Source organism: Xenia sp. Carnegie-2017, unplaced genomic scaffold (assembly GCF_021976095.1).
Source record: "Xenia sp. Carnegie-2017 unplaced genomic scaffold, XeniaSp_v1 HiC_scaffold_6, whole genome shotgun sequence".
Taxonomy (NCBI): domain Eukaryota; kingdom Metazoa; phylum Cnidaria; class Anthozoa; order Malacalcyonacea; family Xeniidae; genus Xenia; species Xenia sp. Carnegie-2017.
In genome coordinates, this window is record NW_025813526.1 from 4,934,599 (window position 1) to 4,991,262 (window position 56,664).

The window sequence follows — 56,664 nt, forward strand, 5'->3', positions numbered from 1 at the left end:
ATTGTTTACAACTGCAGCAGTTGACAACATAGATCATAATCCCAGCTCCACAAGTGCACAAGACTCTTTCCACGGTACAGCAATTTCGCTCGTGCAGCATCCAACAGTTCATGAAAATGGTGAGAGTAGAGAAGTAGACTTATTTGATTCGTCTATTTCTAGTTCCAAAAAAATTTCACAGCTTCCACCATCATTTTGTAATGTCCCACCAGTGACTCTAACATGTGGCGAACTTTATGCCCCTCCACTTCATACCGTTATGCAAACTGTGTCTACCACCGTCAACAAAAGGCAAGATCTGGAGGAAGACTGGCTTGAACATGTGCGACATCTCGTTCAAAAGGAAGACCTGAGTAAGGACGACACTTTTTCATGGGCAGCATATCGAGCGTCAAAAACGTCGTCAACCTCTTACGAACCGGCAATCATTGCACTTCTCAAAATGTTTCGGGAGAATGCTCATTCATTTGCGATGATATTACATTCAATGAATGTTGTTAAATCAGCTGTTCGTCATGTCAACTACTCTCAAACTCCAGTTATCGCCGTAGACCAGCCCCTATTTGCTTTAGCCAAGCAAATTCAATGGACTCTTGCAAACAGTCATGGAGAAGATAAATTTGTGGTGATGTTTGGTGGCTTACACATTGAGATGACGGTTTTTAAAGTTCTAGGAAAATGGCTTGATGGGAGTGGCTGGACCGAAATTTGACTAACGCATGTATAGCTAACCAAGGTGTTGTACAGTCATTCATCGCTTGCAATCATGTGGCAAGAACAAGACGCGCACATCAAGTTACAGCAGCCAGTCTACTACCTACAACAAGATGCCTATAAGGAGTATCTGATGAAAGTTGACAATGGGGAAGCTAAAGAATTCCATATTTGGAAAGAAGATATGTCAAAGGATCATCCTCAGTTTCTGTATTGGACCAGAGTTTTGGAACAAGAATTACAATGTTTACAACTACTGCGATCATTTAGAGAAGCTAATTTCTCCTTATACTTCCAGTCAATTAAGCAACTTGTCCCTTGGATGTTTGCTTTGAACAATGTTAATTATGCAAGATGGCTTTCTGTCCATATCAGTGATATGTCGGAGCTTCCATTCAAACACCCTGACGTCTTTAACCAGTTCTCCAAGGGCTCGTTTGTGGTGCATAAAATGAAGAAACAGTTTTCAGCTATAGCATTAGATCATGCTCACGAGCAAGTTAATGCAGTGGTAAAGGGAGAAGGTGGTGCTGTGGGACTAACTGAAAACCTTTCAGCTTTAAGGAGATGGATGATTGCAGGTCCAGAAATTGCACGAATAATTAGGGAATTCGAGATGAGTACACATGTAGACAGTCAGCTACACCATGAGCAAACTCCATCCATTCAAAGAGAATCTATAAAGATGTCTCAAATGTCGTCTCCAATTTTCAAGCGATGGAGAATCCTTTTGTAGAAGAGAGCGAAGACCTATTTGCCATCCACACAAATGACGTGATGAACAGTTCCGTTGTTGACACGGTGAAGAATGTTGTAACCCTTGGAGAAGAACAATATCAAGCATTTGTTAAAGAAAGATTTGTTGAGAGAAGCAAGAGTATTACTGAAACGTTGAAAAAAAAATAATCTGCCAACGTTTAAAACAGGAAGAAAAAGAGTTTCGTCAAAAGATAAAGTAAATATACAAACTCTGAAACTAGACTGTGCTTTATTTTCAAGATTGTATATAGCCAGTCAAAATCGAAGTGGTGATCTCGATGATTTCTTTAATTAGGACCATTGGAAATTTGTGGATCGATACTTTAAAGGCATTTAAGAAGTAACGAGGCCGTCTTTGGTGACCTGCTTTTGCATGAGGATAGTGCTACTGACACACAATTACATACCTCTTGGGGACGGCTGTATCTCTAAAAGGGGCGGAGTTATTTAATAATACAAAAAAAAAATCAACAAATTTCCACTTTTCTGAAAAGGCCACGCCCTTTTCACCGCGTGAGCTGAAATTTCGTGGGTGCACTCCCCTGCCCCCCCCGACCTTCCAGTGCGAAACCCTGTCGATGGTCCTACCTCTCGATTTAGTTTTCGGCAAAGTCTAGGTAGTGTCAAGTAGTTCACTCATTGATACATCTTCTTCATACGAAGACCAAATTTTGAAAAAGTTAACTTAAAATATCTCAGAAAAGAAAAAAGCTATTGTTCCCTAAGTAAAATGCGATGCTTAGAATGAATCTGTGCTTTTTTTTAAAAAAAAATTCGATCTTTATGCTGAAATCTGAACAAATTGAATTATTATGGAATTTTGTTGATTTTTGGAAATTTGTTGATCTGTGGAAATTTGTTGATTTTTTTATGGAAACTTGTTGATTTTTTTAAAATGAGTTAGGACCATCGTGGAAATTTGTGGATTTTTAAAAATTGTTTTATCTAAGGAATTTTTAATATTGGAAGCACCAAACACTGCATGAGTGTTCTAATAACAAATTATTCTTGTGCTATGTTGTTTGATTCATTTTTTAGACAAAAAAACTGGCTGATTTACTTTTTCTTAATTGTCGTTTTACCCTTAAGAGATATGAAAATTTGTCCTTAGCTACCAATGATTGGCATTTCATAAGCTATCTAACTGTGTGTTTTTTTTTCAAATTTGGGAAAATCTCAATAAACTACCTCTAAGACAAAAAATGTGGAATATTGTTGATTATTTGGAAATTTGTTGATTTTTTACTTTTTTTGATGGAAATTTGTGGATTGAAGGGAAATTGTCTTTAAATCTTATTCAGTTTTTACAAAAATGGCCATGTGCGTGTGTCTGGTGTGTGAACTACCATACAGACTTTGAGAAGTATCTGTCATATTGATCCTATTTTTTTTTAAAAATATCTTTTTTATTTGTTTAATATGCTTACTTTTCAAGATATGAAATTTTGTCCTTAGCTACCTATGATTGGCATTTTATAAGCTATCTAAATGTGCTTTTTTTTACAAATTTTGGGAAAATCTCAATAAACTACCTCCAAGACAAAAAATGTGGAATATTGTTGATTATTTGGAAATTTGTTGATTTTTTACTTTTTTTGATGGAAATTTGTGGATTGAAGGGAAATTGTCTTTAAATCTTATTCAGTTTTTACAAAAATGGCCATGTGCGTGTGTCTATGGTGTGTGAACTACCATACAGACTTTCAGGAGTATCTGTCATATTGATTCTATTTTTTTGTAAAATATCATTTTTAACGGTGGTTCTCCCCTCTGGATTCTTTTAAAAGTCATCAAAATTACATGGTTATATTTTCCATCTAATAATCTTACAACATATATCATTTTAAAATGTTTAAGAAAATATGAAATTGATTTTTTCCAAAAATATAAAATTTTAAATGGTCGATATCCCCCCTGGATTTTTTTAACAGTAACCGAAGTTTCATAGTATATTTGGCATGTAGTGTTCTTACATATGGCTTTAAGATGTTTAAGAAAATATTAAAATATATCTTTAAAACAAGTTTCTTCTAATAATTCTGTAAAAGCTGTATCTCCCCCCCCTGGATTTCTTCAACAGTCACCGAAGTTTAATGGTATATTTGGCATACAGTGTTCTTACATATGGCTTTAACATGTTTAAGAAAATATTAAACTATATCTATAAAACAAGTTTATTCTAATAAACGCCTGTTTTATAAGTTTTACTTCCTTTTTCACCTGGCAGCCATATTGGAAACACCATGTTTTGAGAGAGGAGTGTTTTTGGTTCGTTTGGGGGAATCTGAAGCTTTTTCGTTAGCTTTTTCTAATAATTAGCAACATAAGGTATGTAAGAACCTGCTTGATACGAAAATTTAAAGTTTTTCATTTAAAAAGAGGGTAAACTTTGACAATATCATTTCACTCCATGTTTTTATTTTTTCATCTTTGTATTTCAACTTCCATTTGAAAATTAAAACTTCATCTTAAGCATGTAACGTGCTTCTTATGCTTGCAACTGCTTTTTATTTGGTTTTTGAACTTTGTCAATCTAGTTTGCAGTGTTTTTTTTTTGTCATCATTACTACAGATGATATATTGTTAAACTTGTTGTTAAGTGTATACCCTTCCGAGTCCATAACTCATTTGTTTAATCGTTTTAAGAAAAGAACACCATGCTATCTTCTTTATCATTACCAAATCTAGGCAAATGCCTTTGAGCGTCTCGAGCCGCCGCGAAATCCAGGGGGGGAAAATTGACTTTCTTCATTTTTTCCAATTATTTAAAAGTGATACTTATTTACTTAAACGTTGTTGTATAATTTAGGATATTTCATTTATATATTTTATTGCATGCCAGATTTTATAAGTTCCCATGCACAGTTTTATGTGTGCCAAAATTATAATTAAAAATTAGGGTGTATATACTTAACACTTCCTAAGTATTTTCTCTCTTAATTAATTCATGTTGTAATAGTGCACGTAAGTCACGAAATGTAAACATATAAATAGACTCAAATTTGTAATAGTCGAAGAGATTGTGTAGATTGTTCATTGCTAATAAACTCCATAAAACAAACCGAATCAGAGTGCAGATCAATTTTCTGGACGAACTCAGTGAATTCTGCGACAAACGTTTTAAAGCCATATGTAAGAACATTCAATGGCCAATCTAACCATTTAACTTTGGTGACTGTTAAAAAAATCCAGGGGGGGAGATACAGCTTTAAAATTTGAAATTTTTGTAAAATGTCAATTTCCTATTTTCTTTAATGTTTTAAAGGTATATGTAAGGACATTCAATGGCCAATGTAACCATTTAATTTTGGTGACAGTGGAAATAATCCGGGGGGAGATAAATCTTTAAATTTTTTTAGCAAAATTACAAAAAAATCCATTTTTCATCTTTATTACTTAGGAAGATGTCAGCAAAAAAAGTCAATGTAAAACTTGTCTTTAATGAGATTGCTGAAGATTTGGACATGATACGACAGGGTGAAGGTGATTGTGAAAGATACAGACTTTTTTATAAGTCTTCCCGTGACCGAGATGACTTAAACTTTAATGTCCCAATGGGTTTTTTTACAACGAATGAACATGAGGAGACATTGCAGTTAATTCTTGAAAGATACAACATTACCAAAGCCAGTAATCTATTTGACTTTGCATCTTCGGTGCTTCTACCTGAAGCACTCATTAGAATTTATGGAACTGCCAACAATTTCAATTACAAAAAGGCCGAAGCAAATTTGTTTATAGAAAAAAGTGGCGAGTCATCAACATCGTCAAAAGAGGAGGGAGAGATTATTCAAACATCATCGAATGAAGAAAAAGAAGAGGGTGAACTGTCATCAAGTAGTAGCGAAGAGGTAGTTTTGTAACTAAAAAGAACAAAGCTTTACTATCTATGCTTTTTTTATATGAAATATGTTTTATTTCATTTTTAGGAGATTTGTGACAGTCCAACAAGAACAAGGCACAAAATGAAAAATATTGCTTTTCATTTTGAGGTATTTTTATCTATTCAATTTTACATTGTATGAATAAATGTAACAAACCTTTTTCCAAAAGGAAAGTGATAATGAGCCTCCGAAAAAGAAGAAAAGAACTGGAATGTGAAACTGAGGAAGAAATTGACGAAACGCCTGGGGATGACGTGTCTTCAAATGGAGAAGAGAAGGTGCTATTTTCGGTGTCTTTCCCTGATTTTGTATTTTTAGTTGTTACACATTTATATTTGAAGGAAATAGAAACACTTTCTGAAAGTAAGTATTATTCTGACAAGAAGAACAAAAGGTAAAAACTTTTTAGATGCTTTCATTTGAAGTTTTGTCAATTTAATATTTTAATTATTCAGTGGCAAAGACGATACAAGCGATGCCCTCAGTGCAAAGGACAATTCAAGTATTTATCATCTCATTTAAAAAAATACCACAAAATGTCCAAGCGTCGTGCACAAACGTTGGCCTCAAAGCACAGAGCTTTAAAAGATAATCCAAAATCTGCAAGACAAAAAAACTAAATGTCCTGTTATAAACTGTGAAAAAACTCTAATTAGACTTGACAAACACCTAATTAATTTTCATCGCTTTCAAAGGGAAAGTGAAGAATATATTCGGTATGACAAAAAATTCTTGTTAAATGAGCATTCTCTATCTAACCAGTGGTGATGTCATTACGTATTCCACTATTTTGTAGTTACAACAGACAAGCCATTGCTGCAAGAAAATATAAAAAAGATGAGTTGAAAATGAAGAAAACAATGGCAAAACGACGGAAAGAAAGAAGCAACTACGTAAATTACTCACAGTTTGTACCTCATGAAGAAGAACAACAAAACACAACAAAGGATGATGATGTCGAACAAGCAGTCCAAAACATGTCCCAAAGACCAAGGAAACCGAAAGATGAGCTTTCATCGGAAAGAATAAAAAGAATAGAAAAACTGCCTCTTATCAAAATGTTTTACCAATACTTGATATCATTTGAAGGAAAGTTCAGAAAACCAAGGGATGCATCAGATCATTCTCGTCAGATTTGTCGCTTGCTTTACGAGCTACAAGATGAACCAAATGACGCATCCATCTTGTGGCAAGATGAAAGCTTAGATCAGCTAAGAAATTCATTCTTCCTTGGAAACGATCTCTTACAAAAGCCAAGGGCTCCAAACACGCTAAAAACATATGTTGTCTCTCTGAAGTTATGGTTGAAGTTTATGCTTGCCAGAAAAGTGATGATAAACAACATTTTCCCTCAGTTAAATTCAGAGCAATTTGAATTAATTCAAAGTGCAATAAAAAGATTGGAATGTTGGCCATCTTCATTCAGAACGGCTAGTGAACAACGCAAAAATGAAAATAGAAAAAAAGCAGAAAAACAACGGCTGAGGTCAAAGGACTTTGAGAAGTTGACCAACACTTCAATATTGAAAGAAGTGAAAGGAATTTGTGCTAGAGCACAAAAACCTAACTACTACATTGAAGTGAATGAATTTTGCACAGTCCGAGATTATCTCATGTTAATGCTTGTCCTTGGAAGTGCCCAACGATCCGGGGCACTTGCAAACTTAACTGTGGATGAGTTTGAAAAAGGGGAATGGATAGAGCACACTTATGTAACAAAAACACTGGTACACAAGACACAATCCTTAGGTCCCGCAAAGCTATATTGGGACAATACCCTAAAATGCATAGCAGATGCCTACTTAAATAACATGAGGCAAATTTTTGCTACATTGTCTTCTCATCATCGTCCTGAGCCTGGCAGAAGCAATAGTAAAGGTGCATTTTTCATTGCCATTTCTGGAAAAGCTCTGGATGAGAGCCGAGTTAGTAGAAGGCTGATAGAGTTCGGAAAAAAGTTGAACATAGACTTACCTGGAACGCTGAAAAGTAGTAACTTACGCAAATCTATAATATCATTGCAAAGAGAGCAGCACTCCACCATAACAAAAGATCAGTTGGCAAGACAAATGACGCATGATGTGAGGACTGCTGAGAAATATTACAATGTGTGCAACACCGACCGAGAAGATGTGAACATATCTAAAGCCATTTCAAAATTGACCACTAACTTAACCCTGGAGGGCCCATAATTTGCTTACGTGAGAAAAAAATTTTTTATCAGTCAAGAACACTTACTATGGGCCGGTTAAACATAACAGAGGTCTTTTTTAAGAATTTCGTGCAATCCGAACAAATTGGGCAAATGGGTCATATGTGACCCATTGGGCCTTCGTGGGTGTTAAGTAATACAATACGCTAACAACAAAATAATGACTGTTTATTAAAATTGTAACCGTTTATAAAAAAAAGAACTATGATAAAACTGTATGTGTCTGGTAAAATATATAAATGGGTAATTTAAAAAAGATTTGAACATGGCAAAAACTATTTTACATGATATACCTTATAACAATTTCGGCGTTCATTGAAACATAGTGGAATGTTGCATTTTTCACAGTATGTATCCGTTTTTATCGTTTTGCATACAGCACATCTACGTCTTTTTTTCCCCTTATATGGCCAATGTGCAACTTGGTCATATCGTACGTCCTGAATGGTTCTACTCTTACCACCTTTGTGCCTTTGGGGTACACTTCTCCTCAGATGGTCTACCACGTTTTTTGCTGGTTCCAACGTCCGTCAAACCTTGTGCAACCATTGCCTGGAATTCACGGAGCTTCAGCACGTCACTCCCTGTCACTTTCAACAGCTCACAATCGCGCTGGTAAATGAGCCATGCGTTTATCATACCAAGAGTGATGAAATGCCAAAACAGAATCATGTACCATCTGCGTGATCTGAGTGACAACTTGCACTTGGAAATATGACAATCTAACATGTCTACGCCGCCCATATAATTGTTATACTCCTTGATCACATAAGGTCGGTTCACTTGAATGTATGCTTTAGTACTTTTATCCTAACGACGAGCTTGGTCAATTGGTTCAGCGCCAGCATAGTTGGATAACATGGTGACTGCCCTGGTATCAAGCCACCTGAGGCAGACGATACTTCTGGTGGATTCAACTCTAACATCGTAGGAGCCTCTGCCATTTCGACTGAGATCTTTTTCTGGTAAAAGCTTGGATTTCAGAGCTTTGCCCAAACAGTTTTGCCTCACTGTTCCAGCGTATAAAAATCCATCTGCTGAAAGCTTCTCAATCAGCTTGATAGAGGTGAAAAAGTTGTCAGCATATATTTTATACTGAGCATATTTTTCTAGAGTTTCGCACAATTTCAAAACAGCTGAGCCACCAACACCATATTCACTCTTTTTTCTCCCCTCAACTCTTCCTTGGTAGACTTCAAAGTCATGTAGCAAGCCACTCGGTGAGCACCTACACCAAACCTTGAATCCCCAGGGATGGGGTGTGCCTTTTACATACTGACGAATGTTGCCAAACTTACCTTTGTATGGAATCATCATTTCATCAATTGACTGATGCTGAATTGGAATGACTTGAAGGCATTGCATGCGAAACATTTCCAAGAATGGTTGAACTTTCCAAAGCTTGTTTTTCTTCTTGTCATCAGTAACAATTTCATTATCCACAAAATGAATTGTACCCAAAAGCAGCTTGAACCTGTTCCTGCTCATAATATCAGCAACTGCTGGGTATCTAGTTCCATTTTCCCAATACATTTTGTAAGATGGCATTTCAGCAAGACCCATTTTGAAATACATACCTAATAACTGCTCCATTTCTTTCAAAGATGCATTGGCACATCTTCCATGTTTCAGTGTGCTATATCGGTTGGTATGCTCCACAATATGCTCTAACATTTTGTCAGTAACGAATCGCTTGAAATACTGTAATGGCGTTTCAGACAAACCAATAGGATCTGTGGCCGTCACAGTTTTTCCTTGAAATTTGTCACTCTGTGGCTTGAATGTTTTCTTTTTCCATATATACTGGACACTGCGATTCTTGTTGTTGACTAATCTGGCAGTCAAGGGTATGTCCTCAGCACTATTATAAACCTCGGGATCTTCACCATTGCAATTGCAACCATCATCTTCGTTGCCACTCAATACTGGTTCATTCTGAAAACCAGCCTCAGCCAAGCTCCATGATTTGTCCCCACAAGACATACTGTCATCTTCAGACCAATCAGTATAACCACCCTCACTGAAATCGCTTTTGTCACCATCAAGAATTGCGAGAACATCGTTGGTTGTGTAATCATTGTTCTTTGTGGACATGATTGACTAATACAATGAAGAGGAAAAGATTTAAACACTGAAAATTTCTGAAATGAATTCATATATACAAATAAGAAATTTGTATTTAACAAACAATTCGACAAAACGTCTACAATATAGTTCATACGCTCAATATAAACTGCTTATATATCAACAAGGCAATAAGAGGCTCACCTGACGTAAAGCCCAGTGGGTCATATATGACCCGTATATTTCAAATTGAATTTATTTCATGAAGAAAGCAACAATACTGCACAAAAAACTACTGAAAGATAAAGGAAGAGCTAAATATTTATCAGTGTGCAGTGATTTTCTCACAAAGTCCCTATAAAAAGCATGATGGAGCCTTGAAATTCACCAACAAACATCAACACACTCATGGGCAAAGGACGCCATCTTTGTGAAAATATTCTGCTGACATAGCATATGCAATAGCTACCAGACCTCCACGAATAAGGGGTCATATATGGGACTTTGGCCCAATAGGGTCAATATTTATTGTGTGTAAACGCATAGGTTCAAATCGGCCCATGAAAATCGTGGGGTCATATATGACCCCTTGGGCCCTCCAGTGTTAAAGGAAATTGCTGATCATGAAAGCAAAGATGAAGAGTCAGAAGAAATAAATGCAGAAAAAATACGTCAAGAAGCCTTGCAAGTACAGGAAGAACAAGTTTCAAAAGATGAAGAAGAGTGTGAATCATCACAAGTCCAGTATTCGACATGTAAAATGAAAGCCTTAACACCTGCTGAAAAAGCTGAGACTTGGGTTGAAAGCCACTTTGAAAGAATTTCTCCAAAAATTGTGCCTTTGGAGGCAAGAGTAGTTATTGCAAAGAGAAACTTGTTTTTAGCCGAAGAAACTTCCTCTAAGTCATCATCTGTATCATTGCGAAAAACGTTTAGTGAGGCAGATTTTCAAGCTATTCAAGAAGCAACATCACACCTGCCACCAAGTAGTATTACAAAAGACATAATCCATGCAATTGGTGAGTCCGAGGACTGTCAATATTACCAAATTTTGAAAAAATACACTAGACAGCAACTCAGGGATAAGTTCAGAAACATAAAACGAGCAAAGAAGCGATAAGGAAGGAATCTGAAATGTAAATTTTTATGTAAATAATATTCATATTTTGATATCATATATATAAAAGTTAGGCTATTTGGACAGAAATATTTATGTTATGTTAATTGAGGTCAGTACATTTAGAATGTATTACATTAATAGAATATTGGTAATATGTGACTAACTTTGATCAGCTAAAAAGAATATTTTGAAGTACGTTTTATATTATATTTGTTATTATAAATGACTTGTACAACAAAAAAAAATTCTTAAACTTGTAGATCACTGTTTTATTCAAGCTCATAAGCATTCGTTAAAGGCAAACTGCACCTATGAAATGGAAATCAAAAATTTTAGATTTCTCTGGATTTACTACTTTTCAGGGTTCCACAGCTTTGCTTGGAACCCTGGAAAATAGTAATCTGATGAAATGAATAAACATGGAAGAAGCCAATAACGGACTTAAAAAGAATAAATTCTTCATACAGACAAAAGAGATATTTCAAGAGCAATGTTAATCTCAATTTCGTAGAAATATTAAGGTAAGAAAAAATAAATTTTCTTTAAAAAAATGAATAAAAACACTTTTTCCTTAATAATTAATCCACATTCAACAAATTTCCAAAAAAAAATTGAAATAATCAAGTTTCCACATTCCACAATTTTCCAAAAATATAAATAAACAAATTTCCACATTCCACAAATTTCCATCCACAAATTTCCAAAAAAAAAAATTCCAAAAAATGAGATCCTCAAATTTCCAACTTCCACAAATTTCCATTGGGTGGATGTTATGGAAATTTGTGGACCGAAATCCACAAATTTCCACGATGGTCCTAGCCCTAAATATGAGAACCAACCATGGCCACCATCTCTCTCACAAGCAGGAAGTTTGCGTACTGGTAATAAAGCAGACTTGACAAAGTGTATCAAGCCCATTACCAAAGTTCAGTCACCAACTCCCGATGTTATTATTTTAGACGGGGCTGTTGTTGTTCAAATGATTTCACCTGGAACTTGGGAAACGTTCGAAGAGTACCCTCAGTTTGCTTTCATTCCTTATGTGTTAAAGCAATTTCGATCAGCTAAAAGAATTGATTTAGTGTGGGATGTATACAAAGAGGATTCGCTGAAAAAAAAACGCACGGGAGAAGAGAGGCTTTGGTCAACGCCGCAAGGTTTCATCGACAGCACGTATCCCTACCAGTGGCGTGCGGTCATGCAAGCGTAGGCAAGCGCCGCTTGCCTAAGCATTTTACCGAACAAAAATTTTTTGGATCAATCTTTGAGCAAAATCAGTTTAAATATTTCTGTTCTAAACAATGTCAATGTAATCTTTTGTCTAAATTGTCTTTACAGTTGAAATGCTTGCTATTTATAGGCGATTTACTGTCGTGGTTTTCGGTTTCACTTTGCTACACTTGTAAGATGAGTCAAGTGGATTAAATACACAGAATATTTATTAACCAAGGCAAGCGCGCTTGCCTTCGGAGCTCAATTTGAACATTTGCACATGCGTTAATCTAGATTTGGAGGCTTCTTATTCGAGGAATATCGAGAAAAGGCAAGCGGCGCTTCTAAGGGCGCCGCTTGATAGCGATTGGTCAACAGTCTTGTACGCTCGCAATTTTAAACACATATCAGCGCACGAATAATATTCGTATATTCAACACATTGGACATCCGAATTATTCACGCCGTTAATGTTATCGTTTATTAAAAGATGACTGAGAGCGAAAGGTAATGTTCTGATTTCTAATTCAAAGTAGTAGGTGCTTTACTGGTTATTTTACTATTTTCTGCGCACAATGTGCGTAAACAACCAGGGGCCGCAGTCTGCAGAGATATCGAAATGCACGCAAACGTGTGTTGTGGTAAAGTATGACTAGCATTATGACCAAAACACTATGCTCTTGTTAGTCTTGTGTCGTTGAATTCGTAAATTAATGACTAAAAATAAAAGGTACAAGATACTAAATAATAAACACGACTCTCCGATATTCTGAAACGTACGAGTCAGTGCCAGACACATTTTGAAGAACGGGAGAACACGTTGCCATGACGTCATTATACCAAAATATAAACATTAAACAACGCCATGGCCTCAGTTTGTAACACACCGTGCCAATTTGTGCGCGAAACTGGCTGTTCTTAATTGTTATAATCACGACTGCTACAATACATTTCGCGCCTATTGTCTTGCAATTTATGTATGTAGAAGATATTATCTGTAGCATGTAATACAAGATTATGATATTGACAAGAGCTTCCTTTTGCGTAGTTGTTTTGATATTTGTATCCGGTAGATATCATGTAACTGATGTAAGGTATAAATAAGATTGATGTTACTATAAAATATATAGCATAGGAATTTTCATCCTTTTATGTTCTACTTCTACATTCGGTATTTTCACGACACCTGTACAACATGACTGAATGCATTGTGGAATCACTGTCAGCGCTTGCCTATTAAATTCGGTCACCGCACGCCACTGATCCCTACTGACTGGAAGGGCTTCCTGCACGTAGATGCCAACAAAATGGATCTATTCAATTTCTTAGCGCAGAAAGTTATTTCCCAGCAGATTCCAGAAGGAAGAGAAATTTACAGTACATTTGAAGAAAAGGTCTTGTGCTTCCCTAAAAGAACCAAAGTATCAATGTTGGAACCATGTAATCATGAAGAGGCTGACACACGATTGATGGTGCACGTGTTAGATGCAAGTGACTGCGGCCGCCAGAGGATTGTTGTAAGAACAAATGATACTGACGTATTGATACTGGCCATTTCAATTGTGAAAAACATCAAAGCAGAAGAATTATGGATTCTTTATGGCACAGGAAAGCACTCGCGTTATATTCCCGCGCATACAATTGCATCGACTATCGGACCTGACAAGGCATCTGTTCTACCGTTGTTTCACGCTTTTATGGGGTGTGATACTCTTTCCTTTTTTGGAGGTCGAGGAAAGAATACTGCATGGGATGTATGGAATGTATTTCCAGAGCTAACATTAGCGTTGCAAGAGCTAAATTTGTTACCAGAAAGGATTGATTGTTCGTCCTTGCAGGTAATTCAGAAACCGCCAAAGGCCTGTATCTATCAAATAAGGTCTCTATTATGATTCATATAATGCTTTACAGGTGATTGAGCGATATGTGGTCCTCTTATACGATCGTACAAGTAATCTCACCAGAGTCAATGAGGCTAGACAAGAGTTGTTTGCCAAAAAGTCAAGAACACTGGATAACATTCCACCAACCCAAGAAGCGTTGCTCCAGCACACTAAGCGTGCATTGTTGCAAGGTGGATTTTTCTGGGGGCAGTGCTGCTTGAAAGAGCAGGTTATACCAACTCCGTCAGGTTGGGGCTGGTACCGTGATGAAAATTCTTGGTTACCAAAGTGGACAAATCTCCCTCAAGTTAAAGATGCCTGTTATGAACTTATTCGGATGCAAAGTTCATGTTCTAGTCGTTGTAAATGCGTCAAAGCACATTTAGTTTGTACTCATTTGTGTAATTGTGGGGGTGATTGTCAATAACATGAGGGCATTAAAATTATTTTAATATTACTGTTCTTCGTTAGGCGCTTTTCCGATGTATTTAAGAAAGAGCAATAGCACTGAACAAAAGTGCTGAGTCAGCACTTTAAAAACACTTTTAATGTAGAATATTTCAGAATGTATTGCTCAAAAGCAAAAGTTGTAATATAGTTTTTTTATCGTCTTTAGCTGTTGTATAAGAATATACAGGGAAATTGCAGATTTCTCTGAACTTTATTTTACTTACTACTGATGACGTCATCAAACATGACATTCGCAGAACTCGTTTTAAATGTAAAATATGGGCTGGCCCTATATCAAAATTTTGTGTTAATAGGCATAGTAAGAATGTGAGAAAGTTTCATACTTGTATCATCAAAGTGAAGAATTTTGTCATTAACAGCTGGACTATATTGTCTGACTTTTATAATAAATTGTTTTTGCATCGCTATTAAAAATTCTGTGGGTAATTGATATACGTCTTTACAATAAAATTTTATGATAAATTCCAACCCTTGAAAAAAATTTTATCAGTATGATACAAATACTCTTTCAAATGAACCATTAATCGTTTTCTATACTGTGTGATCATCTATAATTTTTTCCATGAAATAATTTACAATCAATTTTCTAACATATTTAAAATCATACTTCGTAAATAAAATACAAATTGTATTAAATTCTTACCTTTATTTCAAACAACGTAAAGTCTTTGCAATAGTATTTGGAAGAATCTCCAATAAACAGACTTTAGCGTAAGTAGAGAAGCGTTAATGCAAATGTGATATTAAAAAATTAGCTCGTAAATAAAAGCAAATAGTATTAAATTCTTACCTTTATTTCAAACAGCGTATAGTCTTTACAATAATATTTGGAAGACAGACTTTAGCGTAACTAGAAAAGGGTTAATGCAATTGTGATATTAAAAAATAGCTTTTAAAATAAAAGCAAATAGTATTAAATTCTTACCTTTATTTCAAACAACGTAAAGTCTTTGCAATAGTATTTGGAAGAGTCTCCAATAAACAGACTTTAGCGTAACTAGAGAAGCGTTAATGCAATTGTGGTATTAAAAATTACCTCGTAAATAAAAGCAAATGATATTAAGTTCTTACCTGTACAAGTTTTTCCTCAACAAATAGCGAGTGGTCAACGATTTTCAAAAAGATTCCAATCGATTTCCAACAAGATAACTTCAACAAAGCTTGAGAAACTTTGATGCAATTATGATATTTACGCGTTCTTAAATACTCTTGTTACAACAAAATACCCTTTGTTTCCGTTTCACCTTGAACGTTCGTATCTACATCTCAATACACAGTGTCTTTGTTTGCTAGTTGCCCTTGAACATTCAAGAACACAAACAAACCCATTTACTGTCATCATATCAATTAAATATCAATTAAACATCTGTGACTGGTACAATCTGACACTGACTTCAACAGAATCGAAAATGAACGTTTTGAATTAAAGCAAGATAAAAAGACTGTTTTCACCTCTTTAATGTATTTAATAATCAAAGCGATTTGTGTTATGACAAAAATCGCAAGTTTTAATACATAGAATCACACCTAAATTCAAAACAGAATTGCATAAACTCGAGAGAATACTAATAATATCTCAAACAAAATCTGCTTGCTGTCATCACATCTATTAAGCAATTATCTTCAATACCTGTGACTGGTACAATCTGACACTGACTTCAACAAAATCGAAAATATGCGTTTTGTATTAAACCAAGATGCAAAAATTGTTTGCACTGCTTTAATGTATTTAGTAATCAAAGCGGTTTGTGTTATGACAAAAATAGCAAATTTTAATATATAGAATCATACCTAAATTGAAAACAGAATACTAATAATATCTCAAACAAATCCCGTTTGCTGTCATCACATTTATTGAAAAATTATCTTCCATTGCTGTCATCACATTTATTAAACTATTATCTTCAACAAAATTGAAATATAAGATTTGTATTAATATTTAGTAAAATTCTAACATTTTCTGTATAACTTTCTCAGTTTTTCGCGTTTTTTTTTGTAATTCTTTGATTACTTTGATTTCAACTTTACACACACGAAAATATTGATGAACTTTAACTTGATCGTAATTTTGTTTTTTTAATTCAGAGTGTGCCATCTCTAATATGTCTTCTATAAATTCCATGGTGGTATCGATGCGATGTTCACATTTATACATCTTATCATCTATTATATTGTAGAGAAAATTGTCGTTTGGTGTCAAAGTCATTGTGATACACGATTTACAAAACACACTTTAACCTTCAACTACTAACAATCGATGCAGTTTGTGTTGTGACAAAAAAACGCAAGTTTTAATATATAGAAACAATTTTTTTTACAAATAAATTCAAAACAGAATTATGTAATTTTAGACAACACTAATAATAACACAAACAGAATCCATTTGCTGTCATCACATCTATTGAACAATTATCTTTAATTATCTTACGGGTGATGATAGAATCTGAAACTACTAGCTTCAACAAAATCGAAAATATAAGTTTTATTTTAAAATCTAGATGCAAATTTTTTTTTCACCACATTCATCTACTGAATACTCAATGCGGTTTATGTTATGACAAAAATCGCAAGTTTTAACATATGTGAAACAAGTAAACGCAAAAACAGTATGTCTGTGGGGTCACAAGGTTATATTTGCGCAAAAAATTTGATCTATAAAATTAAAGCATTTATTTCATCTACTTCACTTGCAACCATACACTTATCTCAAAAGCAGTGAGAAACAAACGGTGAAAGCAAACAAAAAAAAAATGAGGAAATGTCAAAGAGAAAGAATTTTACGATACTAAAGTCGTCAAGCAAAAGTTAAACAACAGAATAAAAAAAACAATAAAATATACAATCACATAGTAAAAGAAGTTTGCGATGAAATGATAGAGCTGATTGATAAAGAAACAATTAAATTTCAAAAAGTCACCAAATCAAGACAAAGACAGTTGGAACACGACATGAAATTAAATGAACTAAAGAAAAAAGAAAAAAAAAAGAAAAAAAAAGAAAAAAGGAAAATGTAATTAAAAAATGTAAAGATTATTTAGAATTTATTTTTTTAGATGTTAATAATCCGAAGATGAAAAACAACTGCATGTTAATCGTTTAAACAAAATTTTTGATGAACTATATTAAAGTTTTCATGAACTATATTTCACTTTGTCTATCATCGTTTTTTGATATTACACTCACTTCACTCACTTTGAAGTTCTTCATCCAACTTAGCTTGTGCTAATGTTAACTTTACTTGAGTATTTTCTTTTATTTTTTCATAATCAGTTTACGAATTGTTTAAACAATCGCATTCATCTTGTAAACCTTGAATATCTTTTAAATATTCAACATGACTTGATTCATTTTGCTCTTGCTTCTTTTTCAATTCGTCTTTCAAAACTTGAATTTCTTTTGAATATTCATTAGTTTTTGCTTCATTTTGCATTAGCTTCTCTTTCAATTCTTCTAATTGACTCTGCACGTCAAGTATTTGTTTTGTTAATTCGCGAATTTTTTTATAATTTTCGCTAAATTCGATGTTTACATCATCATCATCAGCTATATAATAAAATTTTCTTTTGAGCCAATACAGTGTGTTTGGACTTTCATCTTCAGATGTATTTGGACTTGAATTGTCTGATGTGTTTGCAGTTGATCCTTGTGATTCCATTTTATAAAACATACTTAACAAATATATGACACGTTAATTTCAAACGAGTCTTTTATATATGCGCAATAAATGAATTTTCTGCAAAAAGACAAATTTCTTACAAATTTTGTATTAAAAACAAAAAAAAATTTAAGCATGCATAATGACCATATATAGTAATAAAAACATGTAGTAATTCTTTATTGACGTCAAAAAATTCAAAGCATCCCAATTAGTAACGTCAGTAATGTCAATCAAATTGAAAAGTCAAGGTTATATTCTAAATTTATGCAAAAAATAGTATCAGATTGTACCAAGTACAACCAAGGGTATGTAGCAAGTTCAACCAAGGGTATGTAGCAAGTTCAACCAAGGGTAATCATACCATAAATAGATGAAATGAAAGGAAATACAATTTTTATAACAAATTCGAGTAGTATATAAGTGCATACTCGTTAAAAATTTCTTTATTATAAAGAAAAAATGGCATCAAACGTGTCATATGAAGATTTTTTACTTTATTTGAAAGACAAAAGAAACAAAAATCGCTTCGATATGTTTATAAAAAGAAATAAAGAAAAAAAATATACTGAAAGTATAAAAAAAAAGAGAGGATGTCCGACCAAACAAAACAACTTGAAGAATACAACAACGAAATCACTAAAAATCCTGAATACTCTTGTAATATGTTATCTTTTAACACCGAACAAAATTGTGTTAATAGACAATTTTATTCACTTATAAAAGGAAATATCATATGTAAAAATGAGGAAGAAGCAAATTTTTTAATTGATCTATTTGAGAGAAGAAAAAAATTACTTGATCAATTAAAAGAACTCAACCAAGAAATTATTTTAAACAACACAATGGAGTATTTTTTTAGAAAAATGTCTTAAAATTCACTTATATATATCAATTTGTAAATACTTTATCTAATACTTCATATAATACCTCATATAATAAAAAAATTCATGTTTTTTGTATTTTATTGAGGATAGTATCAGGTTGTACCAGACACAGTTCTTAAAGACGCTTGTTAAATTGATGGTATGGATGTTGGTGTTAATAAATCAACTCTACATATCGGACAATTAGAAAATCCTTTTAATAATAATTGTGTCAAACAATCAAAATGTATTTTGTGTCCACATTTTAACATTCCAATTCCAGTTAATGTATCTTCCAAACATATCATACATTGATCATGTTCGTTTTTGCATATATGATATTAATTTTTTCCTTCTTCCTTTTCGAAACACAATCCACAAGCATCACAATGAAATGATCTATGTAATTTAATTCTACAAACACCACATTTTACACAATGATAAGGATCTTTCGAATAATCATCATAAACCTTACATTTGCCACGAAAATAGTCAGCCAACTTTTTCTTACACTTGATACAATGCTGTTGAATCCTTGTCAAACCCACAATAATTACACATTATCCAGGAAATATCTTTTGGATTGACTTTTTTATTGCAAAAATTATCTTTATTATGACAATGATGACATGGGTAAAATCTTTCACAACATTTAAAATAAAAAGAACAATTTTTTTTAAAGTGTATACAATTTGTAAAGATACATTGATACTTGTGTATACTAGACATTTTTCCATCAATCTGTTTTAACATGGAAGGGGTAAGTTATATATATACACACATCTTCAACCTATTCAGCTACATAAAAAATTATTTTTTCAACATTACTGTTCATGAGTACTTTCATTTGTTCAAAATGTTGGTGATTATCATCATTTTCATCCAAATATTTTTTTAATACTTTAATAAATGCTTCAATAAGAGATTTTTGTTCCAAGATATATTTATTTTCACATGTATCAAAAATCATTCTTAAATTATCTTCTTGACATTCATCAATAACTTAAAAAACCCCACACTGCTTTTTCCAACTCAAAATGACATCTGAAGACAGAAACACATTATTCAAAGTTTCATCATCATCAGTTTTGAATATTATAGTTCTACTACGCCAATCCGCCATTATCACCAGCAAGAAATGATACTAAACATCTAACACTCAAATGTCAATCAGACTTCATCTTCTTAAATATATCTTCTACATCATCTGGAAAACTGAAGCGATCTAGTTGTGGCTTGATGACTGCGATGATATATATAATACTTTATCCATCTTAAATTTGCATTTGAAGACCGCAACCATTTTTCCAAAATTTCAGCAATTAATACAATAATTCTGTACAAAACAACCATATTGCCAATAAGAAATTGTATTATGCAATAACCAATACTTTTTCCATCTTACATATATCATATAGTTACTATTACAATTGTTTCAATAATACTTTTATAAAATACTTTAATTAAATCCAATTGTGTAATATGTTTATAAATTTCTTTTTCATCATGATAATAAAAGTAGTCATCCATTTTTTCTATAAATTTGTCAATACTGTCTTTTTCGCTGATTATCATCCCTTCATCGCATAATTTGAAATTAAATTTTCTTCCATCTTCAACTTCTTTATTAAAAATATTCATTGCACCACCATCAATGAATTTAGATATATATTCGGATTTCATAATAATTTGACTTAAATCTTTTTCTTCATCAAAATCTTCATCGCGCTCAAATATAAAAGTAATACTTTGAGTTGAAGATTTCATCATTATCAATTTGACGGCAAAACATCCAAATGAAAAAATAAATCTTTTATTGAAGATTTCACATGAAAAGGGTGATAAAAAAGGTAAGAAATTCGAATTTTTTTAAAAAAAAGAAAATAAGAAATATGATTAAAAAAGTGAGAAATTCGAATTTTTTTATAAAAATAAGAAATATGATTTTTTTAAAAATAAAAGACAAGAAATCTTAATTTTTTCTGTTTATTTACTAAAATATGTAATATATAATTACTTAATATCATTGTAGTGGAAGATTAGCATATTGGTATTGAATAAGGAAAGATTGAAAAAAATGATGTGTATTACCCTTCCAAAAATAAAGTTGGATTTGGAAATATTTCATGTGGAAAGTCGATCTTTCGTGAATTTAATAATTTTACTTCAAATCATATTTCTTCTCTAAAAAGATGCAAGCAGTCATTATGTACAAAATGTATCTATTGTGAAATTGAATCTTCTGTAGAATCAAAAGTTTTTTCTGAATTTAACAAAATATTACCACTAATAAATGGAGAAATAAAAAAAATTGAAGAAAAGATTACAGAGAAAATTAATGAATTTATAAATCTTCTAAGAATGGAATTTGAGATTAATATAAAAGATATGTATGAAAAAGTAGAAAAAGATATAAGATAAGAAAAAAAGACAAAAAAAGAATTTTTATTAATTTAAAATAAATTTATTTGGGTAAAAATGTTGTGAAGTTAGTACTTATAAAAAATAAAAATAAATAAAAAAACCATAAAAAGAAGCGTGACAATGATTGTATACTAATAATCATTGTGAGGCTTGCTTTCATGGTATTATTTACATGATGTCTAAGAAACTGATAAATGCATCAAGACGAAATACAAGAGAAAATACTAAACCACTGAACTGTATTAACTATGTTGAAAAACACTCTAAGAAATATCCTAATGGAAAACGTATTTACAAATACAATGTAAATGAATTTCTTTGGAGAGGAAATACTGTTCATTGGTTGCAAAATCGAAAAGAAAGAATTCAACAAAATCAACTTTATTATGAAGGAGAATATGAACTTTTTCAATTTGCATATAAATCGAATAGAGGTGAAGTTGAATATGTTCCCTATTCTTTTTTTTTTATGGTTATTGCATTTACAATGTGAATATGTTGGTGTTTGCAATCGTTTGAAGTCGTTTTTTAAGAAATAACTCAAAGCAATAAAAGAAACCCCCATTTACAATGTGTGACATACCAGCTTCTATAAATTCTTTTACATGCGTTTGTGTACAAATAGAAGATTTATATATATTCCGAAACCATAAGAGGTTCAAATTACAGACCGAAAATTACCCATGTTGGCAATGTAGGACCAAACCCATTTTTGGTGTGGTATATGAATATATAATGAGGATTAATTTCACCAAGTTTTGGCTTGGTGTCTCTTCTACTTGCTGAAAAATTCGCCAAAGATAGTGTTGAAATTTGCTGAAAATTCTGCTGGAATATGGCAAAAATCTGTTTTTTTGTAATATTTCAATGGTTTATTTTTAATTTCTTTATGCTGGTACCCAATAACTTTCATACATGAAGTATATCTCAATTAAATACAAATCACTGACACAAGTGTTCAAAGTTTCACAATCCAAAACTTCATTACACATGTTTTACTCGTTTGCTGCTCTACAATCACTATTTAGTTTACTCTCAAGTCTCTATTTTCTCTTACAAAAAAGAATGTCTTGAAGATGTGCTCTATCGGAAATCACCTTGAAAAAGAGTGTCACTTAGCTGTTCATACCCGGTCAACTGACCTAAGATCGTTCAGTGATCTAACAGCATAGCAGGTTAAATTGATATCAATGAGAACAGGAATTTCAACCAGCCCTGATCATGAAATTTGTCTCCATCATAAGCAGTTAACTTTTAGAAGATATTCATACCATCAAAAAAGCTGCTGCAACCCATTTAATAGTCACCAAAAACCAGTCAAAGGTTCACTGCGGGAGGTGTCTCTGAACATTGCTGAGGATTTTAATAGCATCAACATATCTGTCATTCCTGCGAAGAAGATCTGCCCAACTTGTTGCAAGGAACTTACTAGAAAATTGGAGGCTCATCCAACAAATAAGATGGATGAGCTCTGTCCAGTTGAACCAGATTCACAGACAGATAAAGAAAGTGATAAAGAAACCATGTCCTGTATATACAGAGAAGAATTGACTGTCAGCAGACATGAGCTTGACACAAGTTTTGAAGAGGTGGATTTGAGCCCAATAAAGTTACATGGCGTTCCTTCTCATTCCAAAGTTACTTTGGGTAAACGAAAACTCGAACAGTTATCTACCGCTCAAAAACAAGTTGCAAACGTAATTGGTGTTATTTCAGAAAACCTAGACCCATCAGAAAGCGCCCAACCTGACAATTACGATCAACTGAAGGAAAAAGCAGACAACTTAGATCGTGTTGTCGATCTAATGAAAAGTAAAATGCAGTCTTGTAACCCAAAACAGAAAATCCAAATACTCACCATTGCACCAGTTTCGTGGTCGATTGAAAAAACGAAAAATGAATTTAATGTTTCTGCTTATATGGTCAGGCAAGCAAGGGAATTGGTAAAAGAAAACGGCATTCTGGAGTTACCAGGGCCGAAGAAAGGAAAAGGTTAATCAAAAGAAACAAAAAGATGTGTTGCTGATTTCTACTGTGATGATGAATACAGTAGACTTATGCCGGATAAAAAGGATTGCGTCAGTATTGCAAGGAATGTCCACAAGCAGAAACGCCTTCTCCTTTGTGACTTGAAAGAATTATATGCTGCATTCAAAGAGAAGTATCCAGATATAAAAGTAGGATTTTCAAAGTTTTGTAGTTTGAGGCCAAAATGGGGTGTTTTGGTTGGCTGTTCAGGAACTCATTCTGTTTGTGTGTGCACAATTCACCAAAATGTTGTTCTGATGCTGAGCGCTGTGAATTTTGACAAGGATCACCATGAGCTCATGAACATGATGGTATGCTGCAGAGATTCTAAGCAGTGTATGATTCACCGTTGTCCCAACTGCCCGCCTGACACTCAAGATTTGGAGAACTACCTTTTAGAGCAGCTTCAACCTGAAATTGATGATGAGAATGACCAGTGCACCATACAGTTGCAACAGTGGACAAATGTTGATTGCTCGGAGCTGGTTCAGCAGATCATGCCAGTTGAGGATTTTATCTCCCTCCTTGTTGAGAAACTTAACACACTCACAGCCCATTCCTACATTGCTAAAGCACAGGCAAAATATCTTAAAAAATGTAAGGAAGAACTAAAAAAAACGAGGTAATTGTTTTGGGAGATTTTGCTGAGAATTACCTATTCGTAATTCAAGATGAAATCCAAGGATTTCATTGGAACAAGCAGTCATGCACCCTCCATCCAATTGTGTTGTATTACATGAAAGACAATAAACTTATGGAGAAATCTCTTTGTTTCATCTCAGATGACTTGAATCATGATACATGCTTTGTTTATGAAGTCATCAAACAAACTGTTCATTATATTAAGGATGAGATTTTCACAACACTGAGTATGATGCATTATTTCAGCGATGGCTGTGCAGGACAACATAAGAACTATAAGACCTTTATCAACTTGCGCCTTCATGAAAAGGACTTCAATGTGAAATGTGAATGGTCATTTTTCGCTACAAGCCATGGCAAATCTCCGTGCGATGGCCTTGGAGGTACGTTGAAACGATTGACAGCAAGAGCCAGTCTACAAAAAACTCACTCGCATCCCATTCTGACAGCTAAACAAGTTTTCGAGTACTGTAATGAAGAAGTCAAAGGAGTTCATGTTATCTTTATTGCAGCTGAGGAGATGGTTCCTATCAGGAGCATGTTGGAGACAAGGTATAGCACTGCAACTACTCTTCCTGGCACAAGAAGCTTTCATCAATTTACCCCCGTCTCTGAAATTGTTATGGCAGCTAAACGTGTTTCGGAGATGAATTTATGCCTTAGAGTTTAATCTAGTGTTGGGGAAGACAAACTTAGTGAAGCTGGCAGATCCAAACATGTCTGACTTTATTGTTTGCTCATATGATGAGAAACTTTGGGTTGGACTTGTTGATGTAGTAGATAAGGAACATGATGACGTTCAAGTCAAGTTTATGCATCCAAGCTACCCAGCAAGATCCTTCTCCTGACCAAGGAAAGATAATGTATGTTTTGTACTAATTATGAATGTGGTCTGCATCATTGAGGCACCAGTAACAGTAACAGGAAGACAATACAAGTTGAGGGACAAAGACATATGCACAATTGAACAAGCACTTGCTGAATAACTCAGATAGCATGTAACATAACTTGAAAAGTACAGTACAGTACTGAACAATATATTAACATTATTGAACATCAAATAACAACTTCTAAAGGTGATGATTGCAAATGCTGGATATGACAGTTCCATAAAATTAAGAATTTACATATGATTTCAACCATATATTTGTTGGCATATTTTTCAGCAAGTAGAAGAGACACCAAGCCAAAACTTGGTGAAATTAATCCTCATTATGTATTCATATACCACACCAAAAATGGGTTTGGTCCTACATTGCCAACATGGGTAATTTTCGGTTTGTAATTTGATCCTTTTTATGGTTTCAGGATATATATATACCATTGTTTAACATAGAAAATATGCCTTTCTTTTCAAGTAATGATATTTTTGACCTCATATTCTGATTCAGCATGTATTAAAATGGTATATCACCAGTTTTCTTGTCTACAGAGTTAAAGGATAGAAAACGACAGTTGAAATACCAAACATTTTTGTGTACCATTCATAAAGAATGCTATAACCGACAACAATATTGGTGGAGAATTGAAAAACCAATATCTCAGGAACAAATAAAGATATTGAGCTCAAAATTGGTGTGCTTTCATAACTCACTTACTTATACTTCCAATTGGTGCAATTTTGGTTAAAATCTGGGATGGGTGGGTGACAGTTTTTGAGCGGACGAAAACTTATTATCAGTCGACTAAAACCATCCACACATCCATGGATGACAAAGCGCCAAGAGATGAGCTTGTGGTTAGAATCTATGTGCCACAAGAGGTTGGGACATCATAAACTCTTGGCCCTGGGACATCATAAACTCTTCTGCAGATGCATACCGTCTTCTCATATTTCTTCCAATTGAGTCAAGTCTGTGTAGACTTTCTCTCACTCTTTCTCTTTGGACATTTGTTTCTTGCTTTCAAACTGCCACGTACGTAACATTCACCACTATATGGTGTTAAGCGGAGGACATCTCGTATTTCTGCATCTAAGTTGTCATCTGTTATTACAGTAAAATTTCCTTCAATACCATACTCTACTTATCTTCGAGCGAGTGTTCGTTCAGAGACACCAAGAAAATTTGCAATACTTTTCCGATTCAATCCTGTCTCTCGCAACTGCTCTATTTGAATTTTTGTGATATTGTATGAAGGCCTTCCGCCATTGCTTGGTAAAAATGAAATAACATCTCTAACGTTTTCATCATAACATGTTTCCAAAGCAGCTGTAACCTTCTCAAATTCGACTTCCATGTCACAAATTAATATTTCCACCAGCGATCGAAGCGTTGGCGTTTGTATTTGTGCATTTTGCATTGCTGTAAGGCAGGGATCATTTCGAGGATGAGGATCATTTAGTGAAAGTAAAATCGCAGAAGCAATTGATATACAACGCTCAATTTTGCTTTTACATTGCTCTAATCCAAGATGGTCGTTTGATAATAGCGATTGTTGTGTTTGCCTGAACAGATTTTGAAGCATATGTTGAAATTCTGTGAGTTCTTCATGAGATTCATAGCCAAAGGATGATGCCATCTTGTCAATTGTCACCGGCTCGGCTTTCATTATTATCTATGGTCATTTCGAGCATGAAGCATGAATCCATGCACTGTCGCACATGCATGAACCATGAGTACAAAATAGCAAACCGCTGACCACAAATACATGCAAACATCTTGATTTATATTCGTCTCGTCTTATATATGCATTTGGATGATAAACGTATTCGTTTTGCATGTTATATTTGTCTCGTGTGTTGTATTATTTTTCTTAATCACTGGTATATATGTTTGGATTGCCAGTATAACTTTCTCGACTGCATGTATACGCGTTTAAAGTAATCGTATATACAACTGGATACACAATATATTCTTGATGGACTTTAGTCATGTACGGCTTCCCATATATCTTGATGAAAACAATATAGAATACAAAGAGTACATTGTACATGTCTGGGATTAAGCAGGCCCAGAGCTGCCTTTAGACTGGAGACAAGCCTTGGATCTTTACAATAAATTAATTTATATAGCAAAAGACCATTGATTTTATACCTGTTTGAGCGGATTGCCTTTTCAAGGCCTGCATTTGATGACATAATAATGCAAAACGACTGTTATTACAAAAAAGCTGATATTAAACAATTCATTTTACAAGAACTGTTTTCTAATTGTTAAGTTAACATGGTTATCGAATAATTGAAGCACTGCATCGCACAGCAAGGAAAAACCGTCCATTGTAGTCCACTTTTTTCTCAATGCCTTTTATAAATGTGGAAATATCGACAATATCAACTTTATATAAATTGGAATGTCTCATGGTTCTTCACTTCCAGTGACAACAGTTGTCGGCACTGATAATTCCTCATCAATTTCAAGCTGTAACTTTTTGGCTAGGCTCTCATCAATTAAAAACTTAAGAATTAACTTGTGCTAAATCTTCACAAAAATCAAGATATTTTCTTTAAAACTTCCTCATCTTCATCATCAGATGACTTGCTTTGAAATCTCTTCCTGGATGTAGAGGCCTTTTTTCTACAACATTTCTCTTCCTGTAAAGTAAAATCAATTGTTGTGCATAAATACAAAGTGATCTTGTTATAATCTCTTCCTAGTTTTTTGTAATGTTTTAAAGTAAAAAAACTGCTTTTTTTAAATGCAGGAAGGAAAAGAGCTTCTTTTCCATCTTTGAAAAGGAGCATGTGTTCTTCTTCAACATGGTAAAGATTGCTATGAAATGCTTTCCACTTTGTTATTGCATTTTTCAAAATTTCTTTGTAAGGTGATTCATGTGACACATTCAGTGTCATTCCTTTTCCACGTTTAGTTTTTACGTTTTTTCTTTTTCATTGAATTCAAACAGATCAGTAAACACTTCTACAGTCTTGTCAGAGCTTTTCCCTTTTGTCCCTTCCCTTTTGAAACAGTAGATTTCCATTGAGACCCTTTAGTTGTTTGATAATCGTTTAATGTTTTTACTTATTTCTTTCTGTGAGTGGATGCACTGTTTAGCTCTTCATCTACAAAATATTCAGATTATAATTCATCAAAATGTAAAAACGATATCGGCTAGTTCAGCTATCATAAAAGCACCTGCTGATGTTGCTGTTTCCAAGAGCTTGTATCCTAATGTCCTGACCAATCTTAGAAATTTTCCACTCAAAATTCAAGTCTCATAAAATGTATAAATTGGCAATTTTAAAGGGCACAATTTGTAGTATTTATTAGTATGTATTTGTAGTATGTATTTGTCTTAAACAATTTTTTTCCTAAATTGAACCAGCACTTTAACGCTAAAATAGTAAGGTAGGATGTTATTAAATTACAGCGCATGTCACCAGGATTCATATAAATGACAAACTGAGCAATATCAAGCCTCAAAAGATTTGTATTGTTTTTATAAATGATAAAAATGAGCTTTCCATATTTATGTAGTGAGTTCGACTCTTTGGCGACAGTGAGTGCAATTTTAGGTCACAACATAAAATGACAAAATTACCATTAATTTATAGGTCAATGAATAATCTTTAAGATCATGCAAATTCATTCGTTTTCATAGCATTTTACACGAGATATTCGGGTTTTAATTAACGTAAAAGCAATAAACTCGCCCATTTGATTGTTTACAATTTTCATTTCAATGTATTTTGCGTAAAATTCATCCAAATTTCACCAAGTGAAGACTAAAAGAATTGCCATCTTAAGAGCTTTCTTTGAAGCCTATTAATGTGTTCACATGATGCATATTTAACCTTATATGGGTGCTATTGTTGGCATAGCGACAGAGGTATTATCGGTAATAATTAGAAAGCCGATTGGCAAGTTTTGGTTGTCCATATCTCTTGTTCTTTACATCATATAACTCTCAACCCACCGGGAATCGACTCAGCACATTTGTTTTCTCAAGATGAAGTATTCCTGTAGTTGGATAAAAAATTGTGAAAAGCTCAAAATTCATCTCTATAGAAAATTGAGTAAATTTTTTTATGGTTTCCTCTGTTTTGCCATATCTACAACATAAAACTTTAAAATTCCAACTAACTTGGGTAAGTGTTTCATTGCGTTATAATTATGCATGATGTTAAAGGCAGAAAAACAACGATTTTAACCATTATAAAACAATTCCAAGTAATAAAATTTATATCAATAGAAGGCACTAATTGCAGGCTATAAAATGTTGTGATTTGTTTTACAAAAACTTTAGCATTTAATGAGATATTTTTTATAAAACAATCACTTCCTGAAATATATGAGTTATATTAAACTTCAAAGTAAAAAATTATCTCAGTTCACCTGATTTTATCAGTGATTTTGTCTACATTAGATTGAGCTGAAAAACACAGAATGACAGGAACCACAAATTTAAAATAATCTTACATTCACATACTCATGCTATAATATTCAGAAGTTTAGTCTCATCAGTCAAATGGAAAAAGTTCAAATATGTCATCATAAAGCCACATACTTCTTGCTAGTAATGAAGTAATAAATTTCATACACAGAATGTCATTCGCATTCAGTTAAAAACATAATAGCATTATAACAATTGCACTGATGTTTATTGTACTTAGCACCCAATCTTCTGTCAAACTTAATCTCATCAATATTTTCTGTACAAGCTTACCTTTTCCACAAGTAAAGCAAACTTGCAATCGACTTGAGCATTTAACTGATTCAACCAATGACCACATTTACTGCAAAACATGATGGATGCCAAATGAAATACTCGTTTTTTGCCACGTTTTTTACATCAATAATTGTATCGTTACATGAAGTAATGTGTGTTCCTAAACGAAGCCACTGAGGGCATGTGGGGGCCTGATGATGAGTGATGAATTTGAATTTGGTGTAATGAATTTGAATTTGGTGTGAGGAATTTGAATTTGGTGAGTAAATTTGAATTTGGTATGATAAATTTAATGTTAGTGTAATGATTTGAAATTGACATTGCCTTTGTGGCCTACCTTACTTAAAAGTATACACAGATACACAGCTTTGCTGGCACTGGATAGTTAATTCTTAATTCTCCTTCAGATTACTATCTAAATCAACATGAACATTGTCTTTATATTCTTTCAAAAACTTTATTATTGTTTTGATGTGGGCAGGACCGGCTTTTGCCAGATCACTTTTGTCATCACAGTTGTATTTCCACTTAAAATAACATGAATTTTTCATTAATGGCTCTTGCAATATACATATCGATACAAGTTCTAATAAACGCTTTTTGTGTCTGTAGATTGAAAACATTATCCATTTTTATTTTTGCTATATGAAAATTGTATAAACTAAAATTCACATCACGCATTCTAGGTAAAAAAGAAACTGAAATAAGGACTCTGTATCCAATTTTTGTTTTTAGTTGTTTGTAAGCAAATTTATCAAATACAGTACCCATTTCAGCTGAAAAAGCATTTTTTATACTCAGGTGGTACTCATAAAATAGATCTTGTCGTTATATCATCCTTTCTTTTAAATAAAATCAATAAATAATACACAAATTTAAGCTCTTTTTGGCAGAAGTACTTACAGTTTTAACAAAACCTCCAAGAGCGACTGAATTTAGCTTATTAAGCAGTGACCTGGACTCATACGAAAAATAGTTGGAAGCCATAAATTAAAACTTCAAAAGTAAGTTTATTTAAGTTATTTTAGTTTATTTTTGTCTGTTTTATTCATAATTTTACTCACTGTGTTGCATGTTGAATAGTCACATCTATGACAAATTTTTCAAAAAAGTAATGATAAACACTTAGTACACAACCACAAAAATTGTTAATATTGTGTATTAGGAAAAACTGAGCAGCTGATGTTTCTTAATGCTCAAACTGAATAAGATGTCATCAGGTGGATTATATGACTATACCATATACTAATAAATTGTAGAAAAAGATTGTATGGAAGCGTTTGCAAGCTTATGTTGTTATTTGGCATTTGGCTGCCAGACTATCTGTGCTTTTATTCTATTTGGAAAATTATTGTCAGTCATTGTTGGATTCGTGAACGCTGAAGAATAAAGACTCACAGTTGTACTCAGACAGAGGATATAATTTACACTTATTATATATGGCAAGTCAAACCTGCCAAAAGTGTATTGAGATTTATATGTCGTATTAGAATTACTATAAATGTATTCAAGATTAATAAAATGGGAGTCAAAATTACTACAATGCCATGTGAGAACTATATTATTATTGTTGAGTTGTATAAGACGACATTTATATGACAAGATTTAATTGATGAGATTTATATGACAAACTTTATATGACGAGTTTTTTTCCTACATGAAGTATCGCGTTAAGAACATGTGTTTGTTTCAAAATTATGTGCAAAATTTTGGCAAGTTGTATTTGTATTAACAATTCTGTAAGCTCAAAAGTGAGAAATACATTTTGAAGAAATGCTGACACGAATTGCCACAGTGAATCAACTCATCATCCTAATCAAATGGCATCAACAGCTACAATGGAGAATGGCCTCCCAATTAGAAGAAATTCATCAACTGCTTTTCAATCAAGGCACTATTTTCCCACTAGTAGACCAGTTGTCAGAAACCAAAAAGGCAAACTTGTTGATCAACTGCTACTGATAATAGACAATTTTTGAGAGATTTGATCCTATTGAGTGGTCCCAAATACAACACAGTTCCATGGCAAGGAACTGTTGAAGGAAAATGGTCACATGATTTTAGGTTGTCGGTTATCAAAAGATTTGTCAGCCGCTGTTCTTGAAACTAATATATTGATCACCTTTGATGGAAAAATTCTAAGTGGTACAGATGTAGAACTGTTTACATCAGTCCATTCTACTCTGGTTGCACCAACATTAGCCCTGATGGTGTTATCCTCCACAGATGATATGCACAGAAACCAGTGTATGTATGACCAGTGTCCAGCTGCTTAACATTTTAAATGAAACAAAGGTTAGAGAATTAGATTGCTTTATGCTCGAGATGTAAATAGTGTTCTATTGACAACTGATATGTTTGTCAAGGGGGATCAAGTCATTGTACAGTAAAATGTAAAAGTATTTGTTTTAAATTCAAAAAACTTTTTTGTATCAATACCAACAGTCCTTCTCAGAACTTTTCTAACCTGGACGACCTTCATCCACAAACATGTAATTAAGTTTCATACATTCATACACGGTAACATTGCTTCAAATATATGATTGTTTGCTATAATGACATGAATATTTATTCTCTATTTATATTGGTTGCTCACCTCGATTTTTGATCATTAATTAGTTCAATCACTGAACATGAGATGTGTCGACAACATCAAGTGTTTGCATGAAGTGATTGATTTCATAATTGCCATCATTGCTTACAGGGTTGACTTCACTACATAGAACCTCCAGTTGTTTTTCCTTCAGCTGCAGTATGTTTTCTGGTAGCAGAACATAATTATCATCGAGGTCTGGAACTGGGCCATCTGAATCCAGACCGTATTCCTCGAAGTTAACAATAGGGAATTCATCTGCAACAGGAATCATGCTTGTATGCCTAAGTGTCATTGGGGTTTGGTGACCAGTAGTCCTTACTCCATAATTGTTTCATTGCTCCCTAAATTCCAAAAAGTGACGCATTTACACGAGGTTTGAAGACGAAGTGAAGGGCAAATAGATGATGCTCATTTAATGGATATAACAGGTTTCTGCTTTCCATGAATTTGAAGACACCAACGTATAGAGCAGAAAGAACCCTGTTTACTTCTGCCACAACCATTCTATCCTTTGGTTATGCAGCACAATTTGCCCGGCAATGAAATTTCCTCTATTCTCACTGCGACGTGATATCATTAGCCTGGCTACCTCAACCTTTTTGACACCTCGATCTCCACGAAACTTCGAAGGCAAACCGAATTCATCAATTCCTTTTATAAAAAGATCTGCAATTGTCTGAGCTCTGTTATCAGCACAACATTCTTGGTAAATGACTGCCCAACTAAACCTGTCAATACAACCATGGATAACAAATTGCCAAGATATAAGTTATGGTTTTAGTCAATATGCCAAAGATAATTTGGCAGGGGAACGCTATAAACTCTTCTACAAATCGCATACCTCCTTCACATATTTCTTCCAATAGAATTGATTCTCCGACGACTTTCTCTGATCCTTTCTCTTTGGACATAGATCTTTCGAGCCATTCAACTACTCCTTATATAACATTCCCCACTATACGGGCTAAGCTGTAATAAATCGCGAATAAATCCATAAAGATAATGTCGCAGTAATATATTCTAGCTTTTCTTCGATTTAGATTATGAAAAACTATATTCAAGTCCTTAATTCTGTTGCGTCATTGGTCTGGTCGCTATGGAGTAATGTGGCATTATATGTGAGAGTGTGTGAATCGGAAAATCAGTTGTGTAAAAACCTTCATATGGTCATTTACAAAAGCAAACCAGAAAAAAATTTAAATTACATTATTCAGAGGAAGTGTTGATTATGGATGAAGAAGGTACGGTGGCCCGTATCTGCAATTCACAAATTAATTTGTCAATGCACAAACATTGTCTTAAATTCAAAAACAATGTATTGATACAAAAATAATGTGCTGAATGCACAACAAATTTGCCACGATGCAAATCAAACTAAAAGTTATAAACAAATTGAATATTGCAATGCAAAATAAAACTGACCAAATGCACAAAACCAGTTATCGCAATGCAAAATCAAAGTTCAATAACAAAGCCTACCGGTCATATCTACAGGAGACTAGGAACAAGAAATTTTAACCGGGGGGTGACAATAAAAGGATTTTTGTTTATTGCCTTGTAAATTAAAATTAAATACCAACTACCACAAACTAAAATGCAGGAAAACGAAGAAGCTCCTAAAGGCGAAGACGATGTAATTAAGAACTATTTTACGCAAGGTTTTGCATATGAAAAAATCCTGCTTCTCTTAAGGCGATATCATGATATTGATATGTCTTTACGAACTTTACACACAAGACTTCGAGCGCTTGGTTTACGAAGAAAAAACATTGAGTTTGATTTGAACAGTGTTCGCCAGCGTATTCGGCAGGAACTTGATGGACCTGGAAATTCCAGTGGTTATCGTTCCATTACTCATACCTTGAAGCTAGAAGGGATGCAGGTTCCTCGCGAGACGGTCAGACTTTTGGTGAAAGAACTGGACCCAGAAGGGGTAAACTTAAGGAAGTCTGGCACTCTTCGTCGACGAATTTATCATTCTCCAGGGCCAAACTATGTTTGGCATGTAGATGGCTACAATAACCTCAAACCATACGGCTTTCCAGTGCATGGATGTATCTACGGATATAGTCGTAAGATACTGTGGTTGAAAGTATGCAGAACAAATAATGATCCTGCAGTAACAGGAAAGCATTTCTTAGACACTGTCACTAAGTATCAGGGTTGCCCAACTCTATTATGAACAGATAATGGCACTGAAAACGTTATCATGTCTGCAATGCAGGCATATTTAAGAAGTATGTGTGAAGATGAATTGGCTGGTGTTAAGGCACATAGATATGGCTCATCACCAGCATATCAGCGCATTGAGTCCTGGTGGTCATTCTTAAGAAAGCACAAAATTCATCCAAGAGGTAACTGGTGGATGAATTTTTTTAAAGATCTTGTTGTGACTGGTGTCTTGGACACATCTTCTGAGATGGAAAAGGAATGCTTGTGGTACAGTTTCTCTGATCTTTTGCAAGAAGATTTCAACTCTGTTATGCGACACTGGAACTCTCACTACATATGAAAGTCCAAGATTTGACACAGTTGAAGGACGGCCAGATGAACTATTTTTTCTGCCCGAGTGTACACAGGCATTTGATCACCTCAAGCCAGTTTCTGATGAACAACTTCAAGAAATGATTCAATATTGTAATGAATATGAAGAAGACAGTATTATTCAGGAATACTTCCAAACTATTGGAGAACAATTAGGTTTATTGAAACCAGAAAATTGGAGGCAGGCATTGGCTAGATATCATAGCTTGTGCAAGATTGCTCAGGGACAAGTTTCAGTTAAAAATACATAAAAGTGCTCAAGGTTTATTCAGTCAACAAATTTTTCAAAAACTGTAAAAAGTGTAATATACACAACAAGCATGACAGTGCCCATAATGAGAACACAATTACTTGCTTAATCAATGTTGAATGTTTTACTAATCACATACCATAAAGTAATATTAAAGTAATATTTCAGTTGCACCAATTTTATTATAGTTTTGAAAAAATGGCTCCATTCATCAATGCAATCAAGAGATAGTGCAAGAGCTTGCCCTTTTGTGTGTGTTCATTTACATAAATATTAAGCGTGTTAGAGCATGTCTGTGCACTTGGAATCATTTTCTTGTCATCATGAACAAAAACAATTGAAGGTTTTGGTTCAAAGCCAGTTGAAGGGACATTTGCTGCACCAGTTGTAAACATTAACATGTGGCTTGGTGTTACCGATGGAATATACTTTTTTTCGTCTTCAGTCAGCTCAATTTCTTCATCAGCCAATTCTTGCAATAATGTACCTCCTAATTAAAAAAAAGAAACAATTCTTTCTTGACTAAAACCTTCAGTGTCATACAAAAACACATCATGGAGTCAACAAGTAATTAACTTATTACATAATGGCAGTGGTTCATGAGTCAAAATAGATTAGGAAACACAGAATATATATATGTATATTACTGAAGCATGAGAATTATGGCAGTATTAAAATAAGGGAAAACATGTTTTAACCTTCTGCGGCCTTTAGAAATGAAATAAATTTTGCCATCACTATTTCCTCTGATTGCCTCCTTATATTTCCAATTGGTGCTAAATTTGGTTTTAAAATTTTAAGCAGCTTTTTCACATCCAGTTTATCATCTGGGTCATACATGAAAACGTGTTGTGCCATGCCTTTATGTGCTCTAAGTAGTTCCAACACCTACACAAAAAATTTTTTACCACAAAGATATTGGTGACTTTTATCTTAGATGATAAACAACTCATTACTCAGCACTGACATTGTAATATTTCAACCCATCAAGCAGCTGATCAAACATCGGCTTGCATTTGATCACAACAAAGTATTCTATGACTTCTTTCACAAAAAGGTCTTTATTCTCTAGTTTAAGAGATGATGGTAGGCCATCAATTTCAACACGCCAGTCTGAACATTCTGCAAAGGCATTGTTTACATCTTGTTGGGTGTCTGCTTCTTGCAACTGAAAATACATAAAACAGGCATAAAAATTTTTCCCATAGCAAATTCACTATTTAAATATTTAGGAAATGCAGGCTTAACAATTTTCCGTAAAACATGGCAAACATTAGGTAAAAAAGTTTGAAAACATTTCAGCAGTGTTGGGAAAATTAGCTTGAAAAGACAAAGATTTGCAAGAAAGAAGTCAAGATAAAAGACCACAAACATATAAAAAGTTTGCAGTACTGAAATGAATACTTAGAACTATGATATTTAAATATGATACAACTTACCTTTTTAAGAGAATTCCTTACAGTTATTTCAACTTTGGTTCTATGTTTCCACCTTCAATATATTTGCAAACTGTACTTGAAAGAACACGAGGCAGTTCACCACCTTGAAGAATCATTGTGGCAAACATGCGTCCAACAATTTCAAAGTTTCTATTTTGAAAAGCCATAACATTACATCTGATAACATTGCCAACCGACGTACCTGTTACCGGTATGAAATAGAAAATAAATGCATCTTTAGATGTCACATGATTTTCACATTGACCTACAATAGCCTTACCTAAAAAACATTTGCTGTCTTTGATGATTGATTTGATAAGTAGGTGAAAAAGCTCTCTCCGAGGACCACCATTATCAATCGCATCCTCTTCCTCTTCAGTTTGAATAGCAGCAAATGTGACATTCAGTGTGCCTTTTTGTTTCAAAAAGCCTTTTCGCCTGAAATATGGTTCTGTTGTACCCCAAATATTCAGCCTACTGATTACAATTTTCCGAAGCTCTCCTTTAACTTCAGCCTTGGCATGTTCTATTATGTGGTGCATGAGAGTTTTGTGATCTAAGTTTTGTTTTTCTTCATTAGAATTTTCAACATGCTGACCACTATCTGAACATTCCTGCTGATCTGAGCTTTTTCTTATGGCCTCCTTAACAGCTTTGTTCTTATCAAAACCCATTGGCCTGAATAAAAAGCACATTGATACATGTAAAATAAAAACTTTAGCTTAATCAATACAATACTACTTACATAAAATCTTCCACAGAAAATGACTGAATTACGTCATGGTCATCTTCAATTTGAACAGCACCTAGTTGGACATCTGAAGGCTGTAAGCCTTCATTATTTTCATCATATACCAAATATTCGTCATCTACCTCATATTCACTTTGAAAATATTCCGATATTGGAAGCTCACTGCCACTACTTTCCTTCAATGGACCCACTGGACAAAGATACAAAGTAATTCGAGAATATGCTTTGCCTAGATCATCTTTATATTTACACATCGTAAACGTTTCTGAACTGCCTGGAATAGTATTGGCCAATTTACCATCTGGATATACCAAAACATATCCACGATCACGAGAAAACTTACGGTCTTAATCTTCCCATTTCTTCAAAGCAGCCTGCCGCAACTCATCATAATTCATAGCTTTTCCAACTTTTACTGGAAACGTCTTTCCAAAAACTCTTTTGGGCTCCTCTCCCTCGTACTCCATCAGCCCGATATTAATTAAAACGTCGTCCTTAACGTTTTTAGATAAACGGGATTTTTTTAATTTCGGCTCGAAGTGCGAACGTCTCTCGGTTTCCTTTACCTTCATGAATGTTGACAAACTTGGCAGAGAAGCAAACGAACCACCAGAAGGCGAAGTTGTAGAACTGGGACACGAAGAAGCCGAGTCATTGTTAACCGAAGTATTAACTTGCAAATTACGAATCATTGTATCACTAGTGCTGTTCCTCTTTCTACCACAACACGGACAGAATATAAAGGAAGCCTGCAAACTGTATCCACAACCAGCGCAAAACATTTCGTTTAACTAAAGTTCACTTATTTTGTCTTATAACTATACTTCAAATGTGTTAAAACACGAGCGAATTACCAGTGGCAAACACCATGTGGTAAACAGTGTCTCTTCTTACAATATTACCCCCCGGTTAAAATTTCTTGTTCCTAGTCTCCTGTAGATATGACCAGTAGGCTTTAGATAAAATTTCTGATGAAAGAAGGATAGATTGGTTAAATGTCAAACCAGTTATTGATTTATTTGGTTCTTGACTTAATCATAAAGTGAAACCATTCAGTGCTTATCAGCCGGATCCTGAAGCTTTTACAATTTCGTGGAAACCATATTTATTTTATGCTTTCCCTCCATTTAGTTCTACAAAAGATTCGCAAGGAGAGCACTGGATTGATTGTTGTTCCACGGTGGCCTGCACAACCTTGATGGCCATATATAATGCATATGCTAATTCTGCCAAACACTGGTCCATCAAACCACACTTGATTCATCCTCTTTACCCGAAACTAAACCCTTGTGAAAATGACATTGCAAATGTTTTGTCGTACAGTCTTGGCATGTACTCGCTTTCATTGATTAGTTTGTTCATTGTATGTGGACAAGAATTCTGAGGAAGTCAACAAATGTCAGTTCTCATTGTTCAAGGCAGGAAAATGTTCAGATGAGCAACTACCACCAACTTGTGACAGTTTGCTTTAACATATTCGTCGGTCAAACTCCCAAGCGGCAATTTGGCGTTCCTGTTTACATCTACAAATGACGTGGCAAACAATTGAGGGGAAATTGCAAATCGCGTGGATGACCATTCCCCCAGTGCCGGATTTCCTACTTGATAATGTTCATTGTGGATATAAGACTGGCTGCAACTCACAACGTTGTTCGTGTAATAAAGCAGGAGTGAAGTGGACAGATGCATGCTCGTGTACTGCATGCGCGAATGTCGATATTGATGACGACAATGATGTTGAGGAAGAGGAGTTTTTAGACGATGACATGGACGATGAATTCAAGGCAGACCTTTAGAAAAAGCGCGCACTTGTCACCGCCCTTGAATGACGACTAGCGTTGGCTTGTGCTGTTATGTTGGCGTAATGCCTTTAATCTGTGCGCAGCTTCAGACTACTCTGTCAACTGTATCAAGGGTAGCATATGAAAAAAATACCAGAAGCTCACCACCTGAAGAATGAATTCCATTTTTTTCTGTTTTTTTTAACCATGCAATAAACTTTCCCAGTAATGAAAGGCATATGAAATAGCTAGAATGTCTACAAGTCTAAAAATTGAAAGAAAATCGTCCCTATCCTTACTTGCTAGCAGTCGCAACTGTGTGACAATGCACCTTTAGAAAACGGGCGCCTTGTCTTGCACAATACTCTCATGACTTTCAAAATATTATCTTCGCGAAAATTGCTTAAATCCAACCTAATGCACATGTCAAATATTTATTTTTTTATGAATCTTACTCAAGTTGTCAATTTAACCGAGTGGAATAGCTCTTTTATAGGTCTGGCACGAGCACAGAAAATATAAATTACATGAAGTTTCCCAGGAATAATGGCAGATTCCGGAATTGTAATGAGCTACAAATTTTAAAATTTCAATGTAATGTAGCAATAAAACTGCAGCTTTTTGCAGAGGACAAGAAGTAAAATTGTATTAAGCATGTAGAAGGCGTACTATCTTGAACTTTTCACGACCTTTCTTGAGGTTTCCAACCGGAATGAAAGAAAATCGGCCTCAGATCACGGACTAATATTACTACCTGGAATTACGATCCTACCTTCTAATTTTTGCCAACAATCTGGAGACAGTATTTCCTAATATAATGGTCGCATTAAAAATTTATCTATGTTTGATTATCTCAAACTGTTCTGGAGAAAGGTCATTCTCAAATCTTCAGTTTCTTAAAACCGAAATTATAGCTGGCATGGGTCAGGAGCTATTGAACAACCTCGCACTCATCAGCATGGAGTCCACACGTTTTATCACTAATAAACGGTTTTCCGACCCAGATGAGGACATTTTAAAAAAAACGACACAAAACTCGAAATAAAGGCAAAAATATTGATTTAAAATGCAAATAACTTGTTTTGAATAGAGCCTACGCGACTGTTTCTTTACATGATGTTACAACATGTACTTGATACCAGACCACATTGGGAAATAAATGTAGTGAAAATCTGGACTTTTAAACTGTAATTTGCAAAGAAAGCTTTGATCTCAATTCATTTATTTTTTTTACATTTGTAGTTTTCAAGAACTGTTCTTTCAAACTATACAAAAATCGAATGTTTTTATACACTTTAAAATTGGAAGATATTATAAGCCCATAACTTTATATTTGGGCACTCAGTTTGACTTTGATCTGAATTAAAGCATAACTCATATCTCAAATGAATCTGGTGAATCAACTAATCAAGAAAATGACCAGCACTTCCAAGTGCATACAGAATCAGTTTCAGAAGATAATGCATCCACAATTTGCAAGACAAAGGCAAATGTAGTTTAATCTGCTAAATGTATTTGTAATGATGAAGAAATAACTAGGCAGTTGCAACTGCAATGGAATAGAGAAAATGAGTTAGCTTCAACATTCAAGTCTCCTGATTCAGAAAATTCAAAAATCATTATGAATGCAAAAACTTCCTTAATATATGATAAGCAAGATGTCATAAATGCTCTCTCTTCAAAAGAGAATAATAGTGACCAGTTTCATATAACTACACAAAGAAAGGCAGATATCTCAAGAATTTTTTTACTTTGGCAGCGTCAATCAAAGAAAAATTTACCAACCAATAGAATAATAGTAAATTACTGTGGAGAAGCAGGAGTAGATTCTGAAGCCATTGCAAAAGAATTCCTTACAGATACAGTTGCAAACAAATCAGCAAAACTGTTTGAGAATGGTGTTCATATTAACTTCACATTTCATGTCCAAAATGGAGACTTTCACACAAGTGTTGATATAGCTGCTCCATCTCTTGCACAAGGTTGGCCACCACCATGTTTCTTGGAAGAATGTGCCTATAATTGCATCTTTGTGGAAATTGATTTGACAGAAGTTGATGATAAATATCTAACCAAAAAAGAAACAGAAAAACTTTATGAGATTAGACATGATTATACTAAACACCGTGATTTCATTTTGGATAATGGGATGCACTGGAGTTGTTGAGGGAAGTCGTGTTGAAGATTTTATAAATTTCCTATAAGTAATGTTTGTTAGCAATAGCATTCAAAGTGAGCCTTAGAACACACTGCACTAGACAATCTTCAAGATGTATTAATCTCTCTAGAAGACACATAAGTATTGTGGTATTCAAAAGCAGTTACCTAGAAATGTGATGGACAAGAGAATGACAAAAACTCAGAAGAATTATTTGAATTGCCAGAAATGTCTGTAAAAGGTGTTATGGGATGGCTCAATGGCCAAAGACATAAACATATTTTACCTAAAGACAAAAATTCGATTACTCTAAATTTTGACCATGATTGCCTTGTAAGAAATCCACACCACACAATGTGCTTTCCCTTGGATGGAGCTTATGGGAGAGAGCTTACCATATCAGTTGTACATATGTGCAAGCCAGAGAAGTTTTGTTATATTTTGTTAAATTTTTTAATAACTGTTTTACATGAATTTTCATAGGCTGGAGAAGTTAACTTAAAATTAGAGCTTCTCATGAAACTGATTTTTTCACTTATGTTAAAGACTTGTTATCAATATAACAAGAACAAGCTTAGTAAATCAGCTAAAATTTGTCATGCTATAAATTAAAATCTATGCTCTTTTCAAAACACATTTTTTCATAAACGTGTTCATCAAGTAACAGACATACAACTGAGAGCAAATTATGATATCAAGAAAATTTATTATTTATCAATTACAGAGTTGATTTATACTTCAGTTTACAGCTACTGTCAATAAAATCAAAAAGATGCTGAAAAGAGGTCTCTTTGTCTCCGTATAAATTAACATCAGTACTACCCAGGTTGCATTTAACAGATTTTCGAAGTACAACTTCCGATATTGAAAGGTCCTAGGTAGTTTATAAATTTGAAGGCTTCTGATATACCATGCCAGACATGTTCTCACTTGATTACACACTGTGCAAGATCAGCAAAAAGGAACCATCGATCTTCCTCAGTCATCATTTCTAAACAATTTTCATGATATGTCCAAGGGTCAGGTTGACTTCCATCATTTGAGATCTTCGTAACTTTTGAATCTTTTTACTGAGAAATTCCACCACAATCAAATAATGTCACAGTGATCAATCTCTTCTAGTTTTACTGTGTCTGCATGCATTTGATCAAACAGGTGTGCCATATTTCTTTATTTTCAATCGCCAGTCAATAAACCAAAGCACAACAGCAGCAGTCAAAGTAAAAAGCATTTCCGAAAACGACCTTCAACTATATACTCATTCAACTTTCTGATGTTTTATTGCATGAAACAACAATTTACATTTTCACATATTATCCAGAACTTCCGGTTTTACTCTTTAGCTAATACAGTCTAGGCACCCTTTGATCATTGAAGTACTAAAAATTGATGATACAATTTACAATGTTCCTTAATTTTCAAAACTTAAATGTTTACATATATGTATCATTGCACCAAAAAAAGCTAAATAAAATTCATTTGGAGATTTTTCATGTTTCAGCTGTATGCATGAGCATTTGTGCACACATCCCGGTGGAGACGCTCCACTCTTACATTATGAACAGATCTTCCTGTGAGTACACTGCCACGATTTGTTCCTCTGTGTTGAAGCATGTACCTGGCTACATGTACATTCTCCATGCCATGGTCAGTTCTTATTTTTTTGGCAAACCATGTGCGGATACCCACGTTGAAATAAAGAATAGACCGTTGAAGCTAAATTATTGTTTTGACAAGATAGATATATAATTAGCCTGCTGAAACCATCTATACATGCATTTACAACCATTCTCCAACGAATGAGTTTGTGATTGCCATCCAGATGCCACAAATAGTTGGGATATGGCACGCTGTATTTTCTTCTATAGATGGCTACATGGCCACGTAGTGCTGTACCAATCGGATCTAATTTTCTTAGACAATTCCGCACTCCACCTTTGAATTCTCAACCCTCTACATCTAAGGGCCCCAAGTAAACGAGTTTGTCCTATGTTAGGTGTGAGGAGGCGTATGCTCTCTACAATTTTACAAAGATCAGCGTCAGATATATTGGAGAAGTTCTGTTCTAACACAGTGAAATTCTGTCTTTTTCTTCGTAAGGTACGATCAGAAACACGAAGAATCTGAGCAATTTTTGTCCAGGTAAAATGCTTCGACCTTAAGAACAGCACCTGTTCTTCATTAATATCATAGCGGGGCCGACCTTCACCACACGTCGTAGAGGAAACTAGGACACTTGAAGGCTGTACAAACGATTTGGCATTTTGAAGTTGGTTATTTTCTTCGTCAATATACTGTTTTAACGCAAAAAAAGTTTGAAGAAGTTGAAAAATTAGCTCCCATAGAAAATGTGTTGGATTCAAACCATTGAGTAAAACTACCAGAGTATCACATGCTTCGTCCATTTTCACTGACAAGTTTTCAAGAGCATCAAAGGAAGCAGAGCGGTTGTCAGTAAGTGGCCCTTCCTCATACACATTTTGTATTTGAGAAAGAATACCCTTCAAAATATCTAAAAAACTCGAGAAGTTATTCCTTTCTGCCATATTTCCTCCTTAGATTATGCAATGTTTGAGTTTCACCCCACGATTTTCAGGTGTGTTGCGGGTAGACTATGAATTTTAATTAGCATGAATTTTTGAACTTAGCATGAATTTTTGAATTTAGCATGAATTTTTGAACTTAGCATGAATTTATTTGAACTTAGCATGAATATTTTCAGTTAGCATTAACATTTGCAATATAGCAGTTTTGTCCGCTTCGACGCCCCATACTGGTTGGCCCAACGGAAAAAGTTGTACAAACAGTCAACACACAGAGGGTGTCTCAGTACATCGTTTCCCCATGAATGACAAGGAGAGGCTGAGTAAATGGACAAAATTTGTTAGGAGACATAGGCCAAAATTCGTTCCTCAGCAGTACTCTGTGCTATGTTCAATGCATTTCGCAGATTCTGCATTCACCGTGAATGCAACAGTTGCAAAATCGCTAAAAATGAGACGACAATTGCGCTCTGATGCTGTTCCAACCATAGACTCTGTAAAAGGCATTTCAATCCAAGGTGATAAGGGCAATCGCGACCGCAGAGTACTAAGTACAAAATTATACAAGTTAAATTACACAAGTTTGTATGCACAACCTGGAAATGCATGTAAATGTGTCTTATTATCTTCAACAGGTGTTGCGTGAAGTAACACGAAATGTAAAAGATGTTGAACCCGCTGTTAAACATACTGATGATGAAGGGAATTGTGACGAGTGTAACACGACAGAAAGAGTTGATAGTGAACCAGTTAGAGAGGATTCACCAGAACCGCTGCCAAAACAAGAGCAAGTTGAAATGTGCAGTAGATGCGGCATACTTGCCAAAAAAGTTACAAAACTACAAAAGAAACTCAGTTGGTTAAAAAAATCAAAAAAAAGGCTGAGCGACAGTTTAATCATGGTACGTATTTACTTCTTGAAATAGGTGGTAAATAAATGTATTGAGAATAAGGTGCTTTGTATAAAATTTATTTATTTTTTTTTTGAAATAACAGGTTCTTTACGAAATAGTCAGAACTTGACCCGTTGGTGTAAATACATTTTATACAACGTTTGTCAAAGACCATTGGAAATTTACGCACTGTTACCTATTCTACGTTTTAGGAAAGTGATGATTCCGATACTGAAAGTGACAGTTCTCAATCCAGTAATGAGCCAAATGAATTTTTTAATATCGGCGATGTCCAGGAGGTACGATCTGAAATTGGTGATCCTTCAGCGGTTCAGAAGTTTCTTCAAGATAGTGGACTACAAATTCCAATATTTATTAGCGATCGTCACAAAGGGATTGCAAAGTGGATTCAAACATCTGAGAAGGAAACCCAGCACTTCAATGATTTGTGGCATGTTTGCCAAGGACTTTCCAAAACAATATTAAAGGCTAGTAAAGAAAAAGGCTGTGAGTTGCTGGTGTTTTGGATTAAAGGTATCCGCAACCACTTATATTGGTCGGCTATGTCTACTAAGATGGGATATGGAGATATGATTGTGGAAAAATGGAAATCCATTGCTAGGCACATTACAAAGAAGCATGAAAACAATCCAGATGAGTTGTTTCCTAAGTGTGCTCATGGAGAGCTAGATGAACGTCTATGGCTTCAAGTTGGTATGAGCATGCACACATTTAGGCAGCAAGACAGAATTGAGATTGTTAAAATGGCTAAAATGTTATTTAGCACTTTTCAGATGGGATTGTATTCTTTTTAAGGAACTAAATCATATCAGCGACTTTCCTCCATTCTGTTGAAAAAATCTGTTCTCAAAGATGTTAAAAAACTATCTTCAGAAGCACAAACTAGTTGTCTCGAAGGTTTTCATTCAACAGTAAATGGCTGGCATCCAAAGATGACCCACTTTTCTTGGCTTGGTACATATTGCAGGTAACTTGTAATCACTGTTCTCTATCTGCCAAGGCTTTTTTACTTGTTCCTAGTCAAGAAAAAAAATTACATAGTAAATGGTTTGTTCTGTTTAGGCACGTACTGGCAGTACTTCATTTCAATGAAAACCTTCACAGACAGCCAAAAAAAACAAAAAATGGAACACCATATTATTCTGTGACACCCAAAATTTAAATCAGGGGATGAAGTAGTAAGAACTGTTTCTTCAGTACCATCATATTGTAAGTTTAGCATGTATGCATTGGTACTCTTGACTTACACATCTAACCACTTGTCATTTCTCCAGACTATGTTAATGAAATCAAAAATGTCATGGCTCTTAGTTGTGACAAATCCATGGACAACGTATTTAGGAAGTATAAGGAAAAAGTTCCAGAAGCCTTAAACAAAACGTTCTCGGATCGAATTTCCAAAACTGAGGCAATCCAACGGCATTTGGATAGGAAACAACTATCTTCAACACCATTGTTTCCCACATGTAAGTTGTTCATGCTACCATGTATAATAGGTATGGCTAGTGCATTCTAAAAGTAAACACATTAAATTGTTATTTATAGATCAACAGCAAGATGTACTGCAAGCAAAAGGTTTAGACAAAGAAAAACAAGCTGCTTCAACAGGTCCTTCAGATCAAAAAAAACGCGCTTATGCAAAAATTGTGGACAGCCAATGAAAGGACATCCAAAAAGTCATTGTCCACAAGAATTACTTGACAAATATTCTTAGCAGGCCAACTTTAAAGTTAGTTATAAAATAATATACTATGCTACAAAAAATGTTTCCTACTTCTATCAGTTTCTTTCCTGTGCTGACTTGTAGCCAGCATGTTCTTGGCCTAGGGGATTTCGTAATGGAAATCGTTTTCGGATGTCTGTGTAGATACATGCAGGTAATGGTCTAGAATTTTCCCAACCAAGGCATCCACACAGCCATCGAATGACCCAACGGTATGCAACTGCTCTCAAGTATCTTTGAGAAATTCAAAATAGTAATTTCTATTTGATTATTTATTTTGACTTCACACAACAAAATTGTGAAGCATCACAGCACAATAATGAACCACATAAAGGTAAAAAGTAGAGATACATGGCAAGATATTAATCATTCGTTACAAAACAAAATTAGAAATCAAAAATGTACTAACTCATTTTCATGTATTCTACGACGCTTGTATGACCTTCCATCTTGGTCTCTTAGAAGTGAGCCAACATTCTTCAAGACTGTAGCATGTGTCATAATCGTGTACTCTTCGTGAAGAGTAACACAGCTAATTTTTTCAATGCTACCATCGAATACCAGTTTATGTAAAGTAGGCCCAACCTATTGACAACAACGGTATTCAATGGCATCTGTCAGCAGTTGAGTACGACCCAAGCTACATGCACACCTATAAAAAAGTGATTTGTTATCATATTTATGCACCACGACATAAGGACAAAATAACATGTTTAATTCATGGTTTAATTTCTTCTAGAGTTCTAATAACATTTATCAACTTACCACTTATCTAACTGAACGGTTCCTTTGAACCTCGCTTCCAATGTTCGAGGTTCTAAGCCATCTGCGTCTTCTTCGACCGACACAAAATTCTCTCCGACTGCGTTCGCAAGAGGTTCATTTTCGTAAGGATTTACAACTGAATTAGCCACAATTGTATCCTCATCGCCGGAATTCGAAAGTAAATTTTCATTTGCCATATCTGAGTTTTCAGTATCCGAACTGCGTTCGCTTTCACTGCTTGAAGAACTCATATTTTATTGTGTATATGTGTTAAAAATCTAACAAAATACTAGTAAATCAATGCTCATACTTCGACTTCCGTCCTTTTAATTACGTCACATCCGTATAGTATTTCAGTAGTAAAAATTCGCACGCGTAACCCAACTGAGCAAAAATTTATTGATGATCCCGTGATTCAATATGCATAAAAATTATACCAAAGTGATCACGAAAGATAGAACTATTTGATTATAGAAAAAAATCGATACCCAAAATTTCACTTCAGTAGCACTTTAACATTCAAATATTAAAGCACAAGATAATAAAATACTCTTTTACAGTGTGTAGGCATGGAAATGTAAATTCACACAAGAGTCATAAAGTAGTTTTGTTCAAATATAATAGTTATATATTTTAAAGAAAAAAACTGATAAGGAAGAATGTAGTTGAACTTTCTAGATTTTAAAGAAACAACTAAATGAAAGCAGACAAAATGTTTTTACTTAAATGGTTAATGAGAGTCAATGAAACAAAACTTTAACATAAATACTTTCAACACACATCAACAGGTCTTTAGGTGTTGATTTTTATATGTTCTACAAAAACATTAAATCAAGAGGAAAACATATCTGAAGATGAACTGCCATCCAAGTGCGGGTCTTGTGTACATGAGACACCTGTTTTTCCTGTCTGGCTTTGTAAAGCAGCATTACATTGTGATACTTGAAAAGCAGGATTTATAAAACCATTTGAATAGTTCAATGCTGGTGGCATGTAATGTGACATTTGTTGATGCTGATTAGGCTGGTTCATTATTTGTCTCAACATTGAAAATCCATCTGCAATGGATCCTGTTAATTGCTGCATGTTGACTTGAAGCTTCTTCATGTGTATAGCATGCATCTTATCCATGGTTTCAATTTTCTCAATCAACTTTTTCTTAATTTGAATTTCATCTTGGGCAATATGTAGCAGTTGTGACTCAGCTGACAGCTTCCGTTTGAGTTTTTCTTGTTTATAGCCTTTCAGTTTAGAATCCAAAAAACTTCTTTTATCTATTACACTGGCAGCAGGCTGAGCAACAGAATCTTCATGAGAGCTATCATTATCTGATTCTCGTGACTCACTGATTTCAGTAGAATAATCATGTATTTCTCTTGTCAAGTCTACACTTTCCATTCCACTTATTATTGTCTTGGTAGCAGGTGAACCACCCCATATATGTTCGCACAGCTCAAAAAATAGCATAACAACCCTGCCATGGCCGCTTTTCTTACCGGAGTCTATCGCCTGTCTGTATTTTGAACGGATATTCTTCATCTTTGTCGTTACAATAGCCTTTGTTATTTCTACTGTTTCGTGAGGAAAATCTTTGCCATTCTCTTCAGCTTTATCTTTACAAGGATATTGCTCTTGAAATAAATTCAATATGTCAGAGTATTTTGATTGCACTGATTGCCAGTCGACGTTTTCGCCTGCTTTAGACGTTTTGTAATTGTTAATAACATTTAATAATAGTTCTGTTTCATCATTTTCCCCCTTTTCTACCAAATTTCGACATGATAGCACAATCTTTGTAATCTTGCACGCGCTTTTTTTATGTTTACAATAGACAGAATCGATGTCGCAATTGAATTCGTGTGGACGGAAATACTTTAGTGCGGTTTTACAGTTCAGTATGCGGTTTCAAATGTATCCAGATTCGTGCGGACGTGGCCTATGTCTAGTTGAAACGTATTTGAACCTGTAAAGACAAAAAATATATACTTTAAATAGAAGCAACACATTGCATAAACAAAAGCTGCCTTTAAAAATACTTTCCTTACACTCGATGAAATTGCTTTCTCAATATTTTTTGATAAAAGTGGCACCAATATTCTTGCAAACCAAAGGTATCATTATATTGTACCAAAAAATTAAAAAACATGCTTTGTTGACTTCCGGAATATATTTGCTGTTGATTGATGTGAAATACAGTACATCAACTGGAAAGGTGCTTTGTTGAGAAAATAGCTGATTTTTTTTTTTTATATTACAACAATGACCTTCAATATCAAAACGAAATCGCAAGGCATCCCTACAACCTAAAACACGAGTTGGAGTTTGTTTTTGTCTATATTAAAGCCGAATATAGTGACGTTGATGAAAAATTTGTATTATGTAATTATGATATGGAGTAAAGGTTCGAGGGGACATGTTTGCGCTATTGGACATAAAATACTTCAGTTCATGATGGAGAGATGCGCATATGCTTTTGGATAAAGACGTAAACAAAGTAACCACTAAAGCATCTTGTCAATTTCTACAGTTATTTTGCATATAAAAGGAAAAATACTGCTGTTTGTATGTATATTCAACAATACAAAAGACAGACTTGATCTATCTATTATATATATAAATATATAATAAAATATATTTTATTATGAACTTGGCCTATCAAGGCAATCTATCTAAGCTCAAATATTTGAATAGGTTATCTTATTTCTTGCTCCAAATATTGTGCAAGAATGGGTTAATAAGACAAATATATAAACAAGTGTAATATGAAAATAAGATGAGAAACCATCCCATCCCCATCAAGATCCAAAAGTGCTTACATTGAGAAATAATAGCTTTCATTGAGATATAGTAACTTTATTTGATATGTGAATATTTGATTGGTGCATGATTATTTTTCAACTGATCCTATAATCTATTATTTGATGTTGTAAATTGATTGAACAGTCCACTATTTCTGAGTATGTGACCGTTTCAAAAAACATTATGTTGCTTATGTTTTGCTTTTGCAACAATCTTGTTTATCTTAAAAAATTTACTTTTATAATAGACATATATGTATGCGGCTTATATGAATGTATATTATCAACTTTTTGAAAGTAAATACAGCTGTTTGAATGTAACTCAACATTACAGAAGACAGCATTAGTTTATTAAGTACATTTTTTTATTTATACTCTTGGCCTATCAAGCAAAGCAATCTAAGCTAATCTTCTTTCTTGCTTCGTCTATTGTACAAGAATTTGTAGATAAGAAAAATTTATAGACAAGTGTAATGAAAATGAAATGAAGAAGCTATCGAGATATAATAGTACTTGCTTATATTGAAGAAATATTTGCTCACAGGGACAAAAACGTGACTAGTAAACCTTCAATAATGTAAATTTGAATAGTCCACCATGTGTTAATGTTTTGTATAAGATGTGTTGGTTATATCATACTTGGGAACAATCTTGTATGTCTGAGAAAATTATTGATAATTATGATAATTATTTAAACATGCAGCTTCATGTTCAATAATGAATGGGTTTCATTTAATGAATATAAAATTTATATGAGATGAAAATTGGCCATTATGTTCTAGACAGAGGGGTTTCAAAATTATTTGAAGTAGGAGGCTGAGACAAAAAAGTAGCCGGCCATAACTGTGACAGTCTTGAGTCTAAAAACTCATGGTCGAGTATACTTGTGAGTATGGATATTTTCAAATTCAATTCGAAATTTACTCAAATATTAGTTTACACAAACACTAAAGATGTTAACTGAATTGCATGGACGAACTGCCTGCTTATAAAAATTTAATGAAATGATGGTCATTAGTTGTCAGTGGAGTACAAATAACCATGCTTAACCATTGTGTACTTTGATTGTTACTTTTAAATTAAAGAGAGAGAGGGGTTTCATAAATATTAATATAATATTCTAACCTATATTTATTTGAATAAATAGAATCTGAATGCAGTTTAAACATGTAAATGATGCAAATCAACTGACTAAAAATTAATTATCATGATCATCATCTAGCTGTTGTAACTGTAACAATAAGTAACACAACAATGGAGAGTTTGCATGTGACGTCAAAGCGGCCATGTTGGGGGAGTACATCAAAGTGCCGATGCTAAACAGAGCATGAAACTAGAAGAAATCTTTTCACTATATGGGATTTTCCTCCAACTTGGTGAATGATGTAAACACTCTATTTTCCCCATTATTAAAAATGGGTATGAAGCAACGAATAAAGTCCTCACAGCTCAACCAAATCACTGTCACCATCACTTTCACTATCACTGAAAGAATCCCTTTCTCTTTAGGGAAGATTGAGGGAAGCAACTACGAAGTCAATTTTATTTTTTGGATCACCATTTACGTTGCTGCAAGTACATGTTACTGGTTCGTTGTCAATGTTACTGACAAGTGTATCTTTGGGCTCCTCCACCAAATTTATGTTGTTTTCTTGAACAAAAGCTGCAGAGATATCAGTAGGTATTTTACTTATGACAAGTTCCTTCTTCACGTTTACCAATTTTTTATGTTGGGTAACCATTTCTTTACAGCAGTTTCGATAAAGGATCCACACTCATCAATTTCTGGACCATTAATTGACACTTGCATCCAGGGGCGGATCCTGCAATTTTCGTGACTGATGCACCATTGCGAGCGCCAAAGGCGCACCAGCTTTGAAGAGGGGTCTGAGAGGATGCCCCCCCGGGAAATTTTATATGTTAGACCCTCTGAAATGCGATTTCCGGTGTTTTGAGAACAGAATTTAAAAAAGTTGCCTTTCCTTAGTTTAAAGTAAATGGTTTGAACCCGGGAATACCGTTACATGTTTGCAAATGTAGATCGTCATTTGACTCTGAAGATGCCTACCGCTAAGGTTGTCGAAACGTCAGTCAACAACAACAAAAACAGTCCTTCTCAGGACTATACCAACCTGGACGATCTATATTTACAAACATGTAATTTACTTAGTTTGTAAACTTTTCGCAAATTTCAATGATATAAAATCTAAAATTCCACTTACCCTTAAACATTTTCATCACTAATTATCAAGTTTCATACCTTCTCCAAAACTTACAATCAGGAAGGTATCATTCCAATCCACGAGTGATTTTGAAAAGGTAGAAGCATGGCATATTTTTTGTCGTGAAACGCAAAGAAACCTTTTATATATCAAATGAAGCACACAAGTTTTTGACCATTAATCACACTTGATACCACTCGTCCATCAGCAATGAAGTCGTATTCTACGTTTTCATCGCCATTTTCCAGCTCATCTCCCACAACTCTAGCTCTGCATGAACAGCGCGAAAGTTTGGCATATCGTCTTTGTAGGCAGTTAGGAATTTCATGAACTCGTTCTTCCAGTTAACACCTTCACAATGCATGAAATGGTGAGGGATAACATAAAAGTTATTGTAAAGATTACACATTTCCTTTGGAAAACGAGATCGAATTTCTTCAATGACATGGTCAAGAAGAGGAATAGCGAGTTTGACTCTTTAATAATCGCGTGGTGTTGTAACTTTAGTTTTCTCTGTTCGTTTGCCTGTTGCATATCCGAGGCATGGACTCAGGATTGACGAGCTTTACTTAATGAGCTAGCTGAAGAGCAGTGTCATAAAAGATGTCGTGGTAGTGGCAGCAGAACTGGTTGCATCTTTGAACTCATTGTTGCTACCACCAAACTGCATGTAATCCAATGCTTTGTAAATCACAGCATATGCATCCAGAAAACCGTCAAGAGAAATTATTCGCTCTACCCAAGGAGTTGTGGATGGCGACTTCAACTTTTTGAATTTCAAGCCATATTCCATCATTTTTTTGCTAAGGTACCGTGAACGTTATGGAGACCTCCTGAAGAAGGACGTTATCTGTTGAGCTTGACCCAACATGTTTTTTACTGGCAAAAGTGAGCAAGCTTTGGCAACAAACAAGTTTAGCCAATGACTGGAACAATGAACATATAGTGCCTTCGGATTCTTCTCAAGTATACGACTATATACGCCCTTTCCTAAACTGGACACTGCACTAGCTCCATCGTATCCCTGACCTCTACAATTTATAACAGGGAGCCCAACGTTGTTTAATGTCTGTTCCGTATTTTGGGCCGAAGCATCATTGATATATTTGCACTTGATGAAGAAGTCAATCTGTTTTGGGAGCCACTTGTGAAAACATCGGTGATTTTAAAGCCTGGCGCACACTAGCGCCATCGGCTGAGATGAGAGTTACTCGTGACTGTTGGCGCACGCCATTTCCTCAAGTGTGCGGTCAAGTTTTGAGCAATATTCGCCTCGCGCGCCATCGGCGCCGAATATTCAACATGTTGAATAAAATGGTGCACGAGTGAACATTGGCTCCAAGTGTGCGCGCGTGCTGAGCTATTATTTCAATACGTGAAGAAAATGCGCATGCGTTCAGCAACTTTTTTACATTTATCCATTGCAATATGGCGGATGCCAGGGACTCGAGTTCATCAGACGAGGAAGAAATTTTGCTGCTGCTTATGTTAATGCGCCGAAGACGAAGACGTTCGAGAGCGTCTTGCAGAAAGACATGGACCAAATCATGGATTTCACGCCGTGAAACACTAGGAGCATCGGCTACAATAGTGCATGAGTTGAATTGTGAGGACCCAGAGAAATTCCGACAGTATCATCGTTTAGATAGGATTTCATTCGAGGAAATATTGAATATGGTGTCTCCACTAATTCAGAAAAACGACACAAAACTACGAAAATCGCTTCAGCCAAGGGAGAGATTGTCGGTAACATTACGCTTTTTGGCTACAGGTAAGAAAAGACATTAAAAATAGCAGTGGGTCTTTCAAAAGTAAAGGTATTAGAAACCATATATATTAAATGGTCTGTATTTTGTTTAGGGGAAACATTCAGAAGTCTTTCTTTTTAATATCGGATAGGTGAAAGAACAATATCTGGTATTGTGGAGGAAACATGTAATGCCTTGTATGCAGTAATGAAGGAGAACTATTTGAAGGTTATTTAATGTATTCACTTATAAAACATACTTTTCTACATCATTTATCTTACCCAAACACATGCAAAACAAGCCATAACTACAAAAGTGTGCAAATGTGAATGTATCAATTTTGCCAGGCACCTGACATATGCATATGATCATCTCTGTATGATGCATTGTTTTCATCGTACAGTGGTGGTGTTGAATTTGACGGCATACCAATGCTTATGTTTGGATTGAAATAGTTTCTTTGTGATTGTGCACGAAGCATTTGTGGTGGTATTTCTTGAGTTTGTGCCAATAGACCAGCCTGTGCTTGAAAAATTATTCCATTTATTTTATTTTGTGCAAGGTGACAAGTTCTAGGATCTAATTCCTAAAGTGCCTTTGCCACATAGACTCCAAAAGCATCCAACATGTTGCCACCATTATTTTCTTTTCTGCGTTTTCTTTTCTCGGCTATTGAATTTGACAAACTTTTAATCAAATTAAATTCTTCTTCAGCCTGTCTCTTCCTTGAAGTAGTTGGCCTTTGTATAGGCTGACTTGTAGACCTTGCTACTGCACCATCCACTCGATGATGTTCCATTTCATTTTCATTTTCATTATTTAAATCATTGTAATCATCATCATCCTCTTGGGTGAAACTTGTGTCTTGAGGAGTGACAACGGATTCCTGAAATTTTTAAAATAAAAATCAACATTTTTTAGATCCCAAGAACTACCAAATACTGGCTTCAAATTGCAAGGGAATTTGAGAGCAGATGGAATTATCCCTGTTGTTTGGGAGCTATTGATGGGAAGCATATCGCAATTCAACAGCCAGCCGACACTGGTTCTGAATTTTTTAATTATAAGCACTTTTTCAGTGTTATCTTGCTGGCTATGGTCAATGCGAATTACAGATTTGTCTATGTTGATGTTGGTGCTGCTGGAAGAGCTGGAGATGCTGGAGTTTTTGCTTATTCCCCATTAAGACAAGCACTTACAGCAAACACTTTAGACATCCCTGAACCAAGTATATTAAGAGGAACATCAACAAAAGTAGCATACCATGTTGTGGGAGATGATGCCTTTCCTTTGACATCATACATGATGAAGCCATATCCTCATCGCAATTTAGTCAAGCAAAAACGAGTTTTTAATTATAGATTGTCCCGGGCACACCGAGTTGTTGAAAATGCTTTCGGAATTTTAGCACATAGATGGTGCATATTTTTAACAACCATTAAATTATCCCCAGTCAAAGTCATTGACATAATTTTTGCAGCCTGCTGTCTGCACAATTTCATGATTGGCAAGAACATTGGAAATTACAGTGGTGTTGCAGATGTTGAAAATGAAGATCATACTGTAATCCGAGGAATGTGGAGAACTGATACATCACTGAATGGCTTACAGCCAGGCAGCAATCGTAATGCTCCAAGAAATGCAAAAGGCCAAAGAGAAGTGTTGACTGACTATTTCAATAATCAAGGGTCTGTACCATGGCAAGACAATATGATTGTGTAGAAAATAATTTTATAGTTTGCTTATAATTAAATATACTGTATTATATACTAATATATTAATATATTAAATAATTTCATCACTTTATGTCATATAAATAAATTGAGTAAGAACTTTGAACGAAACTTACAGAGTCAATATTCGAAAATGAAGTCCGTGTTGCAAAATGAGGTGCTAGAAATTGTAACTTCTCTAATATCCAAGTGGTTCGACGAGATGGATTTTTTCTAGCACTGCCACTGGGTGGAGGTTTTTTCGCCTTTACGAAACTATTTCGCAGTGATCAAATTTTTGACTTTACCCAATCAACTAGATGGAACAAAAATAATGGTGCATGATGAATGATAAGTTGTCACATACAACATTTGGCACAACAGGTTATAGACACACACAGACCCACGTTTCGCCTGCCAGGCTGGAAAGTATGTCTTCTGCGCACCGGAGATTTTTTTTTAATAATATTATTGCACACCAGGCATATTTGGGCGTGGCAATATTCTGCCATATTTGTGGGCATGGCATGGTAATTCAATGAGGCATATAGATCTATGAACCAAAACCTCATTAGATTGGCCTCCAGTTTTCTTGTGAGTACCGATAAGACTATAAAATCCCTCTACTATAGCCTCACAACCACTTGTGGAAAGAGCTACGTCAAGGGCAATGTACATTTATTGGCCAATTGACTTTATTATATCTTCATTTGTGTACATGCTGGTGTACACAAATTCTTCGTTGATCCTTGCTTTCAATGCCTTTCCTGAAGAAAACTTCAGAGTAAACCACAAATCTAGTGCAGGATCCTCATGCATTTAAGGGAAATTAGCTGCTCCTTTTTAAATTCTGTCACTGGTTGGTCCTTAATAATTTAATTGACAGTTCTGTGCAAACGTGGGCGAAATTTGAGATGTTCACATCCAATTCAAATGGAAGTTGTGCTTTGAGAAATGACATTTTTATAAACAGTAACTTCCGATATTTTAATTGCAACAAAGGCTTACAAAGCAAGATTCAGTCTTTTGCAATATCGCACACTGTATAATCAATATTCCTTAAATTACTATTTTTCCTTCCAAAGATTTTGCGACGTACAACATGTTTGACACAACAAAACAATGAAAAGAGCCTGTGTACACCGAGATTAGCGATACTTCGTATATTAATTTAATATTA

General features: G+C 34.5%; 6 protein-coding genes and 1 long non-coding RNA gene across 7 annotated transcripts; 2 read left to right on the top strand and 5 right to left on the bottom strand.

Annotated features, from left to right (window-relative positions):
- The first annotated feature begins 3,701 nt into the window (after nucleotides 1-3,701).
- On the top strand, nucleotides 3,702-5,574 carry LOC124456956. Its single transcript, XM_047007258.1, has 4 exons — nucleotides 3,702-3,801; nucleotides 4,874-5,324; nucleotides 5,403-5,465; nucleotides 5,527-5,574. The coding sequence occupies exons 2-4, from the start codon at nucleotides 4,878-4,880 to the stop codon at nucleotides 5,572-5,574; spliced, it is 558 nt and encodes a 185-aa protein (XP_046863214.1). The 5' UTR covers nucleotides 3,702-3,801; nucleotides 4,874-4,877.
- A 401-nt stretch (nucleotides 5,575-5,975) lies between these two features.
- On the top strand, nucleotides 5,976-7,782 carry LOC124458020. Its single transcript, XM_047008135.1, has 2 exons — nucleotides 5,976-6,073; nucleotides 6,154-7,782. Exon 2 carries the CDS (start codon nucleotides 6,206-6,208, stop codon nucleotides 7,547-7,549), a length of 1,344 nt encoding a protein of 447 aa, XP_046864091.1. The 5' UTR covers nucleotides 5,976-6,073; nucleotides 6,154-6,205; the 3' UTR covers nucleotides 7,550-7,782.
- Nucleotides 7,783-8,379: 597 nt separating this feature from the next.
- On the bottom strand, nucleotides 8,380-9,663 carry LOC124456957 (piggyBac transposable element-derived protein 3-like). The gene has a single exon (XM_047007259.1). The coding sequence runs from the start codon at nucleotides 9,661-9,663 to the stop codon at nucleotides 8,380-8,382; it is 1,284 nt and encodes a 427-aa protein (XP_046863215.1).
- Nucleotides 9,664-34,917: 25,254 nt separating this feature from the next.
- Nucleotides 34,918-36,181, bottom strand: LOC124457478 (G2/M phase-specific E3 ubiquitin-protein ligase-like). Its single transcript, XM_047007717.1, has 3 exons — nucleotides 35,898-36,181; nucleotides 35,629-35,818; nucleotides 34,918-35,420 (listed from the first exon to the last, which is right to left on the bottom strand). The coding sequence occupies exons 1-3, from the start codon at nucleotides 36,108-36,110 to the stop codon at nucleotides 35,113-35,115; spliced, it is 711 nt and encodes a 236-aa protein (XP_046863673.1). The 5' UTR covers nucleotides 36,111-36,181; the 3' UTR covers nucleotides 34,918-35,112.
- A 211-nt stretch (nucleotides 36,182-36,392) lies between these two features.
- LOC124456958 lies at nucleotides 36,393-37,981 on the bottom strand. Its single transcript, XM_047007260.1, has 2 exons — nucleotides 37,115-37,981; nucleotides 36,393-37,047 (listed from the first exon to the last, which is right to left on the bottom strand). The coding sequence occupies exons 1-2, from the start codon at nucleotides 37,372-37,374 to the stop codon at nucleotides 36,393-36,395; spliced, it is 915 nt and encodes a 304-aa protein (XP_046863216.1). The 5' UTR covers nucleotides 37,375-37,981.
- Nucleotides 37,982-45,351: 7,370 nt separating this feature from the next.
- Nucleotides 45,352-45,730, bottom strand: LOC124457480. The gene is made up of 2 exons (XR_006952621.1): nucleotides 45,668-45,730; nucleotides 45,352-45,532 (listed from the first exon to the last, which is right to left on the bottom strand). It is a non-coding gene; the product is annotated as an uncharacterized LOC124457480 (long non-coding RNA).
- A 921-nt stretch (nucleotides 45,731-46,651) lies between these two features.
- Nucleotides 46,652-47,345, bottom strand: LOC124457479. The gene is made up of 2 exons (XM_047007718.1): nucleotides 47,005-47,345; nucleotides 46,652-46,891 (listed from the first exon to the last, which is right to left on the bottom strand). The coding sequence occupies exons 1-2, from the start codon at nucleotides 47,253-47,255 to the stop codon at nucleotides 46,825-46,827; spliced, it is 318 nt and encodes a 105-aa protein (XP_046863674.1). The 5' UTR covers nucleotides 47,256-47,345; the 3' UTR covers nucleotides 46,652-46,824.
- Between the last annotated feature and the right edge of the window lie 9,319 nt (nucleotides 47,346-56,664).

Excerpts from the sequence above, each read along its gene's own strand:
- LOC124456956 (XM_047007258.1), top strand. The coding sequence starts at position 4,878 with ATGTCAGCAAAAAAAGTCAATGTAAAACTTGTCTTTAATGAGATTGCT. Across the intron at positions 5,325-5,402 it reads CATCAAGTAGTAGCGAAGAG|GAGATTTGTGACAGTCCAAC; the intron begins GTAGTTTTGTAA and ends TTTCATTTTTAG. Across the intron at positions 5,466-5,526 it reads ATATTGCTTTTCATTTTGAG|GAAAGTGATAATGAGCCTCC; the intron begins GTATTTTTATCT and ends TTTTTCCAAAAG.
- LOC124458020 (XM_047008135.1), top strand. The coding sequence starts at position 6,206 with ATGAAGAAAACAATGGCAAAACGACGGAAAGAAAGAAGCAACTACGTA.
- LOC124456957 (XM_047007259.1), bottom strand. The coding sequence starts at position 9,663 with ATGTCCACAAAGAACAATGATTACACAACCAACGATGTTCTCGCAATT.
- LOC124457478 (XM_047007717.1), bottom strand. The coding sequence starts at position 36,110 with ATGTATTTTCAGTTGCAAGAAGCAGACACCCAACAAGATGTAAACAAT. Across the intron at positions 35,819-35,897 it reads ATGGGTTGAAATATTACAAT|GTGTTGGAACTACTTAGAGC; the intron begins GTCAGTGCTGAG and ends TTTTTTGTGTAG. Across the intron at positions 35,421-35,628 it reads ATTTCTAAAGGCCGCAGAAG|GAGGTACATTATTGCAAGAA; the intron begins GTTAAAACATGT and ends TTTTTTAATTAG.
- LOC124456958 (XM_047007260.1), bottom strand. The coding sequence starts at position 37,374 with ATGTGTAAATATAAAGATGATCTAGGCAAAGCATATTCTCGAATTACT. Across the intron at positions 37,048-37,114 it reads TTTTCTGTGGAAGATTTTAT|GCCAATGGGTTTTGATAAGA; the intron begins GTAAGTAGTATT and ends CTTTTTATTCAG.
- LOC124457479 (XM_047007718.1), bottom strand. The coding sequence starts at position 47,255 with ATGAGTTCTTCAAGCAGTGAAAGCGAACGCAGTTCGGATACTGAAAAC. Across the intron at positions 46,892-47,004 it reads ACCGTTCAGTTAGATAAGTG|GTGTGCATGTAGCTTGGGTC; the intron begins GTAAGTTGATAA and ends ACTTTTTTATAG.